The sequence below is a fragment of the Salvelinus namaycush genome, chromosome 3 (genome assembly GCF_016432855.1).
Source record: "Salvelinus namaycush isolate Seneca chromosome 3, SaNama_1.0, whole genome shotgun sequence".
Taxonomy (NCBI): Eukaryota; Metazoa; Chordata; class Actinopteri; order Salmoniformes; family Salmonidae; genus Salvelinus; species Salvelinus namaycush.
The window spans coordinates 90,785,804-90,856,686 of record NC_052309.1 but is presented as its reverse complement, the minus strand read 5'-3'; the positions used below and the strand labels follow the sequence as shown (position 1 = coordinate 90,856,686).

At 47.0% G+C, this 70,883-nt stretch overlaps 3 protein-coding genes across 13 annotated transcripts; all 3 read left to right on the top strand.

Annotated features, from left to right (window-relative positions):
• The first annotated feature begins 7,158 nt into the window (after positions 1 to 7,158).
• On the top strand, positions 7,159 to 18,978 carry btr02 (bloodthirsty-related gene family, member 2). The gene is made up of 9 exons (XM_038988707.1): positions 7,159 to 7,280; positions 7,523 to 7,673; positions 7,969 to 8,052; positions 13,271 to 13,390; positions 13,606 to 13,746; positions 14,385 to 14,532; positions 15,069 to 15,095; positions 15,653 to 15,815; positions 18,594 to 18,978. The coding sequence occupies exons 1-9, from the start codon at positions 7,159 to 7,161 to the stop codon at positions 18,976 to 18,978; spliced, it is 1,341 nt and encodes a 446-aa protein (XP_038844635.1).
• A 7,049-nt stretch (positions 18,979 to 26,027) lies between these two features.
• On the top strand, positions 26,028 to 26,672 carry LOC120044709 (claudin-6-like). Its single transcript, XM_038989387.1, has one exon. It carries the CDS (start codon positions 26,028 to 26,030, stop codon positions 26,670 to 26,672), a length of 645 nt encoding a protein of 214 aa, XP_038845315.1.
• Positions 26,673 to 30,450: 3,778 nt separating this feature from the next.
• Positions 30,451 to 60,770, top strand: hgs (hepatocyte growth factor-regulated tyrosine kinase substrate). 11 transcript variants are annotated; one of them, XR_005476047.1, is made up of 21 exons: positions 30,451 to 30,616; positions 32,070 to 32,154; positions 32,395 to 32,470; positions 32,997 to 33,089; positions 39,597 to 39,714; positions 40,004 to 40,056; positions 40,161 to 40,229; positions 41,087 to 41,211; positions 44,676 to 44,826; positions 45,860 to 45,958; positions 46,042 to 46,137; positions 48,163 to 48,201; positions 48,849 to 49,043; positions 49,685 to 49,898; positions 50,502 to 50,674; positions 53,956 to 54,096; positions 56,208 to 56,376; positions 58,131 to 58,255; positions 59,099 to 59,293; positions 59,693 to 59,864; positions 59,902 to 60,769. XR_005476047.1 is itself a non-coding variant. In XM_038987077.1 (20 exons), exons 1-20 carry the CDS (start codon positions 30,580 to 30,582, stop codon positions 59,786 to 59,788), a joined length of 2,346 nt encoding a protein of 781 aa, XP_038843005.1. In that variant the 5' UTR covers positions 30,451 to 30,579; the 3' UTR covers positions 59,789 to 60,769. The 11 variants fall into 11 exon arrangements, 10 of the variants coding, with proteins under 10 accessions (XP_038843005.1, XP_038843001.1, XP_038842988.1 ...); XM_038987077.1 differs by having other exon boundaries at positions 49,688 to 49,898; positions 59,693 to 60,769; XM_038987073.1 differs by having other exon boundaries at positions 59,102 to 59,293; positions 59,693 to 60,769.
• Positions 60,771 to 70,883: the final 10,113 nt, after the last annotated feature.

The following is a 70,883-nucleotide window of genomic DNA, read 5'->3' as shown; positions in this document are numbered from 1 at the left end:
TTGAGGGTATGGCGGTGGGAGCCGCTGTAGGTGCTGTCGTTGGGGGTGTCATGGGAGGTGCTGCCAGAGCGGCATGGGGTTACCTCACAAACACTGCTGCAGTAGGTAAAGGGGCAGCTCTCGGGGCTTTATGTGGAGCGGTCATGGGGTTTGAGGGTATGGCGGTGGGAGCCGCTGTAGGTGCTGTCGTCGGGGGTGTCATGGGAGGTGCTGCCAGAGCGGCATGGGGTTACCTCACAAACGCTGCTGCAGTAGGTAAAGGGGCAGCTCTCGGGGCTTTATGTGGAGCGGTCATGGGGTTTGAGGGTATGGCGGTGGGAGCCGCTGTAGGTGCCGTCGTCAGGGGTGTCATAGAAGGTGCTGCCAGTGCGGTCATGGGGTTTGAGGGTATGGCGGTGGGAGCCACTGTAGGTGCCGTCGTCAGGGGTGTCATAGAAGGTGCTGCCAGTGCAGTCATGGGGTTTGAGGGTATGGCGGTGGGAGCCACTGTAGGTGCCGTCGTCAGGGGTGTCATAGAAGGTGCTGCCAGTGCGGTCATGGGGTTTGAGGGTATGGCGGTGGGAGCCGCTGTAGGTGCCGTCGTCGGGGGTGTCATAGGAGGTGCTGCCAGTGCGGCATGGGGTTACCTCACAAACGCTGCTGCACAAATGAATAGACGTTGAGACAATGCTGCCTACATCGATGATGCATTGCAGAGTTGAACAGGTTGTGTCATGTTAATGCCGTTCCTGCACAGTTTAACACCACTGTCAGATTTGTAGAGGTCTGAGGCCAATCAGTTCACTAATGAATCTTATTTATCAGTGAGGAAATATTCAGAGATGTATGTTTTGTAGATAATAGACACTGTTGATTTTTTGGCTGCTGATCTGGTGATGGTTTCTAGTAGGTTATTTTACCCAGATTCATTGTTGAAATACGTAATCGTGAATAGAGGGAGATCCTTTAATATTTAAACACATTATAAATGTACTGTTGTTTTTGGTGTCGTTGGAATTCACAATAAATCTGTGTACATTTAAATAGGTATGTAAATATACATTCTAAATCCACTTATGAAAGAACATTGTTATTTTTAATTTTATATTACTGCTGCTGTATATGTCTCTATTTTGCCTAATAAATTCCCTTTAAAAAAAATATAAATCCCTGTTTTGCTACCTTGTGGTATTTTTATTGTGTTAAAGCACATGTCTGATCTTCCATTGCTGTACTGAACAGTCTGACAGACAGTTCAATCAAGAGAGACCAGTCTGTCTCCCAGGTTCACTTGCTCTTTCAGCTTCAACACTTCCTTCTCAAACACATTCCACTTAATCTTTCCACCAGCCGTCCCTCCAGCACTCCTTCACGGCTACACGGCTAACCTCCTACACTGCTGCACAAATCCACTCTAGCAGGGCTCTGGTGTCCAGCCTTCCACGATGACTACTGGATCTCTGGCTGCAGAACCCACTGATACTGTACTGTACAGTACCTCTCTCTCATCTCTCTCTCTCTCTCCTCTGTCTCTGTGTGTGGCAGTTGAGGCTGGAGACGAGGCTAGCCACCACATAGTCTCATCCACAGGCTCAACTAATACAGTAGAGAGACTGGCTAGTGGACGAGACTAGCTATTACAGGGCTAGCTCTGGTCCAGGGTGTTAGTGAACCTTCAGGAAGGCTCAGCGTTAGCAAGCCACATTAACACACCCTGGACCAGAGCTACTGCAGAGCCTGGTGCTGCTGTTTGACAGCTCTAACACCCTGTACCAGAGCTACTGCAGGGCCTGGTGCTGCTGTTTGACAGCTCTAACACCCTGGACCAGAGCTACTGCAGGGCCTGATGCTTCTGTTTGACAGCTCTAACACCCTGGACCAGAGCTACTGCAGAGCCCGGTGCTGCTGTTTGTCAGCTCTAACAGGGTGGGGCCTTACCTAATACTGCCCCTTCTCCCCAAGTGTGCACTTGTTTACTTCACTTTACTTATTTGAAATGAATATAGGAAATATGGAAACTTCCTCTAGCCTATTGTCCATGGCTCCACCAATCAAATGCTTTTACGTTTGTGGGGAGTAGTGAAGTGCACCCTTCAGGAAGAAGGAGAGATCATTGGGACGTAGCCAATGTCTAAGGTTACAGCTTCCTCCCAAAGTAAACGCCTGATTGACTGACAACAGCTGAACACACCTGGATTAAGCCCCACCCACAGCACCTTTCTAGGAACTCACACCTGTCACCTGGCCTCTGAATACAGGAAGAGAGACAGACTGACTAGCAACCGAAGCTCTGAACACCTGGCCTCTGAATACAGGAAGAGAGACAGACTGACTAGCGACCGAAGCTCTGAACACCTGGCCTCTGAATACAGGAAGAGAGACAGACTGACTAGCGACCGAAGCTCTGAACACCTGGCCTCTGAATACAGGAAGAGAGACAGACTGACTAGCGACCGAAGCTCTGAGCACCTGGCCAGGAACAAGTGGGACAGGTAGGTTTAACTTGTTAACATCATACTGAACATAGGTTGTAAATAATGAACACAGCTTGGGAACAATAAAGCTTATTCTAATCTATCCTCCTTGTCAGGATGTTGGCTCTCTGTTCAGAACAGTATGTTAAACATCCATTTTCTTTTATAACATGTTTACGACTGAACAGGTCAGGACGTCACTCTTCTCAGTTCAGGAAGTCACAACTTTATAGGTACTACACTGTTTGTTTTTAACTGGTAAAAGAGAGAAAATACAATACCGCTTTGAGGTAAAACAAACAGTTATGATTCTAGTGAGAATAATAGCTTGAAGAGCTCATGCAGGTATTGAGTGTTGTGTTGGTTCCTTGATTATGTAACAGAATATGTGGTGTTACCTGTTCTACTGCATACCAAGGAATGTTACGCTCTCTGTCTCTCAAACACACAGACACACACATACAGACACAGCCAGAGAGACAGACACAGACAGAGAGACACACACAGACAGACACAGACAGACAGACACAGACAGAGAGACACACACAGACAGACACAGACAGAGAGACAGACACAGACAGAGAGACACACACAGACAGACACAGACAGAGAGACAGACACAGACAGAGAGACACACACAGACAGACACAGACAGAGAGACACACACAGACAGACACAGACACAGACAGACAGAGAGACACACACAGACAGACACAGCCAGACACAGACAGAGAGACACACACACACACACACACACACACACAGACAGACAGAGACAGACAGACAGAGCCAGAGAGACAGACACAGACAGACAGAGCCAGAGACAGACAGACAGAAAGACAGAGACACTTTTCTTTGAATGACACACATGATCACATAACTGACTTGGCTATGAGACACACAGAAACATGAGGCGAGTTCAGGTGAATCTGTGACCTGAAAGAGTTCCAATAGTGAAATATCCAAGACAAGCGTTCACTGCTTGACAAAGAAACATGTTTGACCGTGGAGTTGATAACAATTCACTGCCTTTGAGAATCTCCACATCCTGTCTTTCGTCCAATCAGATTGGATTAGCTGGAATGTGACTTTGCTCGCTGCGGTGATGTCAAGATTCCTCTCCAATACTATAAATGGCACCCTATTTCCTTTATAGTGCACTACTTTTGACCCAGGGCCCCATAGGGAATAGGGTGCCATTTAGGATGCAGACTATATTTTCGTTCAAATATTTTCTATTGAACACACACAAGAATGGTGTATAGGTATAAAAGACAAGTATACAATTCTCATATAAACATAAAAGAGCAGAGAGAAACAAAAAGACCCAGAGTTCTAGGTACAAAACAAATATTACAAAACACGACATACAGAACAAGGACAGGTAGAAAGAAAGAGGGTAGATGTCACCCCCCTTTATCCCCCCCTTATTCCCTGTCACGTTCCTGACCTGTTTTCTCTTGTTTTGTATGTCTTTATTGGTCAGGGCGTGAGTGTTGGGTGGGCAGTCTATGTTTTCTATTTCTATGTGGGGTTTTGTGTTCGGCCTGGTATGATTCTCAATTAGAGACAGGTGTGTATCGTTTGTCTCTGATTGAGAGTCATACTAAGGCAGCCAGGGTTTCACTGGTGTTTTGTGGGTGTTTGTCTCCTGTGTCAGTGTTTGTCGCACCATACGGGACTGTCTCGGTTTTTGTAGTCTGTTCCTGTTCGTGAGTTCTTCGTGTTTATTGTAAGTTCCATGTCCAGGTCTGTCTACTCCGTTTTGTTATTTTGTTAATTATTCATAGTGTTTGTTGGTTTGCCATTAAAATCATGAATACCTCCTACTCCGCATCTTGGTCCGATCCATGCTCCTCCTCGTCTGAGGAGGAGAACGACATTGACAGCCGTTACATTCCCCCCCTTATTCCCCCCTATTCCCCTCCCGACTGCCCGGGTGGCGGGGCCAGCACAGGCTGCCCAAAGGTAGATTAAAATATTACAATTGAGAGTGCGTTAAAAAGTACAAATTCACAGCGCCAAATGGTCCAAGTAAGAGAGGAAAGGCTGCCAGATTTCATCAAATGTTGATCATTTATTGTTCAGGATATATCTAATTCTTTCTAAGTGTACAGTGTTTGCCAATTCGCTGAGCCATAATTTGGTAGAGGGCGCTTCCCTCCATTTCCAAAACAACAAGATACTTTTTTTGGCCGAAATGAGACTGTAAGAGATGAGTTGTTTTTGGGGGTTGGTTAATCCGTTTAGGGAATCAGACACTCCCAGGATTATCAGAAGCGGGTCTGGGTCTATTGAAGTGTCCAGAACTTCAGAGAGGATCCTAGATGCACACTATATTTAAGACAAAATACTGTATGTTCCCTCTAGTCAGTGTTAACATCTTAACTTCAGTAGCCCTCTGCTGTCCTTGAGTTTCATAACCGATGAGTTTTATAAACTTCTGTCCTTCTACAGCTTGTTATTTATCAGCAAATGGTGAAGAGGTTATTGAATGAACCAGTCTTTGTTATTTCACCTTGGAAAGTATGATTGTATTATATGCTGAGAGAAAACAGTCACATACAGTGCCTTCGGAAAGAATTTTTCGTTACAGCCTTATTCTAAATGAATTAAATAAATAAAAATCCTCAGCAATCTACACACAATACCCCATAATGACAAAGCAAAAACAGTTTATTTTTATTTTTGGGGGGGCAAATTTATAAAAATCTATGAACAGAAATACCTAATTTACGCTTTTGCTATGAGACTCAAAATTGAGCACAGGTGCATCCTGTTTCCATTGATCATCCTAGAGATGTTTCTACAACTTGATTGGAGTCCACCTGTGGTAAATTCAATTGATTGGACATGATTTGGAAAGGCACACACCTGTCTATATAAGGTCCCACAGTTGACAGTGCATGTCAGAGCAAAAACCAAGCCATGAGGTCGAAGGAATTGTCCGTAGAGCCCCGAGACAGGATTGTGTTGAGGCACAGATCTGGTGAAGGGTACCAAAACATTTCTGCAGGTCACCAAGAACACAGTGGCCTCCATCATTCTTAAATGGAAGAAGTTTGGAACCACCAAGACTCTTCCTAGAGCTGGCCGCCCGGCCAAACTGAGCAATCGGGGGAGAAGGACCTTGGTCAGGGAGGTGACCAAGAACCTGATGGTCACTCTGACAGAGCTTCAGAGTTCCTCTGTGGAGATGGGAGAATCTTCCAGAAGGACAACCATCTCTGCAGCACCTCAGTAAAAAGGCACATGACAGCCCGCTTGGAGTTTACCAAAAGGCACCTAAAGACTCTCAGACTATGAGAAACAAGATTCTCTTGTCTGACGAAAACCAAGATTGAACTCTTTGGCCTGAATGCCAAGCGCCACGTCTGGCGGAAACCTGGCACCATCCCTACGGTGAAGCATGGTGGTGGCAGAATCCTGCTGTGGGGATGTTTTTCGTCGGCAGGGACTGGGAGACTAGTCAGCATCGAGGCAAAGATGAACATAGCAAAGTACAGAGAGATCCTTGATGAAAACCTGCTCAAGAGCTCTCAGGTCCTCAGACTGGGGCGAAGGTTCACCTTCCAACAGGACAACAACCCTAAGCACACAGCCAAGAGAACGCATGAATGGCTTCGTGACAAATCTCTGAATGTCCTTGAGTGGCCCAGCCTGAGCCCGGACTTGAACCCGATTGAACATCTCCGGAGAGACCTGAAAATAGCTGTGCAGCAACGCTCCCCATCCGACCTGACAGAGCTTGAGATGATCGGCTGATAAGAATGGGAGAAACTCCCCAAATACAGGTGTGCCAAGCTTGTAGCGTCATTCCTAAGAAGACTCAATGCTGTAATCGCTGGAGTCTGAATACCAATATTAAGTTTTTTTTATTTTTAATAAATTTGCAAAAATGTCTAAACCTGTTTTTGCTTTGCTTTTCATTATGGGGTATTGTGTGTGTAGATTGAGGGAGGGGGGGGGGACAATTTAATCAATTTTAGAATAAGGATGTAATCAAACAAAATGTGGGAAAAGTCAAGGGGTCTGAATACTTTCCGAAGACATTGTAACCCATCTTTCACTGACTAGTTGATTGAGTTTAACCTTGAAGAGAGTGAATACTGTGGCTTTTAACGCACGCTCTTCTTCCATTGGGAAAAATGAATGGGGGAAACCTTCAATAACTTGTTAGAGTTCACTGGTACAGTTTTTTTTATCTGGCCTATCAAATGGAAGTATTACGTGACAAGAACATGTCAAGAGACTTGACATTACATTTCATCTATATATTGATATATAATGGGGTGCAACTTTGGGTTTTTAGAAGTGAGGGGACGACAATGATAAAACTGGGGGGGGGCATGATATATATTTTCAAACAGTCTACGCGACCGCTCGGAGACGTCCGCATGGTCCTAAAGCATACCGTCGCCTTGTTTTTGTATCACATTACAATGGTAATGGGGGGAGATAAAAATGCAATTTCAGAATGTGGGGGGGGGGACATGCCCCCAGTGAAAGTTGCTTCCCTGTTAATGAGAGACGGTACACTACAAGTATCTGATACTACAAAGTGTTTCATGCTCAATCTCGTAATATATTGAACTTTGACCTTTTTAGAAAATGGGGAATTGGAAAGGGTGGAGAGATGGATTAGAGGGAAAAGAAGGGTGCCGAAAGGATGAATTGATTGATTTCTATGGTGTTCTTCCAGGGCATGGCATCTACCATCAGCCTCGTCTCCGAGAGGCACTTCCTGTGCCCGCTGTGTCAGGACATCTTCAGCAGTCCCGTGACTACTCCGTGTGGCCACAGTTTCTGTCAGGCCTGCCTGTGTGGGTACGTCCTCTTTATCTTTCCATTATAAAACATGGAGGCCGGGGGTGTCTATCGTTTGTGGAACTTTATTGAAAGCATTGCAGAGGATCCGTACATTGTTGTTCACGAGCTCTGAAGCTCAAATAGTGCATGAGTAAAACATGGACTGGAGTACTGAGCGTATCATCAGCATAATAAAAACATGGACTGGAGTACTGAGCGTATCATCAGCATAATAAAAACATGGACTGGGCTCATTACAGGTACTGGACCCGGCACCGTTCAGACTACTGTCCCCTCTGCAAGAGGTTGTTCCATTCCAGGCCAGACCTTAGTGTCAACCGCATCCTGGTTGACGTCTGTGACAACTACAGGAAGACACGGCCTGAGAGCCTTGAGGAGAGCCACGACACGGTACTCTAGTGACCTTAGTGCAACACATTGTGACATTAAGAGGTTCAAGAGGCTACGGTGTACCTGTAATAGATACCTTGGTGTCATGATACCTTGGTGTAATCCTCTTGGTGTCATGATACCTTGGTGTGATCCTCTTGGTGGCATGATACCTTGGTGTAATCCTCTTGATGCTATGATACCTTGGTGTAACCCTCTTGATGCTATGATACCTTGGTGTAATCCTCTTGATGCTATGATACCTTGGTGTAATCCTCTTGATGTTATGATGTCTTGGTGTAATCCTCTTCTGCAGCCACAGGTTGTAGACACTGACCAGATGATCCAGGAGAGACTGAAGAAAGTTGACAGACTCAGACACTCCCTGCAGCTCCTCAAAGTGAGTCCTGATCCCAAATGGGCCCCTAGCCCCTACACCAGGGCTCCCCAAGCCTGTTCCTGGACAGCTACCCTCCTGTAGGTTTTAACTCCAACCCCAGTTGTAACTAACGTAATTCAGTTTATCAACCAACTAATTATTAGAATCATGTGCGATTGGGGTTGTAGTGAAAACCTACAGGATGGTATCTCTCCAGGTACAGGGTTAGAGAGGTCCTACAGGATGGTATCTCTCCAGGTACAGGGTTAGAGAGGTCCCACAGGATGGTATCTCTCCAGGTACAGGGTTAGAGAGGTCCTACAGGATGGTATCTCTCCAGATACAGGGTTAGAGAGGTCCTACAGGATGGTATCTCTCCAGGTACAGGGTTAGAGAGGTCCTACAGGATGGTAGAGCTCCAGGTACAAGGTTAGAGAGGTCCTACAGGATGGTATCTCTCCAGGTACAGGGTTAGAGGTCCTACAGGATGGTATCTCTCCAGATACAGGGTTAGAGAGGTCCCACAGGATGGTATCTCTCCAGATACAGGGTTAGAGAGGTCCTACAGGATGGTATCTCTCCAGGTACAGGGTTAGAGAGGTCCTACAGGATGGTAGAGCTCCAGGTACAAGGTTAGAGAGGTCCTACAGGATGGTATCTCTCCAGGTACAGGGTTAGAGGTCCTACAGGATGGTATCTCTCCAGATACAGGGTTAGAGAGGTCCCACAGGATGGTATCTCTCCAGGTACAGGGTTAGAGAGGTCCTACGGGATGGTATATCTCCAGGTACAGGGTTAGAGAGGTCCTACAGGATGGTATATCTCCAGGTACAGGGTTAGAGAGGTCCTACAGGATGGTAGATCTCCAGGTACAGGGTTAGAGGTCCTACAGGATGGTATCTCTCCAGGTACAGGGTTAGAGAGGTCCTACAGGATGGTATCTCTCCAGGTACAGGGTTAGAGAGGTCCTACAGGATGGTATCTCTCCAGGTACAGGGTTAGAGAGGTCCTACAGGATGGTAGATCTCCAGGTACAGGGTTATAGAGGTCCTACAGGATGGTATCTCTCCAGGTACAGGGTTAGAGAGGTCCTACAGGATGGTATCTCTCCAGGTACAGGGTTAGATAGGTCCTACAGGATGGTATCTCTCCAGGTACAGGGTTAGAGAGGTTCTACAGGATGGTATCTCTCCAGGTACAGGGTTAGAGAGGTGCTATAGGATGGTATCTCTCCAGGTACAGGGTTAGAGAGGTCCTACAGGATGGTATCTCTCCAGGTACAGGGTTAGAGAGGTCCTACAGGATGGTATCTCTCCAGGTACAGGGTTAGAGAGGTCCAACAGGATGGTAGCTGTCCAGGTACAGGGTTAGAGAGGTCCTACAGGATGGTATCTCTCCAGGTACAGGGTTAGAGAGGTCCTACAGGATGGTATCTCTCCAGGTACAGGGTTAGAGAGGTCCTACAGGATGGTATCTCTCCAGGTACAGGGTTAGAGAGGTCCTACAGGATGGTATCTCTCCAGGTACAGGGTTAGAGAGGTCCTACAGGATGGTATCTCTCCAGGTACAGGGTTAGAGAGGTCCTACAGGATGGTATCTCTCCAGGTACAGGGTTAGAGAGGTCCTACCGGATGGTATCTCTCCAGGTACAGGGTTAGAGAGGTCCTACAGGATGGTATCTCTCCAGGTACAGGGTTAGAGAGGTCCTACAGGATGGTAGCTCTCCAGGTACAGGGTTAGAGAGGTCCTACAGGATGGTATCTCTCCAGGTACAGGGTTAGAGAGGTCCTACAGGATGGTATCTCTCCAGGTACAGGGTTAGAGAGGTCCTACAGGATGGTAGCTCTCCAGGTACAGGGTTAGAGAGGTCCTACAGGATGGTATCTCTCCAGGTACAGGGTTAGAGAGGTCCTATAGGATGGTATCTCTCCAGGTACAGGGTTAGAGAGGTCCTACAGGATGGTATCTCTCCAGGTACAGGGTTAGAGAGGTCCTACAGGATGGTATCTCTCCAGGTACAGGGTTAGAGAGGTCCTACAGGATGGTATCTCTCCAGGTACAGGGTTAGAGAGGTCCTACAGGATGGTATCTCTCCAGATACAGGGTTAGAGAGGTCCTACAGGATGGTATCTCTCCAGGTACAGGGTTAGAGAGGTCCTACAGGATGGTATCTCTCCAGGTACAGGGTTAGAGAGGTCCTACAGGATGGTAGAGCTCCAGGTACAAGGTTAGAGAGGTCCTACAGGATGGTATCTCTCCAGGTACAGGGTTAGAGGTCCTACAGGATGGTATCTCTCCAGATACAGGGTTAGAGAGGTCCCACAGGATGGTATCTCTCCAGGTACAGGGTTAGAGAGGTCCTACGGGATGGTATATCTCCAGGTACAGGGTTAGAGAGGTCCTACAGGATGGTATATCTCCAGGTACAGGGTTAGAGAGGTCCTACAGGATGGTAGATCTCCAGGTACAGGGTTAGAGAGGTCCTACAGGATGGTATCTCTCCAGGTACAGGGTTAGAGAGGTTCTACAGGATGGTATCTCTCCAGGTACAGGGTTAGAGAGGTGCTATAGGATGGTATCTCTCCAGGTACAGGGTTAGAGAGGTCCTACAGGATGGTATCTCTCCAGGTACAGGGTTAGAGAGGTCCTACAGGATGGTATCTCTCCAGGTACAGGGTTAGAGAGGTCCAACAGGATGGTAGCTGTCCAGGTACAGGGTTAGAGAGGTCCTACAGGATGGTATCTCTCCAGGTACAGGGTTAGAGAGGTCCTACAGGATGGTATCTCTCCAGGTACAGGGTTAGAGAGGTCCTACAGGATGGTATCTCTCCAGGTACAGGGTTAGAGAGGTCCTACAGGATGGTATCTCTCCAGGTACAGGGTTAGAGAGGTCCTACAGGATGGTATCTCTCCAGGTACAGGGTTAGAGAGGTCCTACAGGATGGTATCTCTCCAGGTACAGGGTTAGAGAGGTCCTACCGGATGGTATCTCTCCAGGTACAGGGTTAGAGAGGTCCTACAGGATGGTATCTCTCCAGGTACAGGGTTAGAGAGGTCCTACAGGATGGTAGCTCTCCAGGTACAGGGTTAGAGAGGTCCTACAGGATGGTATCTCTCCAGGTACAGGGTTAGAGAGGTCCTACAGGATGGTATCTCTCCAGGTACAGGGTTAGAGAGGTCCTACAGGATGGTAGCTCTCCAGGTACAGGGTTAGAGAGGTCCTACAGGATGGTATCTCTCCAGGTACAGGGTTAGAGAGGTCCTATAGGATGGTATCTCTCCAGGTACAGGGTTAGAGAGGTCCTACAGGATGGTATCTCTCCAGGTACAGGGTTAGAGAGGTCCTACAGGATGGTATCTCTCCAGGTACAGGGTTAGAGAGGTCCTACAGGATGGTATCTCTCCAGGTACAGGGTTAGAGAGGTCCTACAGGATGGTATCTCTCCAGATACAGGGTTAGAGAGGTCCTACAGGATGGTATCTCTCCAGGTACAGGGTTAGAGAGGTCCTACAGGATGGTATCTCTCCAGGTACAGGGTTAGAGAGGTCCTACAGGATGGTATCTCTCCAGATACAGGGTTAGAGAGGTCCTACAGGATGGTATCTCTCCAGGTACAGGGTTAGAGAGGTCCTACAGGATGGTATCTCTCCAGGTACAGGGTTAGAGAGGTCCTACAGGATGGTAGAGCTCCAGGTACAAGGTTAGAGAGGTCCTACAGGATGGTATCTCTCCAGGTACAGGGTTAGAGGTCCTACAGGATGGTATCTCTCCAGATACAGGGTTAGAGAGGTCCCACAGGATGGTATCTCTCCAGGTACAGGGTTAGAGAGGTCCTACGGGATGGTATATCTCCAGGTACAGGGTTAGAGAGGTCCTACGGGATGGTATATCTCCAGGTACAGGGTTAGAGAGGTCCTACAGGATGGTAGATCTCCAGGTACAGGGTTAGAGAGGTCCTACAGGATGGTATCTCTCCAGGTACAGGGTTAGAGAGGTTCTACAGGATGGTATCTCTCCAGGTACAGGGTTAGAGAGGTGCTATAGGATGGTATCTCTCCAGGTACAGGGTTAGAGAGGTCCTACAGGATGGTATCTCTCCAGGTACAGGGTTAGAGAGGTCCTACAGGATGGTATCTCTCCAGGTACAGGGTTAGAGAGGTCCAACAGGATGGTAGCTGTCCAGGTACAGGGTTAGAGAGGTCCTACAGGATGGTATCTCTCCAGGTACAGGGTTAGAGAGGTCCTACAGGATGGTATCTCTCCAGGTACAGGGTTAGAGAGGTCCTACAGGATGGTATCTCTCCAGGTACAGGGTTAGAGAGGTCCTACAGGATGGTATCTCTCCAGGTACAGGGTTAGAGAGGTCCTACAGGATGGTATCTCTCCAGGTACAGGGTTAGAGAGGTCCTACAGGATGGTATCTCTCCAGGTACAGGGTTAGAGAGGTCCTACCGGATGGTATCTCTCCAGGTACAGGGTTAGAGAGGTCCTACAGGATGGTATCTCTCCAGGTACAGGGTTAGAGAGGTCCTACAGGATGGTAGCTCTCCAGGTACAGGGTTAGAGAGGTCCTACAGGATGGTATCTCTCCAGGTACAGGGTTAGAGAGGTCCTACAGGATGGTATCTCTCCAGGTACAGGGTTAGAGAGGTCCTACAGGATGGTAGCTCTCCAGGTACAGGGTTAGAGAGGTCCTACAGGATGGTATCTCTCCAGGTACAGGGTTAGAGAGGTCCTATAGGATGGTATCTCTCCAGGTACAGGGTTAGAGAGGTCCTACAGGATGGTATCTCTCCAGGTACAGGGTTAGAGAGGTCCTACAGGATGGTATCTCTCCAGGTACAGGGTTAGAGAGGTCCTACAGGATGGTATCTCTCCAGGTACAGGGTTAGAGAGGTCCTACAGGATGGTATCTCTCCAGATACAGGGTTAGAGAGGTCCTACAGGATGGTATCTCTCCAGGTACAGGGTTAGAGAGGTCCTACAGGATGGTATCTCTCCAGGTACAGGGTTAGAGAGGTCCTACAGGATGGTAGATTTACTGGTACAGGGTTAGAGAGGTCCTACACCCTACGCCCTTATGTAGATCTAGATGAGTTAGACAAATCCACCACCCTTACCACATACATGTTTTGTCCAATCACACATTATCATCTTAAAGTGATGTGAGATACAGACATGTATTTCATCCAATTAGAACTGATGTCTGAGCTATTGACATGTATTTTGTCCAATCAGAACTCGTGTGTGAGGGAGGTGCGTGAGAGCCAGAAGGTGTTCTCTGCCCTCGTCAGTTCCATGGAGAAGAGCCACAAGGCCGTGGTGACAGCCATTGAGGAGAGACAGGGGAAGGAGGAGGTCTGTAATGTACAGTAATACTCTGATTTATTTATGAACTTATAAACTTAGATTAAAAATAATAACGGATTGGATTTATTTAGCTCCTTTCTCGTAAATGAGGTACACAAAGCGCTTTACATAGTAAGGGGAAAACTCACCTCATCCACCACCTATTGACAGAATACAATGTGATTATCAATATACCAAATGTAACAATGTTTGTGTTTCTTTAGAGGATTGTTGAGAAGCTGGTGAAGGAGCTGGAACAGGAGATTCAACAGCTGAGGAATGGAGACACTGACCTGGGGCCTTGTCAATCTCAGCAGAGCCATGATGAGCTCTGTGGTGGAGATGGTCAGAAGAGTGTTGCAGTGGTAAGCATGGAGTAGGGTGAAGTCGCCCCGAGACGCTAGTCTTGGGTCAGTTTAGCATTTTCTCCACTAATGGTTAAGGTTTAGATTGAGGGAAAGGAAGCTGATCCTAGATCTGTACCTAGGGGAAACTTCACCCCAGAGCGGTAATCATATACTTCAGCAATAAGGCCCGAGGGGGTGTGGCATATAGTCAATATACCAGAGCCAAGGGCTGTTCTTATGCACGACGCAAAGCAGAGTACGGACTGGATACAGACCTTAAAACTGGTTACCGACGTCATTAGAACAGGAAAAATAAATGTTTTTTCATACCCGTGGTATACCACGGCATTCAGCCAATCAGCATTCAGGGCTCGAACCAGCCAGTTTATAATGTCTGATATACCTCGGATTTCAGCCAATCAGAATTCAGGACCCAAACTACCTGGTTTATAATGTAGATTAGGACACAGTAGGTCGACACGTAGACCTCTGCTTCATCATGTCTTAATTTCCAAAAACAGTTTGTAAAACAGAGTTTCTTAATTATCATGACCACAGAAGAAAAGGCTTGAACCCTTAAATTAGTCCCCCAACCACTTATATTTAATCTTAAAATATAACAGTGTTTGTTTGTTTGGCCTCTATGAACGTTGCAGAGCACCACTTCCACCACGGGCTACTCTGAGAGGAGGGACTGGTCCAAGGTTTCCATGGAGACAGACCCCTGTATGGGCGTGACCAGGAGAGCAGTGTCAGACCTGATGGACATGGTTAAAGGAGAGCTCTGTAGACTCTCTAAAGCTGGTTAGTATTACACTACAGATACTATCTTTCATATCATACTGGATCTATCTCTTACAGTTCTACATTCACCCTCAACACTTTAGTAGCCTACATGTTTTGTGTTGATTAGACATCTGTCAGCATCTGATAAATGGTTATAGTATTATTCTACTGCATATCTTTAGGGTGAGTGAAATGTCAGATCTGTTTGTCTGGGAAGGATTCTTATGGAACTGTTATCTTTAGGGTGAGTGAAATGTCAGATCTGTTTGTCTGGGAAGGATTCTTATGGAACTGTTATCTTTAGGGTGAGTGAAATGTCAGATCTGTTTGTCTGGGAAGGATTCTTATGGAACTGTTATCTTTAGGGTGAGTGAAATGTCAGATATGTTTGTCTGGGAAGGATTCTTACTGGAACTGTTATCTTTAGGGTGAGTGAAATGTCATATCTGTTTGTCTGGGAAGGATTCTTACTGGAACTGTTATCTTTAGGATGAGTGAAATGTCAGATCTGTTTGTCTGGGAAGGATTCTTACTGGAACTGTTATCTTTTGCAGAGCTGAAGAAAATACAGAATTATACAGGTATGTCTCCACCTGCCCAAAGAGTTAGATATACCATAACATCTCTTTTTTGTTGTTCTTAAAGGACCAGTGGAGTCAAAATTCAGTTTTTCTGTGTTTTATATCATATCGTACAACAGCTGATGAAACTAACACAGTAAAAGTGTGGGGAAGTGTTATTTCCTGATAGTTAAGGGTTGAAAATACAATCTTTATCAGCAGGTTTGCGTGGGCGGAAGTTTAGGCTTTCCATGGTGACATCACAATGTGGTAAATTGGTGAATAGACTAATAACAAAGAGATTCCAAACCTCTCTGCCAATAATGGCTAGTCTTCAGTTTTCCCCTCCCCCCTCAGACCACTCCCAGACAGTCCTAGCAAAAATCTTGCTTGAGAAATACTTTTCAAATTTTTGCCCATTTTAATCGAAATCTATTAGAGTAAGATACTTAATTATTACTCAGAAAATAATTTGATATTGATATAAGAATGGCGGCATTGGGCCTTCAAAGTACTTGTTTTACCAAGGTGAGTTTTCTGTTGCACTTATATGTTTCTCTCTCCTTCCTCTACCCTAGTAGACATCTCCCTGAGTCCCAAGACGGCCCACGCCTTCCTCTCGGTCTCAGACGACCGGAAACAGGTGCGACACACAGACAAACACCAAGAGGTCCCAGACAACCCCAAGAGGTTTGACCGCGTGTCCAACGTCCTGGGAAGAGAATCCTTCAGCAGCGGCAGGTACTGTAATGTCCCTCTTTATACTTTTGCCTACATAATAGCCTATATAATAGCATTCTATATCTATATATCTGTTATCATAAAGATCTATGATCATATATCTATGGTTCTAAGAACGGATGTCAGGCCGTCTGATATAGTTTGTTTGTTGAACTTTACTGAAACTATTGCAGGGATACAAACTTAAGTAGAAGTTAGCGTTCACTCCTGGCTAGTGCTGTATTAAAACATGGACTGGACTTAAATACTAAGTTCATCCGTTATAATGATGAAAACTTGGACTGGACTTGAATGCAAAGTTCATCAGTTGTAATGACGAAAACATGGACTCCATTCCATTCCACCTGGACTAATGCTGACTCCATTCCAGGTACTACTGGACTAATGTTGACTCCATTCCAGGTACTACTGGACTAATGTTGACTCCATTCCAGGTACTACTGGACTAATGTTGACTCCATTCCAGGTACTACTGGACTAATGTTGACTCCATTCCAGGTACTACTGGACTAATGTTGACTCCATTCTAGGTACTACTGGACTAATGTTGACTCCATTCTAGGTACTACTGGACTAATGTTGACTCCATTCCAGGTACTACTGGACTAATGTTGACTCCATTCTAGGTACTACTGGACTAATGTTGACTCCATTCTAGGTACTACTGGACTAATGTTGACTCCATTCTAGGTACTACTGGACTAATGTTGACTCCATTCCAGGTACTACTGGACTAATGTTGACTCCATTCTAGGTACTACTGGACTAATGTTGACTCCATTCTAGGTACTACTGGACTAATGTTGACTCCATTCCAGGTACTAATGTTGACACCATTCCAGGTACTACTGGACTAATGCTGACTCCATTCCAGGTACTAATGTTGACTACATTCCAGGTACTACTGGACTAATGCTGACTCCATTCCAGGTACTACTGGACTAATGTTGACTCCATTCTAGGTACTACTGGACTAATGCTGACTCCATTCCAGGTACTACTGGACTAATGTTGACTCCATTCTAGGTACTACTGGACTAATGCTGACTCCATTCCAGGTACTACTGGACTAATGTTGACTCCATTCTAGGTACTACTGGACTAATGCTGACTCCATTCCAGGTACTACTGGACTAATGTTGACTCCATTCTAGGTACTACTGGACTAATGCTGACTCCATTCCAGGTACTACTGGACTAATGTTGACTCCATTCTAGGTACTACTGGACTAATGTTGACTCCATTCCAGGTACTACTGGACTAATGCTGACTCCATTCCAGGTACTACTGGACTAATGTTGACTCCATTCTAGGTACTACTGGACTAATGTTGACTCCATTCTAGGTACTACTGGACTAATGCTGACTCCATTCCAGGTACTACTGGACTAATGTTGACTCCATTCCAGGTACTACTGGACTAATGTTGACTCCATTCTAGGTACTAATGTTGATTCCATTCCAGGTACTACTGGACTAATGTTGACTCCATTCTAGGTACTACTGGACTAATGTTGACTCCATTCCAGGTACTACTGGACTAATGTTGACTCCATTCTAGGTACTACTGGACTAATGTTGACTCCATTCCAGGTACTACTGGACTAATGCTGACTCCATTCCAGGTACTACTGGACTAATGATGACTCCATTCCAGGTACTACTGGACTAATGTTGACTCCATTCCAGGTACTACTGGACTAATGCTGACTCCATTCTAGGTACTAATGCTGACTCCATTCTAGGTACTACTGGACTAATGCTGACTCCATTCTAGGTACTAATGCTGACTCCATTCCAGGTACTAATGTTGACTCCATTCTAGGTACTAATGCTGACTCCATTCCAGGTACTAATGCTGACTCCATTCCAGGTACTACTGGACTAATGTTGGCTCCATTCCAGGTACTAATGCTGACTCCATTCCAGGTACTACTGGACTAATGCTGACTCCATTCCAGGTACTAATGCTGACTCCATTCCAGGTACTAATGTTGACTCCATTCCAGGTACTAATGTTGACTCCATTCCAGGTACTAATGCTGACTCCATTCCAGGTACTAATGTTGACTCCATTCCAGGTACTAATGCTGACTCCATTCCAGGTACTAATGCTGACTCCATTCTAGGTACTAATGTTGACTCCATTCTAGGTACTAATGCTGACTCCATTCCAGGTACTAATGTTGACTCCATTCCAGGTACTAATGCTGACTCCATTCCAGGTACTAATGTTGACTCCATTCCAGGTACTAATGTTGACTCCATTCCAGGTACTAATGCTGACTCCATTCCAGGTACTAATGTTGACTCCATTCCAGGTACTAATGTTGACTCCATTCCAGGTACTAATGCTGACTCCATTCCAGGTACTAATGTTGACTCCATTCCAGGTACTAATGCTGACTCCATTCCAGGTACTAATGCTGACTCCATTCCAGGTACTAATGTTGACTCCATTCCAGGTACTAATGCTGACTCCATTCTAGGTACTAATGTTGACTCCATTCCAGGTACTAATGATGACTCCATTCCAGGTACTAATGATGACTCCATTCCAGGTACTAATGCTGACTCCATTCCAGGTACTAATGATGACTCCATTCCAGGTACTAATGCTGACTCCATTCTAGGTACTAATGATGACTCCATTCTAGGTACTAATGTTGACTCCATTCCAGGTACTAATGCTGACTCCATTCTAGGTACTAATGTTGACTCCATTCCAGGTACTAATGTTGACTCCATTCCAGGTACTAATGCTGACTCCATTCTAGGTACTACTGGGAGGTGGAGGTGGGAGAGAAGATAGAGTGGATCCTGGGCGTGGCCAGACAGTCCATCAACAGGAAAGGGAAGTTTACAGTCAGCCCAGCCAATGGCTTCTGGACACTGAGCCTAAAGAGCGGGGGTCAATACGTAGCTTACACCTCCCCCACTGTCACCCCCGTGGGCCTGCAGCAGAAGCCCAGGAAGGTGGGGGTGTTTCTGGACTACGTGGAGGGCCGAGTGTCCTTCTACTGCGCGGAGACTGGGGTTCACATCCATACGTTTACAGATAGCTTCACTGATAGACTACATCCCCTCTTTAGTCCTGGGAGGCAACATGGGGGCAGGAATATCGCTCCTCTGATTATTAGTACTAGCTTCTGTAGCATCTGAGCCCCCTGACTTAATCCCCACACCTGGAATAGTCATTTAATAATGTCATTATGTAGCCTAATGTAGAATAAGGCTCACTCGGTCCTCTCTCACGTCTGCATTTTCAGTTGGATAAACCGGCTTCCTACCTAATATTGAGTTAATGCAGTGTCTGTATTATCAGGAAATGAGCTGGGTAATCAATGGTGATGCTATAATTTATTTGAATTATAATTTATGACAGTATATATGAACCTTCAAATATATATTTTTTATAAAGTGTTGACTTTTTTTAAATTCTGTGCATCATTAAAAAATCTGTAAATGATCCACATACATTCTAGTTCTAGAATGACTAATGTGAGTAATTTCATAAACCATGCCGCAGGCCCTGACTATTTGTTAGATAACAAGAAACCTTGACCATTCATGTATCGACCTTGTCCAATCATGCTACCTGGCTAGCTTAACGGCTGGCTTAACGGCTGGCTTAACGGCTGGCTTAACGGCTGGCTTAACGGCTGGCTAACGGCTGGCTAACGGCTGGCTGGCTAACGACTGGCTGGCTAACGGCTGGCTGGCTAACAGCTGGCTAACGGCTGGCTAACTTGCCCAGTATGGTTTCAGATGGAAATATGGACGATAGATACTCCAGGTGATGTGCTTGAAAGGTAGGATTGATCATTTCCTTTTCTGGTTCCCCTGTGACTGTCTGGTGCTCCTAACTTCTTAAGTCCAATGCAGACATTTTATTTGAATGTCAAATCGTTTCTGGGTAACAATGAAGTGCCTTACTGTGATTGTTTTCAATTGAAATGGTCAAAGAGAAACCAAAATGTGCTTCTTAAAAAAAGAGCAATTTCTCAAACAACAATTTTGCTTGGACTGTCTGGGAGTGGTCTGAGTAGGGGAGGGGGAAACTGAAAACGAGCTGTTATTGGCAGAGGTTTGGAACTCTCTTTCTTATTGGTCTACTACCAATTTATGACCTGGTGATGTCACCAGGCAGGTCAAAACTCCATCCCACCAGAACAGGCTGTAATTTCAGACGGTCTTTTTAAACAACTCTTACACTACAAGGGCATTATCATACATTTCACAGTTGCTCAGATTTATTCCAATCTCATAGTGTGGAAATATATATAAACACAGAAAGGTCTAGTTTTTGATTGAACTGGGCCTTTAAAGTTGTCAGCACCACAAGTGCTCCCATCCACTACAAGACCATCCACTACAAGACCATCCATCCACTACAAGACCATCCATCCACTACAAGACCATCCATCCACTACAAGACCATCCATCCACTACAAGACCATCCATCCACTACAAGACCATCCATCCACTACAAGACCATCCATCCACTACAAGACCATCCATCCACTACAAGACCATCCATCCACTACAAGACCATCCATCCACTACAAGACCATCCATCCACTACAAGACCATCCATCCACTACAAGACCATCCACTACAAGACCATCCATCTACTACAAGACCATCCATCTACTACAAGACCATCCATCTACTACAAGACCATCCATCTACTACAAGACCATCCATCCACTACAAGACCATCCATCCACTACAAGACCATCCATCTACTACAAGACCATCCATCCACTACAAGACCATCCATCTACTACAAGACCATCCATCCACTACAAGACCATCCATCTACTACAAGACCATCCATCTACTACAAGACCATCCATCTACTACAAGACCACCCACTACAAGACCATCCACTACAAGACCATCCACTACAAGACCATCCATCTACTACAAGACCATCCATCCACTACAAGACCATCCATCCACTACAAGACCATCCATCCACTACAAGACCATCCATCCACTACAAGACCATCCATCCACTACAAGACCATCCATCCACTACAAGACCATCCATCCACTACAAGACCATCCATCCACTACAAGACCATCCATCCACTACAAGACCATCCATCCACTACAAGACCATCCATCCACTACAAGACCATCCATCCACTACAAGACCATCCATCCACTACAAGACCATCCATCCACTACAAGACCATCCATCCACTACAAGACCATCCATCCACTACAAGACCATCCATCCACTACAAGACCATCCATCTACTACAAGACCATCCATCTACTACAAGACCATCCATCCACTACAAGACCATCCATCCACTACAAGACCGTCCATCCACTACAAGACCGTCCATCCACTACAAGACCATCCATCCACTACAAGACCATCCATCCACTACAAGACCATCCATCCACTACAAGACCATCCATCCACTACAAGACCATCCATCCACTACAAGACCATCCATCCACTACAAGACCATCCATCCACTACAAGACCGTCCATCCACTACAAGACCATCCATCTACTACAAGACCATCCACTACAAGACCATCCATCCACTACAAGACCATCCATCCACTACAAGACCATCCATCCACTACAAGACCATCCATCCACTACAAGACCATCCATCCACTACAAGACCATCCACTACAAGACCATCCATCCACTACAAGACCATCCATCCACTACAAGACCATCCATCCACTACAAGACCATCCATCCACTACAAGACCATCCATCCACTACAAGACCATCCATCCACTACAAGACCATCCATCCACTACAAGACCATCCATCCACTACAAGACCATCCATCCACTACAAGACCATCCATCCACTACAAGACCATCCATCCACTACAAGACCATCCACTACAAGACCATCCATCTACTACAAGACCATCCATCTACTACAAGACCATCCATCCACTACAAGACCATCCATCCACTACAAGACCGTCCATCCACTACAAGACCGTCCATCCACTACAAGACCATCCACTACAAGACCATCCATCCACTACAAGACCATCCATCCACTACAAGACCATCCATCCACTACAAGACCATCCATCCACTACAAGACCATCCATCCACTACAAGACCATCCATCCACTACAAGACCATCCATCCACTACAAGACCATCCATCCACTACAAGACCATCCATCCACTACAAGACCATCCATCCACTACAAGACCATCCACTACAAGACCATCCATCTACTACAAGACCATCCATCCACTACAAGACCGTCCATCCACTACAAGACCGTCCATCCACTACAAGACCGTCCATCCACTACAAGACCGTCCATCCACTACAAGACCGTCCATCCACTACAAGACCATCCATCCACTACAAGACCATCCATCCACTACAAGACCATCCATCCACTACAAGACCATCCATCCACTACAAGACCATCCATCCACTACAAGACCAGTCCATCCACTACAAGACCATCCATCCACTACAAGACCATCCATCCACTACAAGACCATCCATCCACTACAAGACCATCCATCCACTACAAGACCATCCATCCACTACAAGACCATCCATCCACTACAAGACCATCCATCCACTACAAGACCATCCATCCACTACAAGACCATCCACCCACTACAAGACCATCCACCCACTACAAGACCATCCACCCACTACAAGACCAACTATGCACTACAAGACCAACTATGCACTACAAGACCATAGTGTTTACCTACGGAGCAGCAAGGGGAACTGTCCCTCCTTGCCTTCAGGCTATGCTCAAACCCTACACCCCAACCTCCCGAGTGGCGCAGCGGTCTAAGGCACTGCATCTCAGTGCTAGAGGCATCACTACAGACCCTGGTTTGATTCCAGGCTGTATCACAACCGGCCGTGATTGGGGGTCCCATAGGGTGGCGCCCGGGTTAGGGTTTGGCCAGGTTAGGCCATCATTGTAAATAAGAATTTGTTCTTAACTGACTTGCCAAGTTAAATAAAGGTTAAATAAAAAATTAAAACCTGAGCACTCCGTTCAGGCGTCTTGGTCCTCCCACCCCTAGGAGAGGGCAGCTCCCACTCAGCCCAGTCCAAGCTCTTCTCTGTCCTGGCACCCCAATGGTGGAACGAGCTTCCTCATGAAGCTAGGACAGCAGAGTCCCTGTCCATCTTCTTAAAATGTCTGTACCTCTTCAAAGAGTATCTTAAATAAGACATCCCAGTCTTATTTCCCCTCCAACTTAAAGTGAACTTCTCTTTTCCTACAAGCACTGACCTTGCTGGTAACTACTTTATTGCGTTTAAAAAGGAACTTACTGTTGTTATATGTGGTTGTCCCACCTAGCTATTTGAAGATGAATGCACTAACTGTAAGTCACTCTGGATAAGAGCGTCTGCTAAATGACAAATTTAAAATGTAAAAAGTTAATTTTGATCCCTGTCTGTTCTTCCAGTACTTCCTGTTTCTCTCGTTGGTTAGTTGAATTCTCGTCGTTGATTAGCATGGTTAACAGGTTGATGGTTGATTACCACAGCTACAACGGTCCTTTTGTAACTGCCAAAGTTCAAGTTAAAGGCAGGTCTTTAGGAGACATGATTTTCCTCTTTATTTTTCTCTTTCCTTCATGTGAACAGGAGGTAGAATAAGGGAAAGAACTAAACTAGAGCCCTCTGTGACCCGGCTCAGTCACCAACTTCAGTTGAACACATAAAACATTAGAAACGGGGATGAAAAGAATGGAGCACATCAAAGAACAAGAGAGCGAAAAGATGAAAAAGAAGACAGAATGGGTTGTTGGCCTGGATGGATGGAGGAATGAATGGATGATGGTGTGGGGGCGTCGGAGAGAGAGAACAGCAGTGAAGAACAGCGTGTCATTGTACTTGAACACCAGGCACTGGGAGACACACACACACATTTACACACACACACACACAAAAACACAGGCACACACACTGTCACACACGCTTACACAGACACACTCACAGAGACACAAGCGTATGCTTCTACCCACTGCCACACAGACTTGCGCTAGCTGGCATCTCAGAGTGCAGCCCTCTCTCCAGTCCTGTCCTGGGTGTTGAAGCTAGCTGGACGTTGAAGCTCTTCACCCCTCTGCAGAAGCCAACCTGACCTCTCAGGTCCTCGTTCGTACCTGTGGACTGAGCTGAACCTTCAAGGCCTCTGTCTCCGCATCCCCCTCAACCAGCCAACCGGCTACCTACATCCACCTCTGACCTATACAACCACAGCACCACAGGACTGCTGAAGAACACGCTGCTTTTCCAACGACTGCTTGGAAGACGAGAGGAGATCCATCACTCTACATCTGAGGTGACTAATGTACTCTAAGGTATTGTTTGTTGTGTATTGAAAATACTATGGTGTTGGTACAGTCAACAAAAACATTGTGATATTGAAACATTCCACCTCAAGGTTAAGAATGTGTATTCCCTAGGTTGTTGGACCTGTCTGTGTCAGGATTTCACTGTCTATTATACTCATCTGTCTATTCTCTTTTAGGATCTCACTGTCTATTATACTCATCTGTCTATTCTCTTTTAGGATCTCACTGTCTTTTATACTCATCTGTCTATTCTCTTTTATCATTAGTATGATACTGTAATGTATAAACTGGGTGGTCCGAGCCCTGAATGCTGATTGGCTGAGAGCCGTGGTATATCAGACTATATACCACGGGTATGACAAATTATTTATTTTTACTGTTCTAATTACTTTAGTAACCAGTTTATAATAGCAATAAGGCAACTCTGGGGTGTGTGGCATATGGCCAATATACCACAGCTAAGGGCTTTATCTAGGCACTCCGTGTTGCGTCGTGCTTAAGAACAGCCCTTAGCCGTGGTATATTGGTCATATACCCCCCCCCCCCCCTCCCCGGGCCTTATTGCTTAAGTATCTGATGCCTATTCTTTTTTTAAACAATGTGGCATGAAACTAGAGAGGTGAAACAAAAGTTAAAGGTCCATCCCCTGTTAGACAATATTTTAATCATAATCTTATTTCATCATCCCACTGGGCACAGACGTCAATTCAATGACATACATTACATTTGGTTGAGTTGTCAGCTAACCGTGAATTCAACTTGAAATGAACAACAAATGTCACCATGTCATTGGATTTAGGTTAAAAGTTAGGTGAAAAAAAGACGAAATGCCTGTTACGTTGATGACTTTTTGATCCGGTCAGTTTCCCACGTTGATTCAACGTCATCACGTAGATGTTTTGTTGTTGTTGAAATGACGTGGAAACAACGTTGATTCAACCAGTTTTTGCCCCAGTGGGTTAATCTCTATCAATTTTGCCCAGTGGGTTAATCTCTATCAGTTTTGCAGATACAAGTAGTGATTGATCAATCTATTGTATTAGTCCAGCTGTTATTTCTCCCAGTGTAATCAGTCCAGAACCGAGTTAAACCGAGCTGGGTCCTCAGTCAACAGAGCCTGGGCCCACTGTACCAGTCCTGTATGAAAGCCCTGCTGTGTTCCGATCCTCCTCGTGTTTTTCTGAGATAATCCAGTGTTCCGGCCAGGCAGGCATAGCAGCTCGTAGCTCCAACACCCACAACAGCACAGTCAATGGAAACCATTCTCTCTGCTCCTTCGGATCCACACTGGAATCCAGTCACTCTCAGGCCCTCCCTGCCTGTTTACAAATAGTTATGATAAACATTATTTACAGTAGCTAAGCACTGTGATTATTTAACTTTTAAATGTTTATTAATGCCATGTTAATCTGTGTAGGAGTCAATAGGCTGGGTGAATGTTATTTACAGTGATTAATGATTTGATTTGCTATTATTCTGATGGTTTAGAAGTACATTTGCATAAGTACAGTTCAGAAATGTCCTCAGCTGGATCATTATACTAACCACTGCTTTAATTCCATCTGGTTGTTAGGACGTTTGGCCTTGTCTGTCCCCAGTTGGCCTCCACATCAACCAGAGAGAAGGAGAGGGGCAAGAAGAAGAAGAAGAGGAGGAAGACATCTGTTTTTCAAGATTTCGGAGGTGCATAGACTTTCCACAGCTTGGGACTATTTTAGTGAGACAAAGAGAAAGGACTTTACCATCCCAGTAACAACCAACGTGGTACAAATACTTACGAAGATCCAGCCAAATACCGGTAGACATCGTCAACCGTCACCACAACCGTTACTACTACCACAACAACAACAGCCTTTCACCTTCACCATGGCGACCACCGGCATGCAGCTCCTGGGCCTGGTCTTGTCCCTGGTTGGCTGGGTGGGCGGCTTCCTGGTATGCTCTATTCCGCTGTGGCGCGTCACCGCCTTCATCGGCAACAACATTGTGACGGCTCAGATCATCTGGGAGGGGCTGTGGATGACCTGCATTGTCCAATCAACGGGCCAGATCCAGTGCAAGGTGTACGACAGTCTCTTGGCCCTGCCCAGCGACATGCAGGCGGCCCGGAGCCTCACCGTGCTCTCCGTCCTCCTCTGTGGCCTGGCCCTGGCTCTAGGTGTGGTGGGGGTAAAGTGCACCAAGTGTATTGGTCAGAATAGTCTGAAGGCTCGTATTGCAAGGATCTCCGGCTTTCTGTTCGGCATTGCTGGGTTTCTCTACCTGGTTCCTATCTGCTGGACGGCCCACTCCATTATCAGGGACTTCTATGATCCCCACGTGGCTGCGCCGCACAAGAGAGAGCTAGGCCCCGCCCTATACCTGGGCTGGGGGGCGTCAGCCTTGCTCCTGATTGGTGGGTCGCTGCTGTATGCGGGGTCGAGTCCTCCCGGCATCCCCGGGTCTCCGACCTTCAGCAGCGACAGCAGCCCCCGTAGAGGACCTGCCGCTCAGGTCAGAGGTTACGTCTGATCGGAATGCCACAAAACACAAAACAACACCCCATGATTCCGAGAATCTATGATTCCATGATTCCGCCCCGACAACATGAAAAACCCTCCTCTCTTAGTATTTATACTTTTTAATACTTTGGAATGTTATTATTATTCTGTGGTGCTTTTTCTCATTCTTTCAAAAGATGCACTAGGAGGTTATGAAGGGAATTGTGAAATCATTTTGTTATTTCATGTGTCCCTGTTGTCCTCCTGATAACCCTATTTTCTGTCAGTCTGTCTGTCAGTGTAAAACCCAATAAAATAATCTGTCTTTCAATTCCTCTCTGGGAAACTCCTCTGTGTGAATTCATCTATTCTAGGATACAGTAGCCTATATTCGCTTCAAACCAAAGGATTAGAAATGATGGTCACCAAGAGTAAATGTCTTGGCATTGTAGTGGGCCAATGGAACATGTCATGTAGTCACCATTGTGCACTGTGAGTGGTGGTGCAGATTGGAACGGAACAATAGAACAATGGGGAACTGTGTACGTGTGTACGTCTGTGAGTGTGTGGTGTAGCGCTGATGGAGAGAGCACCAGCGAATGGTCTTTTTCCCAACCAGCTACCACTCATCCTCCATCTCCCATCAGGCCATCACTACAGACTGTACAATTATCTCCATGTTTCAATGTCTCCAGTCCAGTCTAGATATCAAAACCGGGGTCCTGTCCTCAGTTCTTAGGGGACACTGCCCGCGTCCCAAATACCACCCGATTCCCTATACAGTTCAATGCTTTTGATGGAAGCATAGAGCTCTGGTTTAAAACTAGTGCACTACAATGGGCTCTGATCAAACGAAGTGCACTATATAGGGAATAGGGTTCAATTTAAGACTCAGACTGTATCCAGTCCAGCAGAACCAGGCTCTTTACAAATGATTGGCTGACAATGACATCATCACCTGATGATGTCATTGTATAGTTCCCATACAATGTAAGACAGGGTTCGTCAACTAGGTTTTTGCCTCGGGCCCAAAAGGTTTTCTGAGCTAATAGTCGGCGGGCCGGAACATAATTAGCATATAATACGAGCAAGGTTAATAGGCTTACACTACAAATGGAACAACATTGTTTTTGAACACATGATCAATACGTAATACATTGAATGACAATAACATAATCATTTTGAATTGATTAAACTCATAAAATCACCAATGTCTTCTTATTCAGTTCTTATTTTGTGTATTTCTCTGTGCGTTGATTGGTGGGGAAAAACAGCTCTACGTAGTCTACCGTAGGCTACGCTAGTTTTAATTACGGCAACATTCCTTCACAACAATTACCTTCCATATACTGGATGATTTGATGTCAAATCTCCACTGTTGATTGAGTACATTAGAAGAAATTACAAACATCTCTCCATTCAAACGGTAAGTGTGTGTGTGTGTTTTGTCGAAGCATGTCATGTGGGATGTGTTGAGGCCCAGTAATAAATATTGTATTCATGAGACATAGTTGACATCCTTCAGATTCTACAGAGCAGCGCTGTTATAGCTACTTTAATTTGATAAGTAGCTTCATAAGATCTATCCATCTTGTAAATATGACAACTCACATCACCGGCAGGAATAATGACTATCAATGTATCATATAGAAATGCAGATTTCATTAACTGTACAGCAGCAGATACGTATTACAGTGCATGGCATGTAGCCTCTTAGTGTAGGTACAGTCTGAGGTCATTAAAGATCCCATGGTGCTTATTGTAAGAGTAGGGGTGTTAACCCCGGTGTCCTGGCTAAATTCCCAATCTGGCCCTCAAACCATCACGGTCACCTAAGAATCCCCAGTTTACAATTGGCTCATTCATCCCCCTCCTCTCCCCTGTAAATGAGAATGTGTTCTCAGTCAACTTGCTTGGTAAAATAAACTAATAACACACTAATTATTGTATTTTTCTTGTTTATATTGAATACATCGTTTAAACATTCACAGTGTAGCTTGGAAAACGTATGTGAACCCCTAGGTAATTGGAGTCAGGAGTCAGCTAACCTAGAGTCCAATCAATGAGATGAGAGCTTCCCTGCCCTATAATAAACACTCACAAAATTTGAGTTTGCTATTCACAAGAAGCATTGCCTGATGTGAATCATACCTCCAACAAAAGAGATACAGTATATAAATAAATCAAGTAACATATTTTAAACACACACATTCTACTTTTAATTAAAGTAGAATGTCTGCACACAAAATGGTATCCATCTCATTAAATTAAACACATGTTGTCATCTGCTATAAGCAGTTGTTTATACATTGTCTTGTTTCTTTGACTGGTTGGTGGTGAGGACGCTCTTGGCAGCTTGTCTCTCTCTGTGTCCAGCCTTACCAGCTAATAGTAGAGGCTAGTAGACAGCAGTGGTGGAAAAAGTACCCAATTGTCATACTTGAGTAAAAGTAAAGATACCTTAAAAGAAAATGACTCAAGTAAAAGTGAGTCACCCAGTAAAATACTACTTGAGTAAAAGTCTAAAAGTATTTGTTTTTAAATGTATTTAAGCATCAAAAGTAAAAGTATAAATCATTTAAAATTCCTCATATTAAGCAAACCAGATGACACAATTTTTTTTTTTTTTTTAAATTTACAGATATCCAGGAGCACAGTTCAACACTCAGACATAATTTACAAATGAAGCATTTGTGTTTAGTGAGTCCGCCAGATCAGAGGTAGTAGGGATGACCAGGGATGTTCTCTTGATAAGTGCGTGAATTAGACAATTTTCCTGTCCTGCTAAGCATTAAAAATGTGACGAGTACTTTCGGGTGTCAGGGAAAATGTAAGGAGTAAAAAGTATATTATTTTATTTAGGAATGTAGTGGTAAAAGTTGTCAAAAATATTAATAGTAAAGTAAAGTACAGATACCCCCAAAAAACTACTTAGGTAGTACTTTAAAGTATTTTTACTTAAGTACTTTACACCACTAGTAGACAACCTTCCTCTCTCTGCGTCCAGCCCTACTAGCTAACAGTAGAGGCTAGTAGAGACGGAGACACAATGCCACTGTATGGAGCATCAGGATCACAGCCACAACAATGGCCTCCAGTGTTGTGAATGCCAGGTAGTGACTCATACATAGAAATATAATCCACAGAAAAGGGCTTGGAACCTCTAACCCAAGGCAGTTCCCATTATTCCTCATAACAATGTGATGGAATGGATAGATGGCTGGATAGGGCCTGATCACACTTGATGACGTAGGCCTATACCACAGGATGGCTCATAATAATGGCCGAAATTGCGCAAATGGAATGGCATCAACCACATGGAAACCATGTGTTTTATGTATTTGCTACCAGTCCACCCCAATTAAAGTGCCACCAACCTCCTGTGGCCTAGACACATAGAAGGTTGCAGCTCCACCACCCACCAACACATAATGATCCCTCTCTTCTCTTGAACAATTTCATGTCAATTAAATTGGCTCACATAGGTAGACTGTGATGGGCCTCTGATTTGTTCTCTAAATTAAATGTCTCCCTATATTTCACTTTATCTAACTGAGTAGAATTTAGGCGAACCAACTGATCAGAAAACCGCCATCGTTTGGGATTGATTGAGTAGCCAGTAGGGCTAGCTTGTTGCACCGTCATACATGTTCCTCTGTCAAACGTAATGTTATGGAACCCATGTCCACTTGAATAAACTGTACACAACAATGACCCCCTGTACACTCACCTCTTCAGACTCTAGGGGGCAACGTCGCAATACTTTTAGGAATAGACGGACTTCACCGAACCACAGAGTTTCTAAACCCGACACGGGAAGTAGGAAGTAGCAATAACTTTGCAGCTGGCTAGCGATCTTTACAGTGGATGTGTCAAAATAATTTTTGATTGACCAAAAAATTACGTCTCGTCAGCTAGCCTGAGTCATTGGATCAGCCATGGGAAAGGGTGGTGGAACATTTGAGAGGCTTCTTGGTAAGATATGAGTATCTTAACATTTTACACCGGTGATTGTTTTTGCTTATTGTTTTGGCAGTCGTTTGGGGCTGTGACACAGCCCTTCTAACATTAGCTAGTTACCTAGCTAAAATTGGCATTGTCTGTGTTCAGTTCGACGATAGGCCGAGGCCTCTAATCGAGAATCGTCTTTTCTATCGAGCATTGCAGTTTAACTGCTTATCAATAACATGTCATTTAATCTACCAAAAACTATGCTTGCATTTTGCTCTGTAAGTTACCCGGAAAGTGTCAAGCCTAGGTTAGCTTGGCTAGCTAGCATGCTAGCAACGCAATCAGAGGATGTTGTGTGGGTTCGCTGCGCCCCGATTTTCCCGACATAAAATCCTAAATACAAACATATTTGTTTTGTTGGATATCCCTGACCGTCAGACATAAATCATTGTTTTTGTAATTTGCATAACTTTCATTATTTGCCATCTAGCTAGCTAGTTGTTCTAGCTATATTAGCTCGTTTGCTAGTAGTAGCTTAGTTGGCTATCTATCCAGCTCACCCCACTGCGCCAGACAACGTCACCAGACATATTTTCTTATCAGCCTCATCATAGACTAACTTAAACCCCAAAACAGTTTAGACAACTCGCTGACAACTGTAATCATGAGTAGATTGCTTCCAGTGCTCTGATGTTATTGAGGGTGCCAGTGCCTATTGTTGAGCCCTGTGTTGGCATAAAAAAACTGGCCAACACATAATAAACTGGTCAACAGAAAAGGCCGAAGGTTTGTGTCAATCATAACATAACATACAGGCTCATTCCCGGTCACCGACGTTTCCGTTTAGTTTTGCAACAGCCGCAAGCTAGTTAGTTACTGTGTAGAAATGCATTCCATAACAACGTACCTTGATCCACTCACTATTAATCACTAACTAGGCCTACCCCACCCCCATCATTTACTGAATGGAGAAATCCTCTGTTTCATACCTCCAGTGAGCGTATAATATGATCAGTTACATTTGTATAGGCCCACACGCCATGCCTGGACATGTTCATATTGTGGTCTAAACTCTGAATTCAAATGTGATGTGTGAAAGGCTGCTTTCTCAGTCATTAATGATTTTGAATAGGCCCTAGTCACATGAATCAATATCACCTGCTCACAAGCAAACGCACAACTCTACTGTTTAGAGAAATAGCCTATGCTTTCAGGTGTAAGGTTTAGTCTTATCCACCCTGGTTAAAAGACCCTTACACTTCTCTTTTCTTACCTACACTCACTTAGCTGATAACTACTTTATTGAGGAAAAGTGTACTTGCTACGACTGTGAAATGTGGTTGTCCCACCTAGCTATTTTAAGGTGAATGCACTGGCTGTAAGTCAGATAACGTTGTCTGCTGAATGACGTACATGTTTATGATGATGTTGAATGAAAGACATGTGAGACAGTGAACCCTCTCCTCTCTGTCTGCAGATAAAGCCACCAGTCAGCTGCTGCTGGAGACAGACTGGGAGTCCATCCTGCAGATCTGTGATCTCATCCGTCAAGGAGACACACAGTGAGTAGTAGAGTGCTGAGTACACCACAGCCCTGATCAAATACTTACAATCCTTCCTTCCTTCTGGTAATCACTAGCCTAATCTCTGTGATTGGATAATTGCAGTGGAGAGGTCCTTAATTGTTTCCATGACGAGGCCTAGGAAGGAAGGAACCATTTGAAAATAATTGGAACTAGCCCCATGTTTCTCCACACGATAGACGTGTGTCTGATCTGATCAAAGTCTTTCTCCTCCTGCAGGGCGAAGTATGCCATCGGAGCCATTAAGAAGAAGCTGATGGATAAGAACCCACATGTGGCCCTCTATGGTCTTGAGGTGGGTTACTAGACTGACCAATGCTGCGTGGATCTACGCTGAACCGCTTGTAATGACACAATGATAACCTTCTAGTGCTGCTTAAAGGATGGCTTGATCAATTATTCAAATTGGGCCATGTTCAGATGTTTTGAATAATAAATGGAAATGATATCCAGATTTATATGCCTCGATTCCATTTTGGTACACCAGAGGTACATTCGTTTCCAATGGAACGCTGCGTTTGCCTTGCAGCATTGCATTGCAGTGGCAGTGCGTTCTGTGGTGCATACGTTGGATTTATTGAACGTAAGCGTCAAACTGTATGTGTAGACGGCTTGACAGAAATGGTAGCAGAAGGTGAATGTTGAACTTTTGTTGCACACCTATCCAGATGATGCTGCGTAACATTTTGCGTAATGACGCTGTCGGTGTCTCCAAGGTGATAGTCCAGTTCCATAGTAAAAAGTCTGACGTGAGGCTTAATCGGAAGAATTAGACCCCTGTGTTGTGAAGTGTGATTATGAGTGTTTCTTCTACCTGTCAGGTGTTGGAGTCAGTAGTGAAGAACTGTGGGCAGACGGTCCATGATGAGGTGGCCTGTAAAACCACCATGGAGGAGCTGAAGGATCTACTGAAGGTGACCCTGTCTTGATTTACCCCCTCTACACCTCCTTCACCTCCTCTACACTACCCCCTCTCCACCTCCTCCACCCCCTCTACACCTTCCATTCACCCCTGCCATTCTCCATCTTTCTTAGCATCATAGCAGTCTTTCACTTTGATTATTTTCCAGGTGGGGCACACAGGCTCACAGGTCCACATCAAGGGCCTCTTAAACCAAAAGTTTCAATTGAAACCAACCGAAGCCAAATCATTTTAAGCAGGTTACTCAGATGTTTCTCTCTCTCACCCTCCCACTCTCCACTTGCTCAGTTCCACTCCAGGGAAGCTCCATTGATACCTGGATGACCCCATTCTGATGGGTCATTCCTTAAAACAAGTGATGGAGTCAGGCCTAATGGTGTCATGTCCTTACCTTTACCTCCACTCCTTGTTGTATAGGAGTGTTACTGTAGAGGGGACTAGTCTGCTGTGGTCTTCTACAGGCCTACATCCCATCAATCTCCATGTTGTATAGGAGTGTTACTGTAGAGGGGACTAGTCTGCTGTGGTCTTCTACAGGCCTACATCCCATCAATCTCCTCCTTGTTGTATAGGAGTGTTACTGTAGAGTGGACTAGTCTGCTGTGGTCTTCTACAGGCCGACATCCCATCAATCTCCTCCTTGTTGTATAGGAGTGTTACTGTAGAGGGGACTAGTCTGCTGTGGTCTTCTACAGGCCTACATCCCATCAATCTCCTCCTTGTTGTAAAGGAGTGTTACTGTAGAGGGGACTAGTCTGCTGTGGTCTTCTACAGGCCTACATCCCATCAATCTCCTTGTTGTATAGGAGTGTTACTGTAGAGGGGACTAGTCTGCTGTGGTCTTCTACAGGCCTACATCCCATCAATCTCCTCCTTGGGTTACTTCCATTCAGACAGCTCTCATAGGGCCAGTTATGTTTGTGGTGAGCCAAGAGGATGAAGGGACAGGAACAGTTATGTTTGTGGTGAGCCAAGAGGATGAAGGGACAGGGACAGGGACATTAATGTTTGTGGTGAGCCAAGAGGATGAAGGGACAGGAACATTAATGTTTGTGGTGAGCCAAGAGGATGAAGGGACAGGGACATTTATGTTTGTGCTGAGCCAAGAGGATGAAGGGACAGGAACAGTTATGTTTGTGCTGAGCCAAGAGGATGAAGGGACAGGAACAGTTATGTTTGTGGTGAGCCAAGAGGATGAAGGGACAGGAGCAGTTATGTTTGTGGTGAGCCAAGAGGATGAAGGGACAGGAACAGTTATGTTTGTGGTGAGCCAAGAGGATGAAGGGACAGGAACAGTTATGTTTGTGGTGAGCCAAGAGGATGAAGGGACAGGAACAGTTATGTTTGTGCTGAGCCAAGAGGATGAAGGGACAGGAACAGTTATGTTTGTGGTGAGCCAAGAGGATGAAGGGACAGGAACAGTTATGTTTGTGGTGAGCCAAGAGGATGAAGGGACAGGAACAGTTATGTTTGTGCTGAGCCAAGAGGATGAAGGGACAGGAACAGTTATGTTTGTGCTGAGCCAAGAGGATGAAGGGACAGGAACAGTTATGTTTGTGGTGAGCCAAGAGGATGAAGGGACAGGAACAGTTATGTTTGTGGTGAGCCAAGAGGATGAAGGGACAGGAACAGTTATGTTTGTGCTGAGCCAAGAGGATGAAGGGACAGGAACAGTTATGTTTGTGGTGAGCCAAGAGAATAAAGGGACAGGAACATTTATGTTTGTGCTGAGCCAAGAGGATGAAGGGACAGGAACATTCATGTTTGTGCTGAGCCAAGAGAATGAAGGGACAGGAACAGTTATGTTTGTGGTGAGTCAAGAGGATGAAGGGACAGGAACAGTTATGTTTGTGCTGAGCCAAGAGGATGAAGGGACAGGAACAGTTGTGTTTGTGCTGAGCCAAGAGAATGAAGGGACAGGAACATTAATGTTTGTGCTGAGCCAAGAGGATGAAGGGACAGGAACATTAATGTTTGTGCTGAGCCAAGAGGATGAAGGGACAGGAACATTAATGTTTGTGCTGAGCCAAGAGGATGAAGGGACAGGAACAGTTATGTTTGTGCTGAGCCAAGAGGATGAAGGGACAGGAACAGTTATGTTTGTGGTGAGCCAAGAGAATGAAGGGACAGGAACATCAATGTTTGTGCTGAGCCAAGAGAATGAAGGGACAGGAACAGTTATGTTTGTGGTGAGTCAAGAGGATGAAGGGACAGGAACAGTTATGTTTGTGGTGAGCCAAGAGGATGAAGGGACAGGAACAGTTATGTTTGTGGTGAGCCAAGAGGATGAAGGGACAGGAACAGTTATGTTTGTGCTGAGCCAAGAGGATGAAGGGACAGGAACAGTTATGTTTGTGGTGAGCTAAGAGGATGAAGGGACAGGAACAGTTATGTTTGTGGTGAGCCAAGAGGATGAAGGGACAGGAACATTAATGTTTGTGCTGAGCCAAGAGAATGAAGGGACAGGAACAGTTATGTTTGTGCTGAGCCAAGAGGATGAAGGGACAGGAACAGTTATGTTTGTGCTGAGCCAAGAGGATGAAGGGACAGGAACAGTTATGTTTGTGGTGAGCCAAGAGGATGAAGGGACAGGAACAGTTATGTTTGTGGTGAGCCAAGAGGATGAAGGGACAGGAACAGTTATGTTTGTGGTGAGCCAAGAGGATGAAGGGACAGGAACAGTTATGTTTGTGGTGAGCCAAGAGGATGAAGGGACAGGAACAGTTATGTTTGTGGTGAGCCAAGAGGATGAAGGGACAGGAACAGTTATGTTTGTGGTGAGCCAAGAGGATGAAGGGACAGGAACAGTTATGTTTGTGGTGAGCCAAGAGGATGCAGGAACAGTTATGTTTGTGCTGAGCCAAGAGGATGAAGGGACAGGAACAGTTATGTTTGTGCTGAGCCAAGAGGATGCAGGAACAGTTATGTTTGTGGTGAGCCAAGAGGATGAAGGGACAGGAACAGTTATGTTTGTGGTGAGCCAAGAGGATGCAGGAACAGTTATGTTTGTGCTGAGCCAAGAGGATGAAGGGACAGGAACAGTTACGTTTGTGCTGAGCCAAGAGGATGAAGGGACAGGAACAGTTATGTTTGTGGTGAGCCAAGATAATGAAGGGACAGGAACAGTTGTGTTTGTGGTGAGCCAAGAGGATGAAGGGACAGGAACAGTTATGTTTGTGCTGAGCCAAGAGAATGAAGGGACAGGAACAGTTATGTTTGTGCTGAGTCAAGAGGATGAACGGACAGGAACAGTTATGTTTGTTGTGAGCCAAGAGGATGAAGGGACAGGAACAGTTATGTTTGTTGTGAGCCAAGAGGATGAAGGGACAGGAACAGTTATGTTTGTGCTGAGCCAAGAGAATGAAGGGACAGGAACAGTTATGTTTGTGCTGAGTCAAGAGGATGAAGGGACAGGAACAGTTATGTTTGTGCTGAGTCAAGAGGATGAAGGGACAGGAACATTTATGTTTGTGCTGAGCCAAGAGGATGAAGGGACAGGAACAGTTATGTTTGTGGTGAGCCAAGAGGATGCAGGAACAGTTATGTTTGTGCTGAGCCAAGAGGATGAAGGGACAGGAACAGTTATGTTTGTGCTGAGCCAAGAGGATGCAGGAACAGTTATGTTTGTGGTGAGCCAAGAGGATGAAGGGACAGGAACAGTTATGTTTGTGGTGAGCCAAGAGGATGCAGGAACAGTTATGTTTGTGCTGAGCCAAGAGGATGAAGGGACAGGAACAGTTACGTTTGTGCTGAGCCAAGAGGATGAAGGGACAGGAACAGTTATGTTTGTGGTGAGCCAAGATAATGAAGGGACAGGAACAGTTGTGTTTGTGGTGAGCCAAGAGGATGAAGGGACAGGAACAGTTATGTTTGTGCTGAGCCAAGAGGATGAAGGGACAGGAACAGTTATGTTTGTGGTGAGCCAAGAGGATGAAGGGACAGGAACAGTTATGTTTGTGGTGAGCCAAGAGGATGCAGGAACAGTAATGTTTGTGCTGAGCCAAGAGGATGAAGGGACAGGAACAGTTATGTTTGTGGTGAGCCAAGAGGATGAAGGGACAGGAACAGTTATGTTTGTGGTGAGCCAAGAGGATGCAGGAACAGTTATGTTTGTGCTGAGCCAAGAGGATGCAGGAACAGTTATGTTTGTGCTGAGCCAAGAGGATGAAGGGACAGGGACATTTATGTTTGTGGTGAGCCAAGAGGATGCAGGAACAGTTATGTTTGTGCTGATCCAAGAGAATGAAGGGACAGGAATCAAACTACACATTAGAATAATAAAAAAATGTTAGCATTTCAATTTAGACCAGAAAAAGGAATGTCTTGGTTTTATGTCGGCTGTCAGTTTTACAAGATACAACTTATTCAGATCTCAGTGTAGGAACTGGGAGTTTTAGGCTGCAGCACTGAAGTACTAATCCAATCACGTGAGGGTTTCTTGTGGACAAGGGTGACGTTCTCCCTAGACACTGATCTTGGGTCAGTTTTGCATTCCCCCCCACTAATGGTTAAGGTTTGGAGTGGGGGAGGGGAAGCTGACCCTAGATCTGAACCTAGAGGAAACTTCACCCCGCTCCTTGTGGAAGGAATGCCCTCCCTGGCTCTGGAGCTCTTGTGGTTTAGTTGGGTAAAGGAGGACTAGGCCGTGACCCAGTCAGCTGACATGGGCTTGCTTCCCAAATTACACCCTGTTCCCTAGTGCGCTCCTTTTGACCAGGGCCCATATAGGACTCTGGTATAAAGAAGTGCACTATGTAGGGAATAGGGTGCCGTTTGGGACGTAACCATGGCGATCACAGCACACCAGAACAGCTGTAATAACACAGCAGACACCTCTCGCTCTGCTTTCTCCAACGTGTCTAGATAGCAGACGTATTCATGGTCCCTCTATACTGAAATCAGCTTCATGGCCAGCTACAGTTTGTACTAGTTTTCACACACACCGTGTGATCTGTCTGGGGGATATGTCTGAGCCTTGTGCTGCTGACTCCAATCCTTATGACCTTTCAACCCTGCGTCTTAGCCTGATAATCACCCACTGGTGCTGTAGTGAACTGCAGACCTGGGTTCAAATAGGGTTAGAAGTCTTTCAAATATTTCTGGTGTTTTGCTTAAACCTGTCTGGAATGCCGGAATCTACAGGGTTTGCCGTTTTCAGACTATTCTATTGGTTCCATTGTTCCAGGTGAGCTAAATCAAGCCCTGATCAAGTCTTTGAAATGATTTTCAAATAGTATTTGAACCCAAGTCTGCTGTAGTCTGACAGCCTGGGAGCTGGCCAGAGGTCATTCAGTTTTCCACATAGAAATGTAGCCTAATGAGTGGAGTTGACACGATTCCTTACAGGACTGTCAATTGTATGTTCTACATAATGCATTTCTATCTGCAATGTTCAGAATAAGATATACATTTTATGAATAAAACTGAAATCAGTCTCTTTTTTTTATTTAATTTTTTATTAAACCTTTATTTAACTAGGCAAGTCAGTTAAGAACAAATTCTTATTTTCAATGATGGCCTAGGAACAGTATCTGTTCTACACCACGCATATCTATCTGATTGTGAATGGTATGTTAAGGGTGCACCCTCTTGGAACAGTTCATTTGGATACACTATACAGCATGACATTGCAGTCTTTTGATTGGCTCCCCACCCTTGTCAGGTGACCTTCTGTTGACTTCCTGATGGTGATGTCATAGCTTGGTCACACGCTGATTCAGACAGACTGAGGAACTTCCCAGCTTCCCACCTCTCTGTGAGAGAACACAGCAAGACAACACTCTGAACGTTTAGTCTCTGAAGTGACGTCTGGAATGGGATTATTTATGGGGAAAAGAACTAAAGGAAAACTTTTAGTTTGAAGTATTTCTCTAGAGACTTGTTGGTCTGGTAAAACAAGTCTCTCTAGCCAGGTTAGAACCTTGTTTCAGTCTAGATGTATTCATATCGTATTATTATTATTATAGTATAGCTTAGTATTGTCTTCTATTTTTGGGGAAGTGTTGTGTTTGTAAGGGGACTGAGGTGCCCAATTTATTATTATTTTTTGTACTTAATATAGAGTAGCGTTTTTAAATGCAGTTCATCTGTCTATAAAAGGTGTACTTGTGAAGTTGTACTCAGTGAGTGGTGATGTATTACAGTGTATCTGTACTGTGACTAACTCAGTGAGTGGTGATGTATTACAGTGTATCTGTACTGTAACTCAGTGAGTGGTGATGTATTACAGTGTATCTGTACTGTAACTCAGTGAGTGGTGATGTATTACAGTGTATCTGCACTGTGACTGTAACTCAGTGAGTGGTGATGTATTACAGTGTATCTGTACTGTGACTAACTCAGTGAGTGGTGATGTATTACAGTGTATCTGTACTGTAACTCAGTGAGTGGTGATGTATTACAGTGTATCTGTACTGTGACTAACTCAGTGATTGGTGATGTATTACAGTGTATCTGTACTGTAACTCAGTGAGTGGTGATGTGTTGCCCCTTGAAACAGACGGAGCCCAACGTGAGGAATAAGATCCTTTACCTGATCCAGGCCTGGGCCCACGCCTTCCGCAACGAGCCCAAATACAAGGTGGTTCAGGACACGTACCAGATCATGAAGGTGGAGGGTAAGTCAGACCCCAGATCAGCCCCTAGCCCCCTTGACACTCCTGAAGACCTGAGAAGATTGGCTCGGTGGAAGAAACATAGTGGCAGCTCTTTGGCATTTTGCTCTCATCCCCTCCTCTCAGGTGTCCTCAGGTTTTCCATAGGGAGGTTGGCTATGATCTGGGATTCAGACACACAGTCACTAACACACAGCAAACAGAATTGAGTAGTGTCACAGTAAATATTCAACTTGTATTCATCAACCTTTATCCTATATTGTTGGACATCCTGTATCTCCTGTTGTTCCAGGTCACGTGTTTCCAGAGTTCAAGGAGAGTGATGCCATGTTTGCTGCAGAGAGAGTAAGAGTCTTTCTCTCACTGATGTTGTTCTGGTTTGATACGTCCTTACTACTGAATGTTCTCCGCTTGTTAGGAGGATCTCTGATGTCTCTCTGTGTGTCCAGGCTCCAGATTGGGTGGATGCGGAGGAGTGTCATCGCTGCCGCGTTCAGTTTGGAGTGATGACTAGAAAGGTAAGGCAACACGGCAGACTGGCGGAATGACGGACTGGCGGAATGACGGACTGGCGGACTGGCGGACTGGCGGACTGGCGGAATGACGGACTGGCGGACTGGCGGAATGACGGACTGGCGGAATGACGGACTGGCGGAATGACGGACTGGCGGAATGACGGACTGGCGGAATGACGGACTGGCGGAATGACGGACTGGCGGAATGACGGACTGGCGGAATGACGGACTGGCGGACTGACGGACTGGCGGAATGACGGACTGGCGGAATGACGGACTGGCGGAATGACGGACTGGCGGATGGACGGGCAGGAGGGGACAGACCAACTGGTGGATGGACGGGCAGGAGGGGACAGACCAACTGGTGGATGGACGGGCAGGAGGGGACAGACCAACTGGCGGATGGACGGGCAGGAGGGGACAGACCAACTGGCGGATGGACGGGCAGGAGGGGACAGACCGACTGGCGGATGGACGGGCAGGAGGGGACAGACCAACTGGTGGATGGACGGGCAGGAGGGGACAGACCAACAACAGCAGTGGTTTGTGTGGAAATGTGTTCTTTCCTTCCTCCTCCAGTAACACATTGTGTAAGTAAAAGGGGGAGAATGATATGACTTTGTATCTGTTTAGATTATTCTGTCTGTCTGTCTGACATTCTCTCCCTCCTGTTGCAGCATCACTGTAGAGCCTGTGGTCAGATCTTCTCTGTCTGACATTCTCTCCCTCCTGTTGCAGCATCACTGCAGAGCCTGTGGTCAGATCTTCTCTGTCTGACATTCTCTCCCTCCTGTTGCAGCACCACTGCAGAGCCTGTGGTCAGATCTTCTCTGTCTGACATTCTCTCCCTCCTGTTGCAGCACCACTGCAGAGCCTGTGGTCAGATCTTCTGTGGGAAGTGTTCCTCCAAGTACTCCACCATCCCCAAGTTTGGCATCGAGAAGGAAGTGCGTGTGTGTGAGCCCTGCCACGAGCTGCTCAACAAGTGAGTTACCGGGCTAGAGAGAGAGAGAGAAAGTTACCGAGAGAGTGTGTGTGTTACCGGGCTAGAGAGAGAGAGAGTGTGTTACCGGGCTAGAGAGAGAGAGAGAGAGAGAGAGTGTTACCGGGCTAGAGAGAGAGTGTGTGTTACCGGGCTAGAGAGAGAGTGTGTGTTACCGGGCTAGAGAGAGAGTGTGTGTTACCGGGCTAGAGAGAGTTACCGAGAGAGGGTGTTAGTTAGTTAGTTACCGGGCTAGAGAGAGACAGTGAGTTACCGGGCTAGAGAGAGAGACAGTGAGTTACCGGGCTAGAGAGAGAGACAGTGAGTTACCGGGCTAGAGAGAGAGACAGTGAGTTACCGGGCTAGAGAGAGAGACAGTGAGTTACCGGGCTAGAGAGAGAGACAGTGAGTTACCGGGCTAGAGAGAGAGACAGTGAGTTACCGGGCTAGAGAGAGAGACAGCGAGTTACCGGGCTAGAGAGAGAGACAGCGAGTTACCGAGCTAGAGAGAGAGTTACCGGGCTAGAGAGAGAGAGAGCGAGTTACCGGGCTAGAGAGAAAGAGACAGTGAGTTACCGGGCTAGAGAGAGACAGTGAGTTACCGGGCTAGAGAGAGACAGTGAGTTACCGGGCTAGAGAGAGAGAGAGACAGTGAGTTACCGGGCTAGAGAGAGAGAGAGACAGTGAGTTACCGGGCTAGAGAGAGAGAGAGACAGTGAGTTACCGGGCTAGAGAGAGAGAGAGACAGTGAGTTACCGGGCTAGAGAGAGAGACAGTTAGTTACCGGGCTAGAGAGAGAGAGACAGTTAGTTACCGGGCTAGAGAGAGAGAGAGTTACCGGGCTAGAGAGAGAGAGAGTTACCGGGCTAGAGAGAGAGAGAGTTACCGGGCTAGAGAGAAAGAGACAGTGAGTTACCGGGCTAGAGAGAGACAGTGAGTTACCGGGCTAGAGAGAGACAGTGAGTTACCGGGCTAGAGAGAGAGAGAGACAGTGAGTTACCGGGCTAGAGAGAGAGACAGTTAGTTACCGGGCTAGAGAGAGAGAGACAGTTAGTTACCGGGCTAGAGAGAGAGAGAGTTACCGGGCTAGAGAGAGAGAGAGTTACCGGGCTAGAGAGAGAGAGAGTTACCGGGCTAGAGAGAGTTACCGGGCTAGAGAGAGTTACCGGGTTAGAGAGAGAGACAGTGAGTTACCGGGCTAGAGAGAGAGACAGTGAGTTACCGGGCTAGAGAGAGAGACAGTGAGTTACCGGGCTAGAGAGAGAGACAGTGAGTTACCGGGCTAGAGAGAGAGACAGTGAGTTACCGGGCTAGAGAGAGAGAGTTACCGGGCTAGAGAGAGAGAGACAGTGAGTTACTGGGTTAGAGAGAGAGACAGTGAGTTACTGGGTTAGAGAGAGAGACAGTGAGTTACTGGGTTAGAGAGAGAGACAGTGAGTTACTGGGTTAGAGAGAGAGACAGTGAGTTACTGGGTTAGAGAGAGAGACAGTGAGTTACTGGGTTAGAGAGAGAGACAGTGAGTTACCGGGTTAGAGAGAGAGACAGTGAGTTACCGGGCTAGAGAGAGAGAGAGAGTTACCGGGTTAGAGAGAGAGACAGTGAGTTACTGGGTTAGAGAGAGAGACAGTGAGTTACTGGGTTAGAGAGAGAGACAGTGAGTTACTGGGTTAGAGAGAGAGACAGTGAGTTACTGGGTTAGAGAGCGAGACAGTGAGTTACTGGGTTAGAGAGAGAGACAGTGAGTTACTGGGTTAGAGAGAGACAGTGAGTTACCGGGTTAGAGAAAGAGAGAGTTACCGGGTTAGAGAGAGAGACAGTGAGTTACCGGGTTAGAGAGAGAGACAGTGAGTTACCGGGCTAGAGAGAGTTACCGGGCTAGAGAGAGAGGGACAGTGAGTTACTGGGTTAGAGAGAGACAGTGAGTTACCGGGTTAGAGAGAGAGACAGTGAGTTACTGGGTTAGAGAGAGAGACAGTGAGTTACTGGGTTAGAGAGAGAGACAGTGAGTTACTGGGTTAGAGAGAGAGACAGTGAGTTACTGGGTTAGAGAGAGAGACAGTGAGTTACTGGGTTAGAGAGAGAGACAGTGAGTTACTGGGTTAGAGAGAGAGACAGTGAGTTACTGGGTTAGAGAGAGAGACAGTGAGTTACTGGGTTAGAGAGAGAGACAGTGAGTTACTGGGTTAGAGAGAGAGACAGTGAGTTACTGGGTTAGAGAGAGAGACAGTGAGTTACCGGGTTAGAGAGAGAGACAGTGAGTTACCGGGTTAGAGAGAGAGACAGTGAGTTACCGGGTTAGAGAGAGAGACAGTGAGTTACCGGGTTAGAGAGAGAGACAGTGAGTTACCGGGTTAGAGAGAGAGACAGTGAGTTACCGGGTTAGAGAGAGAGACAGTGAGTTACCGGGTTAGAGAGAGAGACAGTGAGTTACCGGGTTAGAGAGAGAGACAGTGAGTTACCGGGTTAGAGAGAGAGACAGTGAGTTACCGGGTTAGAGAGAGAGACAGTGAGTTACCGGGTTAGAGAGAGAGACAGTGAGTTACCGGGTTAGAGAGAGAGAGAGAGTTACCGGGTTAGAGAGAGAGAGTTACCGGGTTAGAGAGAGAGAGTTACCGGGCTAGAGAGAGAGTTACCGGGCTAGAGAGAGAGGGACAGTGAGTTACCGGGTTAGAGAGAGAGAGAGTTACCGGGCTAGAGAGAGAGGGAGTGGCTCAGCCAAAACCCCCCTCAATTCCATTTCATCAGCCTGTATATTTAAAATGTCCCACTTCAGCCTTCATAGAGCATTTCATCAGCCTGTATGTTTAAAATGTCCCACTTCAGCCTTCATAGAGCATTTCATCAGCCTGTATATTTAAAATGTCCCACTTCAGCCTTCATAGAGCATTTCATCAGTCTGTATATTTAAAATGTCCCACTTCAGCCTTCATAGAGCATTTCATCAGCCTGTATATTTAAAATGTCCCACTTCAGCCTCCATAGAGCATTTCATCAGCCTGTATATTTAAAATGTCCCACTTCAGCCTCCATAGAGCATTTCATCAGCCTGTATATTTAAAATGTCCCACTTCAGCCTTCATAGAGCATTTCATCAGCCTGTATGTTTAAAATGTCCCACTTCAGCCTTTATAGAGCATTTCATCAGCCTGTATGTTTAAAATGTCCCACTTCAGCCTTCATAGAGCATTTCATCAGCCTGTATATTTAAAATGTCCCACTTCAGCCTTTATAGAGCATTTCATCAGCCTGTACAAGTTGTTCTAGTGGTATAATTTCATGTGGTGGGTAGGTACACTTAGTGAATGATCTGTATGGATACTTGTGATCTTCTACTGTAAATACCATTCTGCTGCTCAGTACCCGTCGGTTTCCATCCATCCAGTTTATTGTCCATGTCCAACCACCTCTGACTCACCAAGTTGTGTGTCTGACCCCTGACCTCCCTTCTGACCCCTCTCCTCACCAGCCACCCTTCCCTCTCTCCCCCGCCTAGGAAAGCTGAAGGGGGTAAACCCGTCGGGACATCCACCTCCGTGGCCCCAGGCCCGGCAGAACTGCCGCCAGAGTACCTGACCAGCCCCCTGTCCCAGCAGTCTCAGGTAGTGGTCCAGGAAACAGTAAGTGAATGTATGGCCTAAGAGACGACCCCCTGGTGGTGATAGCCAGGGTCAAGGTGTCTGCGTCCCAAATGGCACCCTATTCCCTACATAGTGCACTACTTTGGGCTGTGACCACCAGAGCTCCATAGTAGTGCACTATATCGGGAGTAGGGTTTAATTTCAGGTGCAGACCCAGACCGTCTCATCCTCCCCAATAGAGACGACATATGGGGATCAGTTTAACATGCCATAAACTACAACATGGGAGTTGTAGTTTGATGAACTTTGGGGGGTGGGGGGGGTTGTAGTTTGACATGGTAAAATGATTCCCAATGATCACCAATCATCTCCCTCCCCCCTGGAACACACAGAAATCAAGTCTTTGTTATTAGATTCTTATAAGGCCCACCTGCTGTCTCTCGTTTGTCTTTCTCCTAACGTTCCCTGCCTCCTTGACCGCGGTGGGGTTCCAGGTTGTCTGTGTTTGCAGTGAGGCTGCTCCTCAGTTCATGCCCCTTGGTGGGAGAGCGAGGCAGCAGCAGTGTTCCCTCTGCAGTTGGGGGGTTCAGGTGATCAGATCTCACAAAGTCTGTAGGACTGTTTTAAAGTGAACCATCCATCCTGGAACTGCAACAATATGATAAAGCAATATTCTGAGAAGTGAAGCACAACTGCAATGAAGACCACCTGGAACGCAGCCATTGGCTTGGCTTATTACCCAATGCCCACCCTGCTTTACCTTCCCTGGTGTTTCTCTTCTAACCTTCCCCTCCCTGGTGCTCTCTCCTCCCTGGTTCCCTCTCTCCTCTCTGGTTCCCTCTCTCCACCCTGGTTCCCTCTCTCCTCCCTGGTTCCCTCTCTCCTCCCTGGTTCCCTCTCTCCTCCCTGGTTCCCTCTCTCCTCCCTGGTCCTCTCTCCTCCCTGGTCCTCTCTCCTGTGGGCCCCTGTTCCTCCCTGGTCCTCTCTCCTGTGGGCCCCTGTTCCTCCCTGGCCCTCTCGCCTCGGGGCCTCCCTCCCCTGGGGGTTTCATCTCTTTTCCCTGTCTCACCAGGTGCCCCCCAAACGGGACGAGGCGGCCCTGCAGGAGGAGGAGGAGCTTCAGCTGGCCATCGCCCTATCACAAAGCGAGGCTGAGGAGAAGGAGAGGATGGTGGGTAGTGCTGTATATAAATAAAGGGACTGTAGCTCCACAGTGTGAATGGAAAGACACTGATACATGTTGTGTGTCTACAGAGACAGAAGAACTCGTACGGGGTCTACCCCAAAGCTGACCCCGCCCCAGTCACCTCCTCAGCCCCCCCCGTCAACTCACTCTACTCCTCTCCTGTGGTAAGACTTACTCTCATCCACTCCCTCCACCCTCTCTCTCTCTAGATGTACTCTGTGTTAACACCATCCTCTCTCTCTATAGAAGTACTCTGTTTTCTACACTATGTCGTGCCGCCCCACTAAGTCTCTTGTGAAGTATTACTTAGTAACTGGTACATTATGACGGCTCCATATTATACTGAACTGCTGCACATCTTTTTATCTAAATATTTATTTATACCCGTAAGTCATCTTTTACACTAACCACCTAGTTGGTCAAGAGGTGAATAATGAGACATGTACTCTGTTTGTGTGTGTTGTTATGTATTGTAACGTGTATATTCAAGTACCACTATGCACCTGTAATTACTATGCCGGGGGCCTATGCACCTGTAATTACTATGCAGGGGGCCTATGCACCTGTAATTACTGTGCCGGGGGCCTATGCACATGTAATTACTGTGCCGGGGGCCTATGCACCTGTAGTTACTATGCAGGGGGCCTATGCACCTGTAATTACTGTGCCGGGGGCCTATGCACATGTAATTACTGTGCCGGGGGCCTATGCACCTGTAGTTACTATGCAGGGGGCCTATGCACCTGTAATTACTATGCAGGGGGCCTATGCACCTGTAGTTACTATGCAGGGGGCCTATGCACCTGTAATTACTATGCCGGGGGCCTATGCACCTGTAATTACTATGCCGGGGGCCTATGCACCTGTAATTACTATGCCGGGGGCCTATGCACCTGTAATTACTATGCCGGGGGCCTATGCACCTGTAATTACTATGCCGGGGGCCTATGCACCTGTAATTACTATGCAGGGGGCCTATGCACCTGTAATTACTATGCAGGGACCCTATGCACCTGTAATTACTATGCCGGGGGCCTATGCACCTGTAATTACTGTGCAGGGACTTAACCATGTAATTACTATGTAGGGACTTAACCATGTAATTACTATGCAGGGGGCCTATGCACCTGTAATTACTTTGCAGGGACTTAACCATGTAATTATTACTGTGCAGGGACTTAACCATGTAATTACTATGCAGGGGACCTATGCACCTGTAATTACTATGCATGGACTTAACCATGTAATTACTACTGTGCAGGGACTTAACCATGTAATTACTACTGTGCAGGGACTTAACCATGTAATTATTACTTTGCAGGGACTTAACCATGTAATTACTACTGTGCAGGGACTTAACCATGTAATTATTACTTTGCAGGGACTTAACCATGTAATTACTATGCAGGGGGCATATGCACCTGTAATTACTTTGCAGGGACTTAACCATGTAATTACTATGCAGGGGGCCTATGCACCTGTAATTACTATGCATGGACTTAACCATGTAATTACTATGCTGGGGGCCTATGCACCTGTAATTACTATGCAGGGACTTAACCATGTAATTACTATGCAGGGGGCCTATGCACCTGTAATTACTATGCATGGACTTAACCATGTAATTACTACTGTGCAGGGACTTAACCATGTAATTATTACTGTGCAGGGACTTAACCATGTAATTACTACTGTGCAGGGACTTAACCATGTAATTATTACTTTGCAGGGACTTAACCATGTAATTATTACTTTGCAGGGACTTAACCATGTAATTACTACTGTGCAGGGACTTAACCATGTAATTATTACTTTGCAGGGACTTAACCATGTAATTACTACTGTGCAGGGACTTAACCATGTAATTATTACTTTGCAGGGACTTAACCATGTAATTATTACTTTGCAGGGACTTAACCATGTAATTACTACTGTGCAGGGACTTAACCATGTAATTATTACTTTGCAGGGACTTAACCATGTAATTACTATGCAGGGGGCCTATGCACCTGTAATTACTATGCAGGGACTTAACCATGTAATTACTGTGCAGGGACTTAACCATGTAATTACTGTGCAGGGACTTAACCATGTAATTACTGTGCAGGGACTTAACCATGTAATTACTGTGCAGGGACTTAACCATGTATAGGGTCTGTTGTAATGTATAATGTGTGCGTTCTCCACAGAACTCCTCTGCTCCCTCAGCTGAAGATGTGGACCCTGAGGTTAGACACATGTCAACTCTGACACTCCTGTGCTGTCTCTGTGCTGTCTCTGTGCTGTCTCTGTGCTGTCTCTGTGCTGTCTCTGTGCTGTCTCTGAGCTGTCTCTGTGCTGTCTCTGTGCTGTCTCTGTGCTGTCTCTGTGCTGTCCTCTGTGCTGTCCTCTGAGCTGTCCTCTGAGCTGTCCTCTGAGCTGTCTGTGAGCTGTCTGTGAGCTGTCTGTGAGCTGTCTCTGTGCTGTCTCTGTGCTGTCTCTGTGCTGTCTCTGTGCTGTCTGAGCTGTCCTCTGAGCTGTCCTCTGAGCTGTCCTCTGAGCTGTCTCTGTGCTGTCCTCTGTGCTGTCCTCTGTGCTGTCTCTGAGCTGTCTCTGTGCTGTCTCTGAGTCTAGAATTAAACCTACGTCTCATTTGATACGGTTACATTTACAGCTCAGACTGCACTGTAGTGTAAATGAACTATATACTGGGGTGAGTTTCCCAGAAACATACAGGTGATTACTAGATCATTGGTTGTCCATTGCCCACCTATGGACTCATGATCTTTCTGCTAAAGATCCTCTTTATGTGTTTGGGAAACTGGTCCCAGGTCAGTATGTCTAGTCATGTTTTGGTTGAGAGGACATTCCTGATCTATAATGGTCTTCTCTCCAGCTGGCTCGCTACCTGAACAGAACGTATTGGGAGAAGAAACAGGAAGAGGCACGCAAGAGTCCCACCCCCTCTGCCCCTGCCCCCGTACCATTGGCTACTGAGCCCCTGCCAATCAGCCAGCCCCAGCCAGTGGAAACTGTCGCACCACTCCCAGCTCAAGTCGTCATGGCCACGCCTCCAGTCAACGTAGTGGAGGTTAGTTGTACACTGCTGAGTTATGAGAGATGGAAGACAAACGGATTTTCTTATTTATTCAGGTGAAAATTCATACGTAGCAGCAGAGATTGAAGTAGATTTAGATTAGAAATGACTACATGCTCCTTTTCATTAGCTGTTTGTTCCTCCTGAATGACTCCACTTTCCCTCCTCTCCTTTTTCTTCCTCTACTCCCTCTTCCTCCCCGTCCTCCCTTTCACCTCTCCTCTTCCTCCCTTTCACCTCTCCTCTTCCTCCCTTTCTCCTCTCGCCTTCCTCCCTTTCTCCTCTCCTCTTCCTCCCTTTCTCCTCTCGCCTTCCTCCCTTTCACCTCTCCTCTTCCTCCCTTTCTCCTCTCGCCTTCCTCCCTTTCTCCTCTCCTCTTCCTCCCCCGTCCTCCCTTTCTCCTCTCGCCTTCCTCCCTTTCTCCTCTCCTCTTCCTCCCCCGTCCTCCCCTCTTCCTCCCCCGTCCTCCCTTTCTCCTCTCGCCTTCCTCCCTTTCTCCTCTCCCCTCTATTCTTCCCCTGTCCTCCCTTTCTCCTCTCCCCTCTCTTCTTCCCCTGTCCTCCCTTTCTCCTCTCCCCTCTCTTCCTCCGTCGTCCTCCCTTTCTCCTCTCCCCTCTCTTCTTCCCCACCCCCAGCAGCAGTATCAGAATGGTGAGTCGGAGGAGAACCACGATGCGTTCCTGAAGGCTCTGCAGAATGCGGTCACCACCTTCCTGAACCGTATGAAGAGTAACCACATGCGTGGTCGCAGCATCACCAACGACAGCGCCGTGCTCTCCCTCTTCCAGTCCATCAACACCATGCACCCCCAGCTACTGGACATCCTCAATCAGCTGGACGAGAAGAGACGTGAGTTAGGGGGGGTTTGGTTCTGTGTGTGTGTGTGTGGGGGGGGGTTTGGTTCTGTGTGACTTTGTTTCAGTTTTTGTAAGAGATTCTCTGAAGCCGTGATTCCATCTGATCGAGCTTTGTCTGCAATGCATGTTTTAAAAACGATGTTCTCATGTTTGTGGAGACCACATTCACTGTAAACAATGCATATGTCTCAATCAGGAATGGCCTATAAATGGCATATTGTCCAAATATGTGATCCCGGCCTAACTCTTGCTGAAACTGTCAGCATGTCTGTCTGCTTGTTGGTTTATCATGTTTGTTGTCTTAGACAGCGGTTAAACGTTACACGACTAACTAAACATCTCCATGTCTGTCTGCTTGTTGGTTTATCATGTTTGTTGTCTTGGTCCTGTAACGTTTAATCTCTGTCTAACTAAACATCTCCATGTCTGTCTGCTTGTTGGTTTATCATGTTTGTTGTCTTAGACAGCGGTTAAACGTTACACGACTAACTAAACATCTCCATGTCTGTCTGCTTGTTGGTTTATCATGTTTGTTGTCTTGGTCCTGTAACGTTTAACCGCTGTCTAACTAAACATCTCCATGTCTGTCTGCCAGTGTACTACGAGGGTCTGCAGGACAAGCTGGCCCAGGTGCGTGATGCGAGGGCCGCCCTGAACGCCCTACGAGACGAGCACAGAGAGAAGCTGCGTCGTGCTGCCGAGGAGGCAGAGAGACAGAGACAGATCCAGCTGGCCCAGAAACTAGAGATCATGAGACAGAAGAAACAGGTGACAGACTGGGGAACAACAGGGCTGGGAGTCTGTTTAGGAGGGGTGTTATTACAGATTATAACAGGTGACAGACTGGGGAACAACAGGGCTGGGAGTCTGTTTAGGAGGGGTGTTATTACAGATTATAACAGGTGACAGACTGGGGAACAACAGGGCTGGGAGTCTGTTTAGGAGGGGTGTTATTACAGATAGTAACAGGTGACAGACTGGGGAACAAAAGGGCTGGGAGTCTGTTTTGATGTATTGTGTAGAACAGATCAGCTGTAGAATATTTAAAGGCCCAGTGCAGTAAAAAACGTGATTTCCTTGTGTTTTCTATTTATGTCCACACTATGAGGTTGGAATAATAGTGTGAAATGACAATGACATTTTAGTGTAAAAACTCCTGAAATTTCAGCCTGTTTTGGTGGGATGGTGTTTTGGCCTGCCTGGTGAAAACACCAGGCTGCAAATTTTTAGTTAATAGACCAATAAGAACGAGTTCCAAATCTCTCTGCCAATAGCAATTCTTGCTTTGCTAAGAAGCACATTTTTGTTTATTTTCGACCATTTTAATTGAAAGCAATTACAGCAAGGTACTTCATTGTTACCCAGAAACGATTTGATGTTGAGATAAAAACGGCTGCATTGGACCTTTTCAATAGAATCATTTGAACCCTCAGATTCAGTAGGATTTAGTCACGTGATGAGGTATGGGTTGTTCTGAGGTAGGGGGTTAGTCACGTGATGAGGTATGGGTTGTTCTGTGGTAGGGGGTTAGTAACGTGATGAGGTATGGGTTGTTCTGAGGTAGGGGGTTAGTAACGTGATGAGGTATGGGTTGTTCTGAGGTAGGGGGTTAGTAACGTGATGAGGTATGGGTTGTTCTGAGGTAGGGGGTTAGTCACGTGATGAGGTATGGGTTGTTCTGCGGTAGAGGGTTAGTCACGTGATGAGGTATGGGTTGTTCTGAGGTAGGGGGTTAGTAACGTGATGAGGTACGGGTTGTTCTGCGCTAGGGGTTAGTAACGTGATGAGGTATGGGTTGTTCTGCGGTAGGGGGTTAGTAACGTGATGAGGTATGGGTTGTTCTGCGGTAGGGGGTTAGTAACGTGATGAGGTATAGGTTGTTCTGTGGTAGGGGGTTAGTCACGTGATGAGGTATGGGTTGTTCTGCGGTAGGGGGTTAGTAACGTGATGAGGTATGGGTTGTTCTGCGGTAGGGGGTTAGTAACGTGATGAGGTATGGGTTGTTCTGCGGTAGGGGGTTAGTAACGTGATGAGGTATGGGTTGTTCTGCGCTAGGGGGTTAGTCACGTGATGAGGTATGGGTTGTTCTGCGGTAGGGGGTTAGTAACGTGATGAGGTATGGGTTGTTCTGCGGTAGGGGGTTAGTAACGTGATGAGGTATGGGTTGTTCTGTGGTAGGGGGTTAGTAACGTGATGAGGTATGGGTTGTTCTGCGCTAGGGGGTTAGTCACGTGATGAGGTATGGGTTGTTCTGCGGTAGGGGGTTAGTAACGTGATGAAGTATGGGTTGTTCTGTGGTAGGGGGTTAGTAACGTGATGAGGTATGGGTTGTTCTGCGCTAGGGGGTTAGTCACGTGATGAGGTATGGGTTGTTCTGCGCTAGGGGTTAGTAACGTGATGAAGTATGGGTTGTTCTGTGGTAGGGGGTTAGTAACGTGATGAGGTATGGGTTGTTCTGTGGTAGGGGGTTAGTAACGTGATGAGGTATGGGTTGTTCTGCGGTAGGGGGTTAGTAACGTGATGAGGTATGGGTTGTTCTGCGCTAGGGGTTAGTAACGTGATGAAGTATGGGTTGTTCTGTGGTAGGGGGTTAGTAACGTGATGAGGTATGGGTTGTTCTGCGCTAGGGGGTTAGTCACGTGATGAGGTATGGGTTGTTCTGCGGTAGGGGGTTAGTAACGTGATGAAGTATGGGTTGTTCTGTGGTAGGGGGTTAGTAACGTGATGAGGTATGGGTTGTTCTGCGCTAGGGGGTTAGTCACGTGATGAGGTATGGGTTGTTCTGCGCTAGGGGTTAGTAACGTGATGAGGTATGGGTTGTTCTGCGGTAGGGGGTTAGTCACGTGATGAGGTATGGGTTGTTCTGCGCTAGGGGGTTAGTAACGTGATGAGGTATGGGTTGTTCTGCGCTAGGGGTTAGTAACGTGATGAGGTATGGGTTGTTCTGCGGTAGGGGGTTAGTCACGTGATGAGGTATGGGTTGTTCTGCGCTAGGGGGTTAGTCACGTGATGAGGTATGGGTTGTTCTGCGCTAGGGGTTAGTAACGTGATGAGGTATGGGTTGTACTGAGGTAGGGGGTTAGTCACGTGATGAGGTATGGGTTGTTCTGCGCTAGGGGGTTAGTCACGTGATGAGGTGTAGGTTGCTTCTGACTTATGGAGTTTCTTTGCTCTTTTATAAGTGGTCTTGGTTTCAGGAGGACCTAGAGATGCAGCATCAGCCTGTTAGGTGGTATATGGTGTCTGATGTGGTGATATATGGTGTCTGATGTGGTGATATATGGTGTCTGATGTGGTGACCTGTGTTTCAGGAGGACCTAGAGATGCAGCGTCAGCCTGTTAGGTGGTATATGGTGTCTGATGTGGTGATATATGGTGTCTGATGTGGTGACTGTGTTTCAGGAGGACCTAGAGATGCAGCATCAGCCTGTTAGGTGATATATGGTGTCTGATGTGGTGACCTGTGTTTCAGGAGGACCTAGAGATGCAGCATCAGCCTGTTAGGTGGTATATGGTGTCTGATGTGGTGACTGTGTTTCAGGAGGACCTAGAGATGCAGCGTCAGCCTGTTAGGTGATATATGGTGTCTGTTGTGGTGACCTGTGTTTCAGGAGGACCTAGAGATGCAGCATCAGCCTGTTAGGTGGTATATGGTGTCTGATGTGGTGACCTGTGTTTCAGGAGGACCTAGAGATGCAGCATCAGCCTGTTAGGTGGTGTATGGTGTCTGATGTGGTGATATATGGTGTCTGATGTGGTGACCTGTGTTTCAGGAGGACCTAGAGATGCAGCATCAGCCTGTTAGGTGGTATATGGTGTCTGATGTGGTGACTGTGTTTCAGGGGGACCTAGAGATGCAGCATCAGCCTGTTAGGTGGTATATGGTGTCTGATGTGGTGACTGTGTTTCAGGAGGACCTAGAGATGCAGCATCAGCCTGTTAGGTGATATATGGTGTCTGATGTGGTGACTGTGTTTCAGGAGTACCTTGAGATGCAGCGTCAGCCTGTTAGGTGGTATATGGTGTCTGATGTGGTGACTGTGTTTCAGGAGTACCTTGAGATGCAGCGTCAGCTGGCCATCCAGCGGCTCCAGGAGCAGGAGAAGGAGAGACAGATGAGGCTGGAGCAACAGAAACACACCATCCAGATGAGAGCCCAGATGCCTGCCTTCCCCATGCCCTACCCACAGGTAGACACTATACTATACCATGCCCTACCCACAGGTAGACACTATACTATACCATGCCCTACCCACAGGTAGACACTACACTATACCATGCCCTACCCACAGGTAGACACTACACTATACCGTGCCCTACCCGCAGGTAGACACTACACCATACCGTGCCCTACCCACAGGTACACTATACCGTGCCCTACCCACAGGTACACTATACCGTGCCCTACCCACAGGTACACTATACTATACCATGCTCTACCCACAGGTACACTATACCGTGCCCTACCCACAGGTAGACACTATACTATACCGTGCCCTACCCACAGGTACACTATACCGTGCCCTACCCACAGGTACACTATACCGTGCCCTACCCACAGGTACACTATACCATGCCCTACCCACAGGTATACACTATACCGTGCCCTACCCACATGTACACTATACCATGCCCTACCCACAGGTATACACTATACCGTGCCCTACCCACAGGTATACACTATACCGTGCCCTACCCACAGGTAGACACTATACTATACCGTGCCCTACCCACAGGTAGACACTATACCGTGCCCTACCCACAGGTAGACACTATACCGTGCCCTACCCACAGGTAGACACTATACCGTGCCCTACCCACAGGTAGACACTATACTATACCGTGCCCTACCCACAGGTACACTATACCGTGCCCTACCCACAGGTACACTATACCGTGCCCTACCCACAGGTAGACACTATACCGTGCCCTACCCACAGGTAGACACTATACCGTGCCCTACCCACAGGTAGACACTATACCGTGCCCTACCCACAGGTAGACACTATACCGTGCCCTACCCACAGGTAGACACTATACCGTGCCCTACCCACAGGTATACACTATACCGTGCCCTACCCACAGGTAGACACTATACCGTGCCCTACCCACAGGTAGACACTATACCGTGCCCTACCCACAGGTAGACACTATACCGTGCCCTACCCACAGGTAGACACTATACCGTGCCCTACCCACAGGTAGACACTATACTATACCATACCATGCCCTACCCACAGGTAGACACTATACCATGCCCTACCCACAGGTATACACTACACTATACCATACCATACCCACAGGTATACACTATACCATGCCCTACCCACAGGTAGACACTATACTATACCATACCATGCCCTACCCACAGGTAGACACTACACTATACCATATCATGCCCTACCCATAGGTAGACACTACACTATACCATGCCCTACCCACAGGTAGACACTACACTATACCATACCATGCTCTACCCACAGGTAGACACTACACTATACCATGCCCTACCCACAGGTAGACACTACACTATACCGTGCCCTACCCACAGGTAGACACTACACTATACCATGCCCTACCCACAGGTAGACACTATACCGTGCCCTACCCACAGGTAGACACTATACCGTGCCCTACCCACAGGTAGACACTATACCGGGCCCTACCCACAGGTAGACACTATACCGGGCCCTACCCACAGGTAGACACTATACCGGGCCCTACCCACAGGTAGACACTATACCGGGCCCTACCCACAGGTAGACACTATACCGGGCCCTACCCACAGGTAGACACTATACCGGGCCCTACCCACAGGTAGACACTATACCGGGCCCTACCCACAGGTAGACACTATACCGGGCCCTACCCACAGGTAGACACTATACCGGGCCCTACCCACAGGTAGACACTATACTATACCGTGCCCTACCCACAGGTAGACACTACACTATACCCGTCTCTCTGGCCGGCACACAGGGGAGTTAGTCTTCAAACAGAGCCTTGGAGCAGGCGTGTCACGACACACTGTTAGTCTATAGAGGTTCTGCACACTGTTAGTCTATAGAGGTTCTGCACACTGTTAGTCTATAGAGGTTCTGCACACTGTTAGTCTATAGAGGTTCTGCACACTGTTAGTCTATAGAGGTTCTGCACACTGTTAGTCTATAGAGGTTCTGCACACTGTTAGTCTATAGAGGTTCTGTGTTAATGGTTGCTGCAGGTGTTTTATCTGGCGTTTACCTTAGTGGCTGTTCTTTTTGTCCAGCTCTTGTGTAAATTCCTCTCCGTTTCACCCTAGATGCAGTCTTTGCCCCCCAACGTGGCAGGAGGGGTGGTGTACGGGCAGCCGGGGGGACCCCCCAGTTACCCAGGCACCTTTAGCCCCTCAGGGTCAGTGGAGGGGTCGCCCATGCACAACGTCTACATGAACCAGCCTGGACCAGGACAGTACCAGGCCATGCCTCCGGGTTAGTACAGACCCCAATGAGTCAAATGTTTGTGTCTTGTTGAATAGCATGGTAGTTAGCCTGGGGGCCAGCATGTCTTGTTGAATAGCATGGTAGTTAGCCTGGGGGCCAGCATGTCTTGTTGAATAGCATGGTAGTTAGCCTGGGGGTCAGCATGTCTTGTTGAATAGCATGGTAGTTAGCCTGGGGGCCAGCATGTCTTGTTGAATAGCATGGTAGTTAGCCTGGGGGCCAGCATGTCTTGTTGAATAGCATGGTAGTTAGCCTGGGGGCCAGCATGTCTTGTTGAATAGCATGGTAGTTAGCCTGGGGGTCAGCATGTCTTGTTGAATAGCATGGTAGTTAGTCTAGGGGCCAGCATGTCTTGTTGAATAGCATGGTAGTTAGCCTGGGGGCCAGCATGTCTTGTTGAATAGCATGGTAGTTAGTCTAGGGGCCAGCATGTCTTGTTGAATAGCATGGTAATTAGTCTAGGGGCCAGCATGTCTTGTTGAATAGCATGGTAGTTAGTCTAGGGGCCAGCATGTCTTGTCGAATAGCATGGTAGTTAGCCTGGGGGCCAGCATGTCTTGTTGAATAGCATGGTAGTTAGCCTGGGGCTTGTTTGATGTGGCAATGCGTTACAAGGAGTGGCAAGATGGCACAAACAGATCTGGGACCAGGATAAATGCTGGAGTGTCTCAGAATCAGCAGTGGAATCAGGGGTGGAATCAGGGGTGGAATCAGGAGTGGAATCAGGAGTGGAATCAGGAGTGGAATCAGGAGTGGAATCAGGAGTGGAATCAGGGGTGGAATCAGGGGTGGAATCAGGGGTGGGATCAGGGGTGGGATCAGGGGTGGAATCAGGGTTGCTCCTCCCCATTGATGCTATACCAGCCTCCACTCTTCTGGGAAAGCGTTCCACTAGAACGTGGGGAAAGCTCACTCTTCTGGGAAAGCGTTCCACATGGCTGTGGGGACTTGGTTCCAGGCTAGGTCGGGCACTGATATTGTGCGATTAGGCCGGGCTCTCAGTTCGTTGGGGTTGAGGTTAGTGCAGGCTAGTCAAGTTCTTCCACACCGATCTGGACAAACCATTTCTGTATGGACCTGGCTTTGTGCTCGGGGGGGCATTGTCATGCCTTAACAGGAAAGGGCCTTCCCCAAACTGTTGCCACCATTATTCCTCCTTCATGAACCTTTACAGTTGGCACTATCCATTAGAACAGTTATCATTCTACTGGCGTCCTCCAAACACATTGAGCATGGTGATCTTAGTCTTGTGTGCGGCTGCTCGGCCATGGAAACCCATTTCATGAAGTTCTTGTGCTGACGTTGCTTCCAGAGGCAGTTTGGAACTCAGTAGTGAGTGTTGCAATCGAGGACAGACGATTTTTACGTGCTTCAGCACTCAGCGGTCCCGTTCTGTGAGCTTGAGCTCCTAGACGTTTCCACTTCACAATAACAACACTTACAGTTGACCGGGGCAGCTCTAGCAGGGTAGAAATGTGACCAACTGACTTGTTGGAAAGGTGGCATCCTATGACGGTGTCACGTTGAAAGTCACTGAGCTCTTCAGTACGGGCCATTCTACTGCCAATGTTTGTCTATGGAGATTACATGGCTGTGTGCTTGATTTTATACACATGTCAGCAGTGGGTGTGGCTGAAATAGCTGAATCCACTAATTTGAAGGGATGTCCACATACTTTTGTATATGTTGTGTACATTGACCTTCTGTAACGTGATGCTCCTGTGTTTGCCTCCCTGCTCCAGACCCCAACATGTACATGTACCAGCCTGCAGGAACCAATGGGCAGCCTGCACTCCCTGGCCAGGCCCCGCCCACCACTAGCCCCGCCTACTCTAACTACCAGCCCACACCCACACAGGGATACCAGGTGAGAACAGAGGGGGGAGTGTCATGCCTGTTACAATACTATTGGTGTTGAACTGGAAACGTGTTAGTGGACTTCCTCATACGGAGTTTGTCGTCTAGGTAACTAGGTTTCCTCCTTAATGTGAACTACATGATGTAATGCCTGATGTCACGGCCCAATGAGAGGCTCAGCATTACACCGTCAGATCAAATCAAATGTTATTTGTCACATGCGCCCGAATACAACAGGTATTTACAAGCCCTTAACCATCAATGCAGTTTTAAGAAAAGTATTAATTGTTAAGTAAAACAATAGAAAATAAAAGTAAAACAGCAGTCAAATAATAGTAGTGAGGCTGTATACAGGGGTACCGGTACAGAGTCAATGAGCGGGGGCACGGTTAGCTGAGGTAATATGTACATGTATGTAGAGTTAAAGTGACTATACATAGATTATAAACAGAGTAGCAGCAGTGTAAAAGAGGGGTCTGGGTAGCCCTTTGATTAGCTGGTCAGGAGTCTTATGACTTGGGGGTAGAAGCTGTTAAGAAGCCTCTTGGTACTAGACTTGGTGCTCCGGTACCGTTTACCGGAGTCCTTTTTAAAATGTGCTTCAGGTTTCATGTCACTCTTTCATTTTGTTTCCTGGTCCTCACTTTCTAAAGCTCAGCGTGGCTCCTCCTCAGAGCTGTTTGACTGTTATTTAGCATCATAATGTGATGATGATTTATAGAGGGAGTCAAACGGCTCACGACTAGTGTTATAATAGATTATAACCACATCATAATACATTCTACATGTAGGCTTTAAATCATCTGTTAGCGACGTCTGTAATGTTCATATTTTTTTGTGTCATCGGTCTCAGCAGAATGTGGTGTCCCAGGCCCAGTCTCTGCCCCCCATGTCCCAGCCTCCCCCCACTAACGGTATGTCCTATGTGGCCTACCCTCCACCTTACGCCATGCAGAATATGATGGCAGCCCTTCCTGGGCAGGACCCCAACATGCCCCCACAACAACCCTACATGCAGGGCCCAGGACAACAGCCCATGTACCAACAGGTAGGAGTCCTTGGTTTCTCTTCCCCCTCTCTTCCTGTCTCTTTCTTCCTCTCTCTCTCCTTTCTTCCTTTCTCTCTCTCTCTCTCTCTCCTCTCTCCTCTCTCTCTCTCTCTCTCTCTCTCCTCTCTCCTCTCTCCTCTCTCTCTCTCTCTCTCCTCTCTCCTCTCTCTCTCTCTCCATCCTCTCTCCTCTCTCTCTCCATCCTCTCTCTCCTCTCTCTCTCCATCCTCTCCTTCCTCTCTCTCTCTCTCTCACTCCTCTCTCCCTCTACCAGCATAGTGTTGCCTGTCTATAGGGGGACTTCTGATTCCGTATGTCAGAGGCTTGTTTGTTCTATGTGTTATGTAGTGGGAGTTGCAGTGAGGGATTGATGGTAATCTCTCGTCTCTCTCTGTGTAGATGGCTCCCCCTGGTGGCCCCCAGCAGCAGGTTCAGCAGCAGCAGCCTCCGCAGGTCCATCCAGGCAGCGAGGCACAGCTCATCTCCTTCGACTGATCTATCCACCTGGCTAGCTCAGCTTAACGTTACCACCTGCTGCTGGCAGGGTTCAACACTACACCCTCTCTCCTCTTCTGTCCTCACCTCTCTTCTCCTCTTCTGTCCTCACCTCTGTCCTCACCTCTCTCCTCCTCTGTGTTCTCCTCTCTCTCTGCTGGGCTCGTGGCCTGGATTCCCCAACAAACACATGTTTCTTACAATGTTTCTGTTTTGTTACGGCAATGTTGTGAAATAACGGACATGTTACCCCTCCTCCTAGGCATCCTCTCTCCCCCACCTGACATGGAGGATGAGAGGAGTGAGGAGGGGGTTAGGTAGGGTTACTATGCACCATGCATACCCCTCCTCCTAGGCATCCTCTCTCCCCCACCTGACATGGAGGATGAGAGGAGTGAGGAGGGGGTTAGGTAGGGTTACTATGCACCATGCATACCCCGGGGTTGTATTCACTAGGAACCTAGACGGGGAGTGACTACCAGAACTTATAAGAAACACTTTCCCTTTTAATGTGTTTTGCTACAGTGTTCCCTCCTCTCTCTCTCTCTCTCTCTCTCTGATAATGTATGTAGTCTTTCTCTTCTGAAAGTAATATCTGAAGCTCATCTAGTCAGTGGTATAATAAAGGAACAAATCAAATATGATAGGAATCAATGGAATCTAAGACAAGACCATCCTTCCTCATATAAGCTAGTTTGCATGTTAAAGTCCTTATTTTCATGGACATGGCAGATGTGTTACAGCAGTAACTGTTCTGGAGTCATATTGTGGTGATTGGCCATGTTTCATACTGCCATGTTTCATACTGCCTGCTTGGTTGACCGAGGCTGTGGGAGTTAATGGAGATGGGGAAGAAAGATGTAGGACAGAGCACAGAAAGCACCTCGAACAGGTTCTAGTGAGAGTGTCCGAGAAGGGAGGGAGGGATGGATGAATGGAGGGAGGAATGGATGAATGGAGGGAGGAATGGATGAATGGAGGGAGGAATGGATGAATGGAGAGAGGGAGGAATGAAGGGAGGGAGGGATAAATGGATGAAGGGAGGAAGGAATGGAGGGAGGGAGGAATGGATGAATAGAGGGAGGAATGGAGGGAGGGATGACTGGATGGATGCACTAACCCACCTCTCCTAACCTCCTGAGTTTACATTCAAGTGTAATTTTCCACACACACATCCACTGACACAGAGCTCATTTTAAAGTGTAGATTGGCCGTCTTATGTTGGTAAGGCTTGGTAGTGTTTTTCACTATATCTTTTTGAGTTGATGGAGAACATGGGAGAAAGAACCTTTTTATTAGTTTGTACACGTCTGATAGTTATCTTCTCACCAATCAGACTGGCTGAGGGGAAGCAGTATGGGACTACAATAGAACACTTACATCCAGTGTGGAACTACAGTTCCCAATATTCACAGCTCCAGAGACAGATTACCACCATCACTCTCTCAAGGTGTCCTGTGTCACAACTGTTGACATAATGGGTCTCTCCCAACAACTCCATTAACCACAATGCCTTGCGTCACACTCCAGGAGGAACTAGTGTGAATATAATTTAAGATTACAAATGTAGTTCCATTGCCAAATATTAACTAGCAGTTAACCAGAGGGTTGCAGTCAGGTCGATATGGCTGTTTACACAGGCAGCCCTATTCTGATCTTTTGACCAATTAGTGGTAAAAGATCTGATTGGTCAAAAGATCAGTTAGTGGCAAAACCCCCAGAATGTGGCTGCCTGTGTAAACACAGCCTATGAGAGAGTAGAGACCCTCTGACTGTGTGTCCTAAATAGCACCCTTTTTCCTATATAGTGCACTACTTTTGACCAGAGCCCTATAGGTGTGTATCTGTGGGTGCTGAGATGTAGACAGGGCTGAGATGAAGTTATCTGATCTGTAGAGAGGGACTCTACATTAGATGGGCATCCATTGTGTTTCTGGTGCTAGTTTCAGTTAAGTTCGGTTTAATCACAAAACTATTTCCTCAGTTCCTCGTTTCCTTTCCTTGGTTCTTCTCCAATTCTTTGCCCGCTTCCGTCTGATGTTTTTGAGGAGGAGAGGACCTAGGGGAGGGAATCAGGAAAAAACTTTTGAGATCCACCCTTTCGGAGTGTCTTTCAGAACCCTGTGGGTCGCGAGTGGAGAGGTGGTGGTAGTCAGTTCTTCAGGGTATGTACATGTGTTGTGCATGTATGTAACATACACCCAATCAGTGACTTCTTCTGTGATGCCATCTTTGAACTTCTTTACTTCATCATTAATGATCTTCTGTCTGACTTCTTTAAAGTCATTTTAAGATTATATTTAATAAATATCTTGTTCTCTTGTCCACCTGCTTTGTGTGTTTCTGTCATATTGTCTTTGGGATCTGAAGTAGGCTGAGTGCCAGTCTGTTGTCATGCCAACTCCTTGTCACTCATTGCCATGCAGTTGGCAAGTGCACAAACAGATCTGGGACCAGACTAGATGCATTGTCATGGAGTTGACTATACAGCACAAACAGATCTGGGACCAGACTAGATGCATTGTCATGGAGTTGACTATACAGCACAAACAGATCTGGGACCAGGCTAGATGCATTGTCATGGAGTTGACTATACAACGCAAACAGATCTGGGACCAGACTAGATGCATTGTCATGGAGTTGACTATACAGCACAAACAGATCTGGGACCAGACTAGATGCATTGTCATGGAGTTGACTATACAGCACAAATAGATCTGGGACCAGACTAGATCCAGTGTCATTTAAGAGCTAAAAATGAAAGGGCACACATTTTATTTTGCATAACGTACTTTATTTACATAAATAGATGTTTAAAATATGGGTCATTAGGATGTTTGTCCAGATGCAGAAGAAGCCCTGTTTTCATGTCAACGTTTCCTGAAGACCAAGCATTTATTATACTGTTCCATCTCTATCTGGGAAAAGAAATGAAGACTTGATCCTCAACATCCTTTTAGAAGGACTGAGCTAGCAGCAGACATACCTTCTATGTTACACATTCTGTGTGTACAGTATAGTCCACCCTTAAAGATCCATTAGTTTATACATACACACAAGCAGACTGGTTAAAGAGGCTCACCATCCTCTCCATACGCATCCCGTTCCCAAACGCCAGCTGTCTCAGAACGTCGATGTCTGCTAGACCCCACCCTGGGTTCCTGTAAGGGAAACAGAAGTGACGTGGTAAAACAGTGTGGTAGTCTGGGTTCCTGTAGGGGAACAGAAGTGACGTGGTAGTCTGGGTTCCTGTAGGGGAACAGAAGTGACGTGGTAAAGCAGTGTGGTAGTCTGGGTTCCTGTAGGGGAACAGAAGTGACATGGTGGTAGTCTGGGTTCCTGTAGGGGAACAGAAGTGACATGGTGGTAGTCTGGGTTCCTGTAGGGGAACAGAAGTGACATGGTAAAACAGTGTGGTAGTCTGGGTTCCTGTAGGGGAACAGAAGTGACGTGGTGGTAGTCTGGGTTCCTGTAGGGGAACAGAAGTGACGTGGTGGTAGTCTGGGTTCCTGTAGGGGAACAGAAGTGACGTGGTAAAACAGTGTGGTAGTCTGGGTTCCTGTAGGGGAACAGAAGTGACGTGGTAAAACAGTGTGGTAGTCTGGGTTCCTGTAGGGGAACAGAAGTGACGTGGTAAAACAGTGTGGTAGTCTGGGTTCCTGTAGGGGAACAGAAGTGACGTGGTAAAACAGTGTGGTAGTCAGGGTTCCTGTAGGGGAACAGAAGTGACGTGGTAGTCTGGGTTCCTGTAGGGGAACAGAAGTGACGTGGTAAAGCAGTGTGGTAGTCTGGGTTCCTGTAGGGGAACAGAAGTGACGTGGTAGTCTGGGTTCCTGTAGGGGAACAGAAGTGACATGGTAAAACAGTGTGGTAGTCTGGGTTCCTGTAGGGGAACAGAAGTGACGTGGTAAAACAGTGTGGTAGTCTGGGTTCCTGTAGGGGAACAGAAGTGACGTGGTAGTCTGGGTTCCTGTAGGGGAACAGAAGTGACGTGGTAAAACAGTGTGGTAGTCTGGGTTCCTGTAGGGGAACAGAAGTGACGTGGTAAAACAGTGTGGTAGTCTGGGTTCCTGTAGGGGAACAGAAGTGACATGGTAAAACAGTGTTGTAGTCTGGGTTCCTGTAGGGGAACAGAAGTGACGTGGTAGTCTGGGTTCCTGTAGGGGAACAGAAGTGACGTGGTAGTCTGGGTTCCTGTAGGGGAACAGAAGTGACGTGGTAAAACAGTGTGGTAGTCTGGGTTCCTGTAGGGGAACAGAAGTGACGTGGTAAAACAGTGTGGTAGTCTGGGTTCCTGTAGGGGAACAGAAGTGACATGGTAAAACAGTGTGGTAGTCTGGGTTCCTGTAGGGGAACAGAAGTGACATGGTAGTCTGGGTTCCTGTAGGGGAACAGAAGTGACATGGTAAAACAGTGTGGTAGTCTGGGTTCCTGTAGGGGAACAGAAGTGACGTGGTAGTCTGGGTTCCTGTAGGGGAACAGAAGTGAGGTGGTAAAACAGTGTGGTAGTCTGGGTTCCTGTAGGGGAACAGAAGTGACATGGTTAAACAGTGTGGTAGTCTGGGTTCCTGTAGGGGAACAGAAGTGACGTGGTAGTCTGGGTTCCTGTAGGGGAACAGAAGTGACGTGGTAGTCTGGGTTCCTGTAGGGGAACAGAAGTGACGTGGTAAAACAGTGTGGTAGTCTGGGTTCCTGTAGGGGAACAGAAGTGACGTGGTAGTCTGGGTTCCTGTAGGGGAACAGAAGTGACGTGGTAAAATAGTGTGGTAGTCAGGGTTCCTGTAGGGGAACAGAAGTGACGTGGTAGTCTGGGTTCCTGTAGGGGAACAGAAGTGACGTGGTGGTAGTCTGGGTTCCTGTAGGGGAACAGAAGTGACATGGTAAAACAGTGTGGTAGTCTGGGTTCCTGTAGGGGAACAGAAGTGACGTGGTAGTCTGGGTTCCTGTAGGGGAACAGAAGTGACGTGGTAAAACAGTGTGGTAGTCTGGGTTCCTGTAGGGGAACAGAAGTGACGTGGTAAAACAGTGTGGTAGTCTGGGTTCCTGTAAGGGAACAGAAGTGACGTGGTAAAACAGTGTGGTAGTCTGGGTTCCTGTAGGGGAACAGAAGTGACGTGGTAAAGCAGTGTGGTAGTCTGGGTTCCTGTAGGGGAACAGAAGTGACGTGGTAAAACAGTGTGGTAGTCTGGGTTCCTGTAGGGGAACAGAAGTGACGTGGTAGTCTGGGTTCCTGTAGGGGAACAGAAGTGACGTGGTAAAACAGTGTGGTAGTCTGGGTTCCTGTAGGGGAACAGAAGTGACGTGGTAAAACAGTGTGGTAGTCTGGGTTCCTGTAGGGGAACAGAAGTGACATGGTAAAACAGTGTTGTAGTCTGGGTTCCTGTAGGGGAACAGAAGTGACGTGGTAGTCTGGGTTCCTGTAGGGGAACAGAAGTGACGTGGTAGTCTGGGTTCCTGTAGGGGAACAGAAGTGACGTGGTAAAACAGTGTGGTAGTCTGGGTTCCTGTAGGGGAACAGAAGTGACGTGGTAAAACAGTGTGGTAGTCTGGGTTCCTGTAGGGGAACAGAAGTGACATGGTAAAACAGTGTGGTAGTCTGGGTTCCTGTAGGGGAACAGAAGTGACATGGTAGTCTGGGTTCCTGTAGGGGAACAGAAGTGACATGGTAAAACAGTGTGGTAGTCTGGGTTCCTGTAGGGGAACAGAAGTGACGTGGTAGTCTGGGTTCCTGTAGGGGAACAGAAGTGAGGTGGTAAAACAGTGTGGTAGTCTGGGTTCCTGTAGGGGAACAGAAGTGACATGGTTAAACAGTGTGGTAGTCTTGGTTCCTGTAGGGGAACAGAAGTGACATGGTAAAACAGTGTGGTAGTCTGGGTTCCTGTAGGGGAACAGAAGTGACATGGTTAAACAGTGTGGTAGTCTTGGTTCCTGTAGGGGAACAGAAGTGACATGGTAAAACAGTGTGGTAGTCTGGGTTCCTGTAGGGGAACAGAAGTGACGTGGTAAAACAGTGTGGTAGTCTGGGTTCCTGTAGGGGAACAGAAGTGACATGGTAAAACAGTGTGGTAGTCTGGGTTCCTGTAGGGGAACAGAAGTGACGTGGTAGTCTGGGTTCCTGTAGGGGAACAGAAGTGACGTGGTAGTCTGGGTTCCTGTAGGGGAACAGAAGTGACGTGGTAAAACAGTGTGGTAGTCTGGGTTCCTGTAGGGGAACAGAAGTGACGTGGTAAAACAGTGTGGTAGTCTGGGTTCCTGTAGGGGAACAGAAGTGACGTGGTAGTCTGGGTTCCTGTAGGGGAACAGAAGTGACGTGGTAAAACAGTGTGGTAGTCTGGGTTCCTGTAGGGAAACAGAAGTGACGTGGTAAAACAGTGTGGTAGTCTGGGTTCCTGTAGGGGAACAGAAGTGACGTGGTAAAACAGTGTGGTAGTCTGGGTTCCTGTAGGGGAACAGAAGTGACGTGGTAGTCTGGGTTCCTGTAGGGGAACAGAAGTGACGTGGTAAAACAGTGTGGTAGTCTGGGTTCCTGTAGGGGAACAGAAGTGACGTGGTAGTCTGGGTTCCTGTAGGGGAACAGAAGTGACGTGGTGGTAGTCTGGGTTCCTGTAGGGGAACAGAAGTGACATGGTAAAACAGTGTGGTAGTCTGGGTTCCTGTAGGGGAACAGAAGTGACGTGGTAGTCTGGGTTCCTGTAGGGGAACAGAAGTGACGTGGTAAAACAGTGTGGTAGTCTGGGTTCCTGTAGGGGAACAGAAGTGACGTGGTAAAACAGTGTGGTAGTCTGGGTTCCTGTAGGGGAACAGAAGTGACGTGGTAAAACAGTGTGGTAGTCTGGGTTCCTGTAGGGGAACAGAAGTGACGTGGTAAAGCAGTGTGGTAGTCTGGGTTCCTGTAGGGGAACAGAAGTGACGTGGTAAAACAGTGTGGTAGTCTGGGTTCCTGTAGGGGAACAGAAGTGACGTGGTAGTCTGGGTTCCTGTAGGGGAACAGAAGTGACATGGTAAAACAGTGTGGTAGTCTGGGTTCCTGTAGGGGAACAGAAGTGACGTGGTGGTAGTCTGGGTTCCTGTAGGGGAACAGAAGTGACGTGGTAAAACAGTGTGGTAGTCTGGGTTCCTGTAGGGGAACAGAAGTGACATGGTAAACAGTGTGGTAGTCTGGGTTCCTGTAGGGGAACAGAAGTGACGTGGTAGTCTGGGTTCCTGTAGGGGAACAGAAGTGACATGGTAAAACAGTGTGGTAGTCTGGGTTCCTGTAGGGGAACAGAAGTGACATGGTTAAACAGTGTGGTAGTCTGGGTTCCTGTAGGGGAACAGAAGTGACGTGGTAGTCTGGGTTCCTGTAGGGGAACAGAAGTGACATGGTAAAACAGTGTGGTAGTCTGGGTTCCTGTAGGGGAACAGAAGTGACATGGTTAAACAGTGTGGTAGTCTGGGTTCCTGTAGGGGAACAGAAGTGACGTGGTAAAACAGTGTGGTAGTCTGGGTTCCTGTAGGGGAACAGAAGTGACGTGGTAAAACAGTGTGGTAGTCTGGGTTCCTGTAGGGGAACAGAAGTGACGTGGTAAAACAGTGTGGTAGTCTGGGTTCCTGTAGGGGAACAGAAGTGACGTGGTAGTCTGGGTTCCTGTAGGGGAACAGAAGTGACGTGGTAAAGCAGTGTGGTAGTCTGGGTTCCTGTAGGGGAACAGAAGTGACGTGGTAGTCTGGGTTCCTGTAGGGGAACAGAAGTGACATGGTAAAACAGTGTGGTAGTCTGGGTTCCTGTAGGGGAACAGAAGTGACGTGGTAAAACAGTGTGGTAGTCTGGGTTCCTGTAGGGGAACAGAAGTGACGTGGTAGTCTGGGTTCCTGTAGGGGAACAGAAGTGACGTGGTAAAACAGTGTGGTAGTCTGGGTTCCTGTAGGGGAACAGAAGTGACGTGGTAAAACAGTGTGGTAGTCTGGGTTCCTGTAGGGGAACAGAAGTGACATGGTAAAACAGTGTGGTAGTCTGGGTTCCTGTAGGGGAACAGAAGTGACGTGGTAGTCTGGGTTCCTGTAGGGGAACAGAAGTGACATGGTAAAACAGTGTGGTAGTCTGGGTTCCTGTAGGGGAACAGAAGTGACGTGGTAGTCTGGGTTCCTGTAGGGGAACAGAAGTGAGGTGGTAAAACAGTGTGGTAGTCTGGGTTCCTGTAGGGGAACAGAAGTGACATGGTTAAACAGTGTGGTAGTCTTGGTTCCTGTAGGGGAACAGAAGTGACATGGTAAAACAGTGTGGTAGTCTGGGTTCCTGTAGGGGAACAGAAGTGACATGGTTAAACAGTGTGGTAGTCTTGGTTCCTGTAGGGGAACAGAAGTGACATGGTAAAACAGTGTGGTAGTCTGGGTTCCTGTAGGGGAACAGAAGTGACGTGGTAAAACAGTGTGGTAGTCTGGGTTCCTGTAGGGGAACAGAAGTGACATGGTAAAACAGTGTGGTAGTCTGGGTTCCTGTAGGGGAACAGAAGTGACGTGGTAGTCTGGGTTCCTGTAGGGGAACAGAAGTGACGTGGTAGTCTGGGTTCCTGTAGGGGAACAGAAGTGACGTGGTAAAACAGTGTGGTAGTCTGGGTTCCTGTAGGGGAACAGAAGTGACGTGGTAGTCTGGGTTCCTGTAGGGGAACAGAAGTGACGTGGTAAAATAGTGTGGTAGTCAGGGTTCCTGTAGGGGAACAGAAGTGACGTGGTAGTCTGGGTTCCTGTAGGGGAACAGAAGTGACGTGGTGGTAGTCTGGGTTCCTGTAGGGGAACAGAAGTGACATGGTAAAACAGTGTGGTAGTCTGGGTTCCTGTAGGGGAACAGAAGTGACGTGGTAGTCTGGGTTCCTGTAGGGGAACAGAAGTGACGTGGTAAAACAGTGTGGTAGTCTGGGTTCCTGTAGGGGAACAGAAGTGACGTGGTAAAACAGTGTGGTAGTCTGGGTTCCTGTAAGGGAACAGAAGTGACGTGGTAAAACAGTGTGGTAGTCTGGGTTCCTGTAGGGGAACAGAAGTGACGTGGTAAAGCAGTGTGGTAGTCTGGGTTCCTGTAGGGGAACAGAAGTGACGTGGTAAAACAGTGTGGTAGTCTGGGTTCCTGTAGGGGAACAGAAGTGACGTGGTAGTCTGGGTTCCTGTAGGGGAACAGAAGTGACATGGTAAAACAGTGTGGTAGTCTGGGTTCCTGTAGGGGAACAGAAGTGACGTGGTGGTAGTCTGGGTTCCTGTAGGGGAACAGAAGTGACATGGTAAAACAGTGTGGTAGTCTGGGTTCCTGTAGGGGAACAGAAGTGACGTGGTAGTCTGGGTTCCTGTAGGGGAACAGAAGTGACATGGTAAAACAGTGTGGTAGTCTGGGTTCCTGTAGGGGAACAGAAGTGACATGGTTAAACAGTGTGGTAGTCTGGGTTCCTGTAGGGGAACAGAAGTGACGTGGTAGTCTGGGTTCCTGTAGGGGAACAGAAGTGACATGGTAAAACAGTGTGGTAGTCTGGGTTCCTGTAGGGGAACAGAAGTGACGTGGTAGTCTGGGTTCCTGTAGGGGAACAGAAGTGACATGGTTAAACAGTGTGGTAGTCTGGGTTCCTGTAGGGGAACAGAAGTGACGTGGTAGTCTGGGTTCCTGTAGGGGAACAGAAGTGACATGGTAAAACAGTGTGATAGTCTGGGTTCCTGTAGGGGAACAGAAGTGACGTGGTAGTCTGGGTTCCTGTAGGGGAACAGAAGTGACATGGTAAAACAGTGTGGTAGTCTGGGTTCCTGTAGGGGAACAGAAGTGACATGGTAAAACAGTGTGGTAGTCTGGGTTCCTGTAGGGGAACAGAAGTGACATGGTTAAACAGTGTGGTAGTCTGGGTTCCTGTAGGGGAACAGAAGTGACGTGGTAGTCTGGGTTCCTGTAGGGGAACAGAAGTGACATGGTTAAACAGTGTGGTAGTCTGGGTTCCTGTAGGGGAACAGAAGCGACGTGGTAGTCTGGGTTCCTGTAGGGGAACAGAAGTGACATGGTAAAACAGTGTGGTAGTCTGGGTTCCTGTAGGGGAACAGAAGTGACGTGGTAAAATAGTGTGGTAGTCTGGGTTCCTGTAGGGGAACAGAAGTGACGTGGTAAAACAGTGTGGTAGTCTGGGTTCCTGTAGGGGAACAGAAGTGACGTGGTAGTCTGGGTTCCTGTATGGGAACAGAAGTGACATGGTAAAACAGTGTGGTAGTCTGGGTTCCTGTAGGGGAACAGAAGTGACGTGGTAAAACAGTGTGGTAGTCTGGGTTCCTGTAGGGGAACAGAAGTGACATGGTAAAACAGTGTGGTAGTCTGGGTTCCTGTAGGGGAACAGAAGTGACGTGGTAGTCTGGGTTCCTGTAGGGGAACAGAAGTGACGTGGTAGTCTGGGTTCCTGTAGGGGAACAGAAGTGACGTGGTAAAACAGTGTGGTAGTCTGGGTTCCTGTAGGGGAACAGAAGTGACGTGGTAGTCTGGGTTCCTGTAGGGGAACAGAAGTGACGTGGTAGTCTGGGTTCCTGTAGGGGAACAGAAGTGACGTGGTAGTCTGGGTTCCTGTAGGGGAACAGAAGTGACGTGGTAAAACAGTGTGGTAGTCTGGGTTCCTGTAGGGGAACAGAAGTGACATGGTAAAACAGTGTGGTAGTCTGGGTTCCTGTAGGGGAACAGAAGTGACGTGGTAGTCTGGGTTCCTGTAGGGGAACAGAAGTGACGTGGTAGTCTGGGTTCCTGTAGGGGAACAGAAGTGACGTGGTAAAACAGTGTGGTAGTCTGGGTTCCTGTAGGGGAACATAAGTGACGTGGTAGTCTGGGTTCCTGTAGGGGAACAGAAGTGACGTGGTAAAACAGTGTGGTAGTCTGGGTTCCTGTAGGGGAACAGAAGTGACGTGGTAAAACAGTGTGGTAGTCTGGGTTCCTGTAGGGGAACAGAAGTGACATGGTAGTCTGGGTTCCTGTAGGGGAACAGAAGTGACGTGGTAAAACAGTGTGGTAGTCTGGGTTCCTGTAGGGGAACAGAAGTGACATGGTAGTCTGGGTTCCTGTAGGGGAACAGAAGTGACGTGGTAGTCTGGGTTCCTGTAGGGGAACAGA

Excerpts from the sequence above, each read along its gene's own strand:
- hgs (XM_038987060.1), top strand. The coding sequence starts at position 30,580 with ATGGGAAAGGGTGGTGGAACATTTGAGAGGCTTCTTG. Across the intron at positions 48,202-48,848 it reads CTGAAGATGTGGACCCTGAG|CTGGCTCGCTACCTGAACAG; the intron begins GTTAGACACATG and ends TCTTCTCTCCAG. Across the intron at positions 54,097-56,207 it reads TCCCCATGCCCTACCCACAG|ATGCAGTCTTTGCCCCCCAA; the intron begins GTAGACACTATA and ends GTTTCACCCTAG.
- LOC120044709 (XM_038989387.1), top strand. The coding sequence starts at position 26,028 with ATGGCGACCACCGGCATGCAGCTCCTGGGCCTGGTCTTGTCCCTGGTT.
- btr02 (XM_038988707.1), top strand. The coding sequence starts at position 7,159 with ATGGCATCTACCATCAGCCTCGTCTCCGAGAGGCACTTCCTGTGCCCG. Across the intron at positions 8,053-13,270 it reads ACTCCCTGCAGCTCCTCAAA|AACTCGTGTGTGAGGGAGGT; the intron begins GTGAGTCCTGAT and ends TTGTCCAATCAG. Across the intron at positions 14,533-15,068 it reads CTGTAGACTCTCTAAAGCTG|AGCTGAAGAAAATACAGAAT; the intron begins GTTAGTATTACA and ends TATCTTTTGCAG.